Here is a 64,128-nt window from a genome sequence, read left to right on the forward strand (position 1 = left end):
CTCTGTGCCCCAAGGGTCTTTTCAATAATAAGGAATCCTGTGAAGAAATTACAATGCTGGAACCCTCACATCCCACCAGGATCATGAACCTTTGGGGTACGAAATGGCAAGACTCGCTTCTATTTTTGCTGTATTGGTATTGTGTTGGTCTATGTTGTGCATTTCAGTAATAATAATAGCAATCTTTATGCTTATCACACAAGATGTTTGCTTTACATTTATGCATTCGACTTACAGGGCCTTCAAGGAAAATATTTTTTCAGTACGTGTGTGCCATGCTACAAGTTGAACTACAGGGGTCCATAGGCTGCATAACAGCATGCAGCTGTTAATTATGTGTTTATTTGTGAAATTGATTAAGAACAATAAAGCTAAGGTTTCGATCATGAAGACCAAGAGGTTCAAAACAAGCTTCTTTTGTGTTGTTGTCAGTCTTTCTCAGGGTCTGGGCCCCCCTCAGTCTGATAAAATGCAAGCCAGACTCCTCAAACACTCCACCATGGAAGCAGCTTCAACCAGACCCCTGAGGCTCTATTAAACGTCACTCAGTGGAAACATGAAAGAAAGCCCCGTGGAAATGAATCATAGCTTCTACCCCTCCTCACTCTGAGCCCTCCATCCCATGTGCCTGTGACCACAAGAAAGAGCATGGAGAAGGAGTGGAGGTTATAAAACACAAGCTGGCTTTAGTGCAACTTGTTGTTTAGCACTGTGATGCGAGATGCAAATGTCGGCACAGTGATATATATATATATATATATATATATATATAGTTTCTTTCATCTGTTGAACACAAAATAATATATTGTGAAGAATGCTGGTAATCAAACAGTTGATGGAAGCCATTATAGTATTGTTTTCCCCATACTGTGGTTTTCCATACAATAGCTACAGTCAACTGTTTGGTTACCAGCATTCTTTAAAATATCTTTCGACAGAAGAAAGAAACTCATTCAGGTTTGAAACAACTTGAGGGCGAGTAAACGATGACGGAATTTTCTTTTTTGGGTGAACTAACCCTTTAAACTGCTATCAGAATTTTTTAAAACGTACATGACAAAATGATTGCACTATATTTACCTCTTGGATTTTTTGCTTTTAATTGCTTTTTAGACTTAATGAATCATTCTGGATTCACCACAGACACTTGTGGAACTCTGGTGCATGCCTCATCACGGACCATATTGGAAATGGTAATGAAATTCCTGTTGAGCCCTATTGGTTATTTAAGTTCAATCTCATAAAGTCATATAATGTAGACACAACAGACCACCTATAATGTTGAAATAAGGCAGAACCTTATACAAAACCTAATGTATGCTGAATCACCTCCTGCCATCTGAGAATGGGGTGTGAATCATGCCAATTTAAGTAAATTTGAGCTCCCCCATGCCACACACTAAGCAGAAATTATCAGGCCAGCTGTAACCACAACACAATCTTGGACATTATTTGTGTTGTTTTTAAGTTTATGTCCCTGGATTAGACTAAAAAGCATTTATGTCAAATTACAATCTTCCATTTTGCCTAAAGTTGAACCTTTCTTCACAGATTTATTTAAGACTATAGCAGATGCTTGTGTGATTCAAGAATTTAAAGGGATAGTTCATCCCAAAACGTTGTTTTACTCATCTTTACCTCATTTACTCACCCTCATGTTATTTCAAACCTATGACTATAGAACAAAAACGTTATCCTTGAGAAGAATGCCTATAATGAAAGCAAATGGTGAAGCTGCTCCTGTTTTTGAGTTGAAAATTTCCCAATGTTTGAGTTGAAATGAGTTGAAAAATCAGAGCTTGGGCATTCACAAGAAAGAATGCCATACAGGTTTGAAATTATATGAGGTGAACATTGACAGAACTATCAACAAATGGATTACAGGATTTATCTGAGCTTAAATTTGATTTAGAAAAGCAAGGATGCTCATAGAAGATATAGAACATAATCACATCACATTTTTAAAAATAGGCCTTAAAACCAGCAAAAGAACTGAATATGTTCAAATGCAAATAATTCTACATGACACTATGGGGAAAATCGAATGGGTTAAAGAAGACAAACAGTATAGGCATATAGGCCTGCGTCTATCTTCCCAACTGAGAGATAAAATACCCTACAGCATTAAACAATGAAAGAATCTCAATCAAGCACATGATACAATAAAACATAACACATTTAATAGAGCCTCTGTATTTTTGTCTACATTTTCGACTTGCTCTATTCTGTGCCAAACTGAAATTACCCTATTATTATATTATATAGGCCTATTACAGTTCAAATTGCAAAGACAGTTCGATGGTTTCAATGGCGATATTTTAGTGCCATCTAGTGGGAATGCTTGTGAGTGTGACATAAGACGAACTAGAGCCTATAATGTAGTGTTTCTGTTTAATAACATGTAGGAAAGGATTTCACATTCACAATCATGAATTTAGAAAATGAAATGAAAAAATATGTCAAATCATTCTACCCAAAATCTCAAATAGCCTATCGTATGAGAGAGGAGCCAGTATTCTACAACCTTGCCTTGGTAGTTTAGGAAAATCTTAGGAATTACGTGTGCATAACTGTTATACATAATACATTTACGTCACACACACACAGACAAAAATAAACCAAATTAATCGCGGCGCTTTTCTACAAATTTCTAGAACACAGACGCGCGCATGCGCCATGGCTGTAGTTAGAGTTACCGCACAAGGTCAAACGCACGTGCGCATACCGGCTGTCATTCAGTAGTCTGTGTGGATAGAGAGGACATAACTATCCCCGCGCTTTGTTCGAGACTTTATAATAATAATAATTGGGCATTAATTGCGGTTACGATCTACTTCTGAAATGGCAAGAGGAAGCCGCAGTCGTCCTTCAACAACACAAGCAAGGTATGCATCGCCAACTGATAGTTTTTTTACACACTGTAAATCTGCGTTAGCGAGCTGCAAGCTTATTTTGACTCAGTGTAGAAGTAAAATTACACGATATGTTAGCTGCATTCAAGGAAAAATACAGACTTTGGGACTGTAGAAAAAAAAAACACTAAACAATATTTGTTTGCTTAGAAATTAGGGAATTCAGATTGTGTATCCTAAATGCATCCAGAGCAGTAACTTAGGTGAAAGGTCAAACCAAAAACCTTATTCGTAATGACAAGGGGTTGAAAAGCATTAATATCTGCTTAGTATTTATTTATTTATGCTTAATGTCTGTCATTTAATATCCTATGACGCAAGCAGGTATAAGACTTATCTTCTTTCCATCTAAAGTTGCCAAAAGCAGCTCAAACTAAGTCGTGTTTGCATCACGTGATACTAATTCAGGGTAATGTAAAATATATTCGTTATGTATGTATAACTTGCTTATACTTAGTTGCTTGGACTTAATAACATAGTTCACCTTATTTCCTTGTCAGTGCTCCTGCCCCATCCTATGCTCCAGCCCCCGCACCACCTCCTCCAATGGCAGTGGCCCCTGCTGCGGTCCAGCCCAAGCAGCCAGGTCTCATGGCCCAAATGGCCACCACAGCAGCCGGAGTGGCAGTCGGTTCGGCTGTAGGGCACGTGATGGGCAGTGCCATCACAGGTGCTTTCAGTGGAGGCAGCAGCAGCAGCTCGGAGGCACCCAAACCAGCACCTACATATCAGGTGATGCCTGGAAAATGTCATATTTCTCATATTTCATTTTTTCTTTTCCATTGAGTGCAACTGTTTTATTGGGATTTTTAAAAATGGATTCATTACAGAGTTATAAGCCATGAACCACATCCAAAGTTAAAACATTACAACCTTTGATTTGAAGCAAAGTATTTACAAAAAGATAAAGGTACAAGACTTAAAGGCTTTGAGGGAAAGAACTAAAATCCCATTAAAAAACACAGATATAAAACTGTTGATTTAGAGATGTTGTTTACAAATATTTAAGTAGTTTGGGAAAGTGTAGGGAGCGCTTTCACAGTGCGTCATGGGACTTCTGATCGGTGCAGAATCATGGGTAATGTAGTTTTTCACCAGGAATTCTGCTGTTAAACATGGTCATTTAAAAAAGTTGAAATAATGCGGACGGCTTGTATCAATAAAAGCATATACCGTTGGTTAACAACCTCGTAACTCACATTAGTTATGTCTTTAACGATTTATAGGTTGTTGTTAAAGAACTTATTACATTATGGATAAAATTAATGGGATTTTTACTTCCAGAGCCCGACTGTTGCACTCGGCAACAACAGTTCATAGTGCCCACATATATCAGGCTCCAAAAAAAAACATTTTATTTAAATTTCCATGGGTGCAGTTTTCCTTAATGTCACTATCAACGTCAGGAAACTTGTCTAATAGATCGCTGGCTTGCATATGTGATGATGATAAGATTGATTTTAATGTACTTTTTTATCTTCATGAAGAATATGGAACAAACCGAGAAGCATGGCAGTGGTTACATCTCCTCATCTTGTATTTCTCTGTCTGTTTTCTTCATGTTTTCAGGAGCCCTCACGACTTCCACCCTCTCAGTCTGGCCCATGTCTCTTTGAGGTGAGGCAGTTCCTGGACTGCGCCACAACTCAGGCTGACCTGACCTTGTGCGAAGGCTTCAATGAAGCTCTTAAGCAGTGCAAACTCTCACAGGGTAAGCCTCTCGCCAACAGACAACAACAATTTCAAATCGGATTTTGTTTTTTTAAAGTGCTTGAAATGCGACAAAATGTTTTGTAAGAATTACTCTCGAATAAAGTGAAAGATACACTTGCATTTATGTAATGTGTCAAATAAAAACTCTTGTCTTTGGTATGACTTCATGATACAGTATGTTGTCCCTTTAGGTGTAACATCTCTGGTGTGATGGAGAACTTGGAAGATCTAAACACTAGATTGAAGATTGGTCCTCAAAATCTCCAGCAGTTAATTTGAATTACTTATTATGTAGATAGTTGTGTAATACATACCAGTACTTCTGAATGTGAGATCATGTAATGTAAAATGATGTTGTACAATTAAAAAGCTGCTATTTATCCTTTTTCTTTGGTTTATTTTTTTAAGGATGGCATATGTCATACAAATAATATGTCGTCATGCTGCTCTGATGTGTAACTTTTAATGTGCACGTGAAACAGTGTATGCCGTTTGATAGTGCTTTGTTAATGACTTACAAGGATCTAATAGAGTTACAAAACAAAAGCCTGATAATATATGTGATATGGCACTCTTTCCTAACTAAATTTGCACAGCAAGACTTGATTACACAATCTCTTGGTTTGTCAGAAGTAAAGAAAAAACAAATACTGACAGCATTTTTTACTTTACACAAACAAGAAGGAACAGAGCATTGGATTCAGTATGCAGAATAGAAACACTATTTTGTAACATTGCAATTTCATTGACATTAATTTTGAAAAAAAAAAAAAAAAACAACTGATACAACCTTTTTAAAACTCATCGTACAAGAGAGGCGTGAAAGGAATTCGGCACGCTGACCAATCACAGAGCTCGGTGAACAGGCGTCTCTGTCTTTCAACCAATCAGAGAGGGCGATGCATCACACGGAAGAAAGAGGGGCTGTAACGGGTCGTTCTCACACATTAGTCGGCAACAGTAACTTGTGAAAAAATGCCGTTCATAGATTTAGAAACTAACTTACCTGCAAGCAAGTTTCCAGAAGACTTTCTGAAAAGACTATGCACTACATTGGCTGCAGCGTTGGGGAAACCGGAAGACGTGAGTATGACTAAATAAGCTACGCAAAGAAAAAGAAAAAAATGTGGTTCTTACAATGGTCTGTGGACAGAAGAGATTTTTCTCTCCACGTGCCTTGACCTTGATCATATGACTTCCGCCTCCGTGTCTCCAGAGGATGAATCTGGTGGTAAAGACTGACCTGCCGATGATGATCGCAGGGTCCTGCTCCCCGTGTGTGTTGATGTCCGTGTCTGCCATTGGAGTAACTGATACTGCGGAGAAGAATAAAGAGCACAGCGCCAAAATCTTCCAGTTCCTGAAAGGAGAGTTTGGGCTGAGCGATGAACGGTAAATTAATACAAAAAAGACGGGAAACACAGTGTTGAACACACCTTGAATATATTGGCGATCTTTTAGTTACCTGCTTTAATAAAAGTTATAGTGTAGAGCTTGAAATCTAATAAACAAAAATTAAAAAAACCTTTTAACATACTTATTTAACTGTTACTATCTTTGTGAAAGACAGACCAAAATATTGTTGATTGACATTACATTAATGTGCGTAACTATCTGACATTGTCCCTCCCCCTTAATTATAAATCCCACCTGCCATTGACAAGTTAATAAGTAGCAAATCATGGGGTGCATCTCATTCAGCTCCCAGTAGTAACAAAGCACAAAGATCACTGCGATTTATTGGATGGGATGCGCAAAACAATGTTCCATTCATTCATCAACTGAAAACAGGATGACTAATCGATTCTTGGGATTTAAGAATCAATATTGTTTCGTAAAACTGAGAATCGATTAAAATCGAGAAATCAATATTTTTTTACCCAGCCCTACAATGCACCATGAAAACTAGGGAGCATTGATGCCCCATGGGGCTGCGTCCAAAATCGCATAGTCTCTTGAGTAGGTACTTTTTTTGAAGTACTTCACAACCGCCAACAAGTACGTTCTATGTAGAATGAATGTGTGTAGTATGAATGTAATCCATGTAATTATCATGTGACCTACCAACGTCACTTATATCGCTTTACTGCCATTCACAAATCCTCTCCCGTGGTCTCATGGGATAGTAAAGTGCCCATCATATACACACTTCAGAATCTCACCAGAAGTAGTAGGCCATCCTACTCTTTTATGATTCCTGTGAACTCGGACATACTTCTTTTGTCACACTGTTTTTCACCCACTATATAGTAGGGAAGTATGTGATTTCGGATGCACCATATGTTCCCTTGACTGAAATTCTGAAGCGCAATACAAAGCACGTGAGCCAACTCAACACACATAATGACACGCGATAGATGTTTTTAAAATACAAACTATTATTTAATTATATTTCAGCATAAATATACATCTCTAGGGAGATAATGAACAATCTAGCTAACATTTGTAATTTTGTTTACGGCTGAAATGTATACCAAGCAAAGTGTTTATCATAATGTACTTTAAATAACATATTAAAAATAATGTCAGAAAAACATCAGTTCTGCTGTTGTGCATACATGCCAGTAATGATGTTGTACAATGAGGATGGTGTCATGTCGCCGAAAATAGCGTCACCAGCAGCAGGGTTGCCTGGTCTGTGCAACAAAAGTAACCCAAAAATAGCTCAATGAGATTTTTTCCATCGGGCAGCCGAATTCTCTGATGAATTTGAACGTCTGGGGGGTGTTTTGTGTGTGTTGGACCGCCGAAATCATACTTAGAGTGACGGAAAACCGCAGACTTGGCAACACTGGTCATCAGTGTCCCAATGGCTGTATCTGAAATTGTATACTTCTCAACTATATAGTAGGTGAAAAACAGTATGTGACAAAAGAAGTATGTCCGAATTCAAAGTACTCATGAAAGAGTAGGCAAAAGTACTCAGATTACCTACTTCTGGCGATTTATGAATGGCAGTGAAGCGATGCAACTGATGCTGGTAGGTCACATGATAATAAGACCATGGCGAATAGCCTAATACATCCAGATTACATTAATACTACACACACTCATGCTATTTATTCAAAATTACCTACTCAAGAGATTATGAGATTTCAGAGGCAGCCAATGTGTTGTGAGCCAGGGTCCTTACCTGTGCCAGAATACATGTACGTGATATATTGATTCATGACCTATGAAACAAAGTCTCAGATTTCAAATTACGTCTATTTTCTTTAAATTCAAAAACATAATTACCGTTTTGTCGCTGTGGCGTGAGATCGCTCTGGCGCAGCTCTGAGCTCAGTAGCAGCTCAGTGACCTTCTCTTCCGCCTTAATAATACCAGTTACAGCGCGAAATAAACATGAATGAGCATCTGAAAGTGTGTTAAAAGGTAGAGTACAACTTATGGAAGTCCGTATCAGGTCACATGTTATCGCTCAATCAGTGTTTCAACCGTGGAAAGACGTTAGTAAACAATGTCATGTAACGTCACATTTACCTCAGAAAAAACATCCAGTAACTCGTTAGTCCGCAAGAAAAATTAACTCTAGAGAGAAGCATTTTGTTAAATATATGCACCATATTACATATTCATTATAATTTTTAATGTTCTTCAATATTTAATGCATGTTTGAATAAAAAAACTGCAAAGTTTTTTTTATGACAGCCACCATTTACATTTTTATATAATTTCATATAACTTTATTATCATAAAAATAAATAAAAGTGTATTTTAAGTGTTTCTATACAAATCAGTTAATTTTTACCTTTAGTAGGCTAATGAAACCAATAGGCTACAACTGACTCCCATAGTTTACAATAATAGTTTAGAGATTTGTTTTCCTTGAGAAAATTTGCAATGTATTGTACCTGATATCCAAAATAATTGATATTGAATCGAATTGAATTGTAATCGAAATCGAATCGAATTGCAAGCTTGTGAATCGAAATCAAATCGAATTGTGAAATTTATGTCAATACCCAGCCCTAGTGCATTGTGGGACTTTTAGGGAGCAAATGTTTTAGTGCACTTGTAGGATTTTGCAATTGAGACAGCCCTTAAAATGTCAGACTCCCTGATCAGTGCCCTGACTACTGAACTAGGGATCTGATTGAGACTCAAAATGGCTACCAGATAGACCAACTTGCCTTAAAAGCAACCTTCAAGCCATAGTTTGCATTATAAAATATAATGTCCTGATTGTCTTTCTCTTCTTTGTTCTGTTGCAGAATTTTAATATTGTTCTACCCTCTGGAGCCATGGCAGATTGGGAAGAAAGGAACAGTTATGAGCTTCTTATAAGGCATTCCTTGTTTGAAAGTGAATTCTTCATATGTGATTCCTATTTGGGATTCAGCTAGCTGGGTTATTAGGAAGTTGTGTTCTTATAGGATTAAGAATATTTAGCATTAACATCTCCAGGTTCTCTTGAAAAGTAGCTAATTTATGTGATTTGAAAATAATCGGTTTACTAATATGTTAAATATAAAATGCATTTAGCATTTTGATAGCAAGTCATAGTGGGTTTGGTGTGTCTATTTTTTAGTTTTAAAAAGTTGAAGAAATTAAGCTATAAGAGTATATTATAATAATGTATTCCATTAGCATTGTGTTTGTCAAACTTTTCCAGGGAAAGTGCCACATCAATCAGTTACCTATTAACCACATCTATCAGTCAAATAATCATCTAATCACAAGCGTACAAAAGCCATAGAAATTATTCAAAGCCAATGTAGTCAGTTTAGAGTGATTCATGAATTGCACATTTATTTTAAAGACATTAGTTTCAAACACGTTTTCTTTGGCATAGTACAGAGTCAGACTGTGTTTGTCTAGAACATTGATTCAGCCTTCCAAATGAAGATTTGCAAAAACAATAATAATAAAAAAAACATTAGTAAAATGTCTGTGTAATTCATTCGGGGGATTTGGTACGACATAGGTTGCATTTGCTTCTAAGGGAAAGTAGACAAATTAAGTTCAGAACTCTGTCTCATGGTTCAAGAAGAAAGGTAAAACACTGTGCATAAATAAACATGTATTAATAAATTGTAATTGTAAAGTGAATAGACCATTTTATCTCCAAGCTAGTTTTCTAAAGACTTTCTAAAGTCAGGAAAGTAGTTTTTTAGTATTATGTATAATCTTCTGTAGGGATTTCTTCAATATCTGTAGTTTTACAAGACACTGATCAAAGCAATATGCATAAATTAATTTGTAAAGAATAGATTTCTTGTTGCATGAGCTGTCACGGTCAAAATAAACTTGACTTCCGACAGATGGCGCTCACTGTACCAGAGAGGGAAGAAAAGAAATGGAAAAAAATTATCCAAAGTTTTTTCTTTCTCATTCGACATTATTAATTGACTATAAATGTTACCAGTATTGGGTCATTTTGTGTTCTTTGTGAGAAAACTTTACACGATGAGATGACGTGCTCTAGTGTTTATAGGAACAGAGTTCAACGGGGTGTGGTGTAGTAGGCTAGGTAATGGTTATATAACCTATAGTAGGCATTAAGTTCATTTGCGGCAGTGCAGTCATTCATTCGATTGCAGTTTTGGACTGGGTTGTGCTTCAGTGTATTAGTCAGGTCCTTTAAAAAAATGCCTTTGGAAATTTATTTGGATTTGTTTTCGCAGCCCTGTCGCTCTGTTTACATCTTTACCAAGAAAAACAACATCCAGTTCGACCACAAGAAGATTTCGCTGTTTGAAGGTATGATATAAATGTATAAAACTGCGTGGAGTTTGTTTGTGTGCACTTTACTTTGATTTTGCAGCATTCATCAAGTTTTTCATAGGACGGAAAAGCTTTAAATTAGAAGTTCTTTATTTTAAAATGAAATGTAACTATCGTTTCCCCTTTTGTCACAATTCAATTAGGCTATGTGTGTGGAGAAAGTTGAGGTTACTTTAGACTAGCCTACTACGTGCAATCCTAGTGGCAGATGTGGTTAGTCAAGCTTACTTGGCACGTCTTTGAACATTTAAATTGTGCCTAATTGTATTTAAGTAAAATAAAAACCGTGATAATATTACATGAGTATTTTACCGAAACGTAATTGTCCCTTAGGTTATCAATATGGTGAAGAGTTTGGGAAAATCAACGTGCTAAGAAAAGCACCAGCAATCAAAGATGGAGACTTTTGCTTGGCTGAAAGGTATGTGGTCTATGGAATGCAAGTTATTTCTTGTTTTCAATTTAATTTAAGATCTAATTAAAAAAAAAAAAAAAAAAATGTTCTAGATCAGTGGCTCTCAACCTGTTTGACTCCAGGAGTGCGATTCTCTTAATGATTGTCTGTGTCACTTGAATGATCCTTAAAAAAAAAAAAAACAAGTATGAGATATGTGAGGGATTTCACCTTGAAAATGGACCTTGCATGAATGGCTTGGTGCCATTTCGATTAAGCCAGCCCGGGGATATACTTTTTTGTAGTCGATGGTGTCTCTTGAAAGCTTTTGTTGTAGGTCTTCCTTAAATTCTAACATGGATGAATTGAGAAGTTCTGCTTGTTTAAAATCAGCTTCACTGTAGGAAGAAATAATTGAGGCTGTGGTTTCAGCAATTTCTTCTTTTTTCTTAGTTCTTTCTGTGTTTATTCAACAACTAAAATGATGAGATCTAAAGAAGCTTTATTCATGATTACACACCATCTTTTACAAAATTCTGAATCTTCTACCCTAAATTTTTGGAGACTTTTAAATCTTATGACCCCTGGGAATCGTGCTAAGCCTCCAATATTCACTAGTTGTGCCATGGAGGAGTAAGATAATGCAAAAGTAAAAAATAAAGATTTATTTTTGATAGACCCTTTTTTGGTCTGAATACATTTTTCCAGTGTGTTGTGTTGTTAGAAATTAAAATTGAAATAAGAAATATCTTGATTTTTGATGTTGCTGTGGTTTTAGCTTATTTTATTGCTTGTTTTGTTTTATTTTAAATAATTCTATATAAATCTTGAAGTTTGAGGCTTCCTGCTTGAGAACCACTGTTCCAGATGTAAGTGTCGAGTTTAAGATGCACCTGTTGTTTGTTTTGTGCCTCCTGTAAAACTGTTCATTGTGTAAATTAACTGTTACTTCCTGTTCAAATTATCTCTTAGTGTTGCGATTATGATGTACCTGGCTGAGAAGTTCCACACTCCGGACCACTGGTACCCAGCTGACTTGCAAAAGCGTGCTAGAGTAAATGAATATCTGTCATGGCAACACTCTTCCATACGGATACATGGATCCAGGATACTCTGGCTCAATGTGAGTGAAGTGTATTTGTTCTTATTCGAAGGCACTAGTGAAAAGAACAGTGCTTAGATTTCAGCAAATCCCTTGTTGATGGCTGACTACAATTGCTCTGTGACTTTGGGATTGAAACCTAATCTTTAGAATTGCTACTCAGCTAACTGCTAGCTTTTTGATTGTTATTTGTTAATGGAACTAAATTGTTTTCTTGTATTGCTGTAGCTTTTGATCCCAAAAGCTATGGGAGTTGAGGTCCCTAAAGAAAAGATCGACAATGCAGTAGAGAATTTTGACGGATCACTGAAACTTTTTGAGATGAAGTTCCTGCAAGACAAACCGTTCATTGTTGGTGATCAGATCTCATTGGCTGACCTGGTTGCTATTGTGGAAATCATGCAGGTATCCATTCAATTCAAGATAAAGCAAAATTATAACCTGAGAGTTTAGGGGGAATAATATCTGACACAGTATTCATATTTGATAACGCCTTGTCATTTCTGATGGTTTGTTTCAGCCTGTAGGTGCTGGAATGGATGTGTTTGAGAACAGACCCAAGCTCAAGGCATGGAAGGACAGAGTCAGAGAAGAAATTGGGGCTGAGCTGTTTGATGAGGCCCACCAGGCGCTCCTCTCTCTCCAGGAGGATGTGAAAACCATGGATCCCAAAAGGATGGACCCCTTAAAACCCCAAGTTTTGAAATATTTCCTCTCATAAACAAACTGGCAGACATTGCTGGTTAAAACAGCCAGTTATTCATGAAACTTTATAATTATACAAAACATACTTTATAATTTTCTCAGTAATTCCATATACTTTCCATTTTCACTAACCACTAAGAATGAAATTAGCTTTTATTAAATTGCATATGACATAAAGACAATCATATGACAAACATTAATGTTTCTGTGTAGAATTTACCTCATAAAAAGAATCAAACTGTTAAATCGCATGTTTCCAGCTGTGTTTACTCTCAAATTCTGAATTGCTGCACTCACTGTGACCTTATCGTTTAAAAAAACTAGGCAATAACACACAGACACTCAATACAGCATTGTTCCAGAAAATCACTAAACGCCCATGGGAAAGAGCTAGGAGGAATGTTTCCTCCCTGTGTGTTAATGGAATGTAATAAGATATTATGTGATTTCCTTCAGCATACACTCTGCACGAATAGCACTTTTTGTTAATTTCTTGTGTAGAAAATAGTTTTTTCCCATAAATCTCTCAAATACTGTCAATAAAGTTATATTTCGTCACCAGTCTCTGTTTATTTTACCTTTATGTGGATAAAAAGAAGGTACATTTAGTCAATTCTGCACGAATAGCACTTCTTGTTAATTTCTTGTGGAGAGAAAAAAAATTGTCCGATTTTTTTCCCTAAATCTCCCCTGTATTGTAAATAAATATATCTTTCATCAACAGACTCTGTATAGAATTTGCCTATACAAATTAGGAGTTGAATAGCCTATACTATTTGTTAACAGTTGTGCACTTCAGTAAATGATGTTAAGTGAGAGCTCAGTGGTATTTGAAAACCTTATGGAAGACTTAGAATTTTAATTATTAAATTATTTCAATTAAAATGTATGGAGGCCTCTGGCTGAGCCATTTGGAGCTTCTCACCGTTCACTTTCATTGTGCAGAAAACAGCAACGTCATCATCATTTCACTGAACAAAACATGTTAATAATATACAGGAACCACCTGACAGCCAACTATTCCTTTAAAACTGCTCTTGAGTAGGAATTAGGAAATGGTCGGATCTCTAATCTCTGAAAGTGAAACAATACTTCAGCGTGGAAGTTTGGATCGGACTGCGACGTCGTGGAAAGTTAACCTACTGAACTTGTGACTGAGTTCAACGCAGTGGAGGAAATGTTTTAACTATTTAATCAATCGATCATAATGAGCGAAAAAGGTTGCTGTGATTCAGTAGGTCAGTGTTTTTTCGACTATTACACGTCAAAAATATTGGTGATAAGGAGCAGGAAAGTGGGAACGTTGAATCGGTTCACTCAAGCTTTAGTCATAGCATACATCATCGGGTAAGTTGTTTAAACTCCATTATTCTTTATTAAAAATAAATGATATCGTTTATAAAAACGCCCTTATTTGGGTACAGATATGTGTGTGTTCTCAAGAAAGGCTACCAGGACACGGACACCGTCCTCAGCTCGGTCACGACCAAAGTGAAAGGCATTGCTTTAACAAACACCACTGAATTGGGCGAACGAATCTGGGATGTGGCTGACTACATCATCCCACCTCAGGTAGTCCGTCGATTTGACAAAGAGGAGGTACAGGCTTGACAATTTACATGTCCACTGACCCCTCACTGGTGCCACCACCACCTTCATGGGTTACAAAGTACCTGGTTAATCGCACCTGCATGCTGTGTTCACTTTTAAGGGCTGTGTGCAATCTTTGAAAATGTATACACAATATGTTTTTCATTGTGGTGTATTTGAACAATGTATCTTAAGTAATACATGTTATGTCTTTAATTATCTTAAACCAGTGGTTGTCAACCTTTATAGCTCGGTCACTCAGACTAGTCAATATTCCAAGGCCCTCAACTCAGGCTATGCTTTTTTTTTTTTCTCTTATGCTGAAATTTTCATGCTTGTTTTTTAAGACAAACTAGCACTGTCAATACATTAAAAAAATGAAACAAGTAATTTCACTGCTTTTTAAGGTCAGAAAAACTAAATGTATAAAAACAGTTGCGTTTTGCTTTTTCTAAAGGCAGACTTTTATGCAAAACTTGTTCTCAATACTCACACCTCAGCTAGCATTTAATTTTCCAGAACAAACAAGCGTGAGTAAATATGTTGTGTTGAAGAGTATAAAACCCACAACATTTCCCTATTCAAATTAATTTGCCTATGGTTGTATGCTATACAGTAAATAATGTTAAGTTAGAGCTCAGTGGTGCTAATTTTCCCCCAGAGTTTTAGCAATTTAATTACTAAATCATTTAAATATATTTTATTATAAATAGTGTTAAAACATCTTGTGGCCCCTTTTCAAATTTAAGAAAGCCTGTTTTAGAAGTATCCATTTAAAAAAAAAAAAAACTAAAAAAAACTAAAAATACATGCACATCAGACCATACTTTTTGCAAATAGCAGTGACTTAGCAGTTTACACCATTTTAAAGGAAATGGAAAAGTGTTCATGCCATCTGGGCATTGTTCAGTTATGGGGAAGTATATTTTCGATATTACTTGAAAACACGTGCTTTTGAATGTTTCAGGAGGATGGCTCATTCTTTGTGCTGACCAACATGATTATCACCCCTAACCAAACACAGTCCAAATGTGCAGAGGTGAGCCATTATGGGAGGTATACTGTTCGTTTGTCACTTAATGAAAAATAAAACAAAGCTTACTGGCTGAAATCAAATACCAAAAAGATAAGATTTTTTTGTGACTGTAAAATGAAATATTTCATATAAAAAAGTGCAATTAAATAATAGAAAAAATATAAGATGGTCTAATATATTAGAAAATATTGCTTTTTTTACATTCAAATAAATGTATTTTCTGCATCATGTATCTTAAACTCATTTTAAATTTGTGTGACTTAGAATCCAAATCCAGCATCCATATGCACCTCTCACAGGGACTGCAAGAGAGGCTTCAATGATGCTCGTGGGCATAGGCGCCGATACCATGCTCCGGGGCTCGAGCACCCACGGAAAATACCGAGCACCCACGGAAAATACCGAGCACCCACGTGTGCCAGACTGCCAGTAGACGCTCTGTCTACATTCATTTAAAATTAATCATTGCAGTCGGTGATATGTGAAGCGTCTGTCACACTGTGATTGGTTATGTCGCAGTCAGTCGAGTAGTATCGCCCATAGATATCTATGGTATCGCCTGCTCCATATCCTATCCACCAATCACAGCGTTTCTCGGATGAAAAGCCTCTTTAGTGACCCTGCTCTGTACGCAGCTACAGCGCAGTTCTTTTAATTCTGTTCCTTCTGAAGAATTAACCGCAATGCTGAGTTAACAAATCTAATTTTTACTGTGTGGACTTGTGTGACAGAGTCCTGCGCGGGTTCGGGTAGCCTACCCGCAAATTTTGCTTAAACGGGTGCGGGTCGGGTCGGACACGGGGGAAACACGGGTCTAAACATGGGTTTAAAACAATCATGTGCAAACGTACAAATATATGCACATCTTTAGGAACACATCTACAAAAATATGCCCGTATTTCAAGTTAAAAAAATAATAATTTAAAATCCACATCAGTTTATTTGTGCCCACGCCCTCCCAACTTTTAAAAAGTCATCATAACCGCGCGCGCACGCGATCTGCTTGCAGTCGTCGAGATGGATGCTGAGGAGTTGAAGAAAAGAATAGCTAGATGGTAAAGTTGTCGACAAAACTGAAGAAAACAATGTTGTGAAAGGCTTTGCTGCATGCATTTTCGTGTTGGATAGCCGCAAATGCGGAACTTTATCGCGGAGGAAGCACGCAGATAACTGTTACTGTGGTAACAAACCAAGCAGTTCTATCGAACAGTATTTTTCAAATTTAAGTGTCGGCCGCTGTCCATTTCCTAAGGTTCTGAAGTGCAAAAAAAAAGATTTTTTTTTTTTTTTTTTTTTTAAAGGGCGTACGCCCATGAGCACCCACGGAGGGAAACATAAATCGGCGCCTATGCTCGTGGGGATGGTATGGCTTCAGTATTTACATTATGCATTATGACATTACTGTGACTTGTCATCTTTGCAATCCCATCTGTTTAGACAGCATGCAAGCAGATCATTTTATATACACAAAACAATGCGTTTTATTTTTTCAGGTGTTCGGACAGGCAGATGTGTCTATTACAATGGCACAGTGAAGACTTGTGAGGTGCTGTCCTGGTGTCCTTTAGAGAAGATTGTTGATCCCCCAAAGTAAAGTCTTGCAAATTAATAAATCAAGATTTTTGAATGTTTTTAAGTTTCTTATGCTCAACAAGGCTACATTTATTTGATCAAAAGTAAAAACAGTAAAATTGTGAAATATTAATTCTCTTTTCAAATTGTAATATTTTTAAATGTATTTCTATAACAGCAAAGCTGATTTTTCAGCATCATTACTCCAGTCGTCAGTGTCACATGATCTTTCAGAAATAATTCTAATATGCTGATTTGGTGCTCAAGAAACATTTCTTATTATCAATGTTGAAAACAGTTGTGCTGCTTAATATTTTTGTGGAAACCATGAAAAACTTCCATTTAAACGTTTGGGTTAAGTAGGATGATAATTGTGCTCTAAATCAGCATTTTAGAATGATTTCTGAAGGAATATTTTGTATGTGTCTAATGTTGGTAATATTATGTTTTATTTCCCTTCTTGACTTCTCAGTCCACCTCTTCTGGCAGATGCTGAAAACTTCACTGTGCTCATCAAGAATAATATCCGATATCCCAAATTTAACTTCAACAAGTAAGCCTTTTAAATGCATTATATTTTTCTACTTGGATGGCTTCAAAATAAAACAATGTAAGGCAATTTATTAACAGAATAAAATGTGCTCCTTTTGTCCTTACAGAAGGAATATCCTTCCAAATATAAATAGCTCCTACTTGACACAGTGTGTGTTCAGCCGTAAAACAGACCCTGACTGCCCAATCTTCAGACTCAAAGACATTGTCGGAGAAGCTGATGAGGATTTTCAGACCATGGCTGTCCATGTCAGACACCTAATTTATATTTATCTGCCATTGCTGTTTCAAACTCATGTTATAAAATGTTTTAATGTCATGCTTGGTGTTTTTTTTGTGTGTGTGCACGTTCTTCCTTCTGTGTAGGGGGGAGTGATGGGAGTTCAGATCCGGTGGGATTGTGACCTTGACATGCCACTGAGCTGGTGTGTTCCTGTCTACACTTTCCGCAGACTAGACAACAAAGACCCAGAAAATACTGTGGCACCAGGTTACAACTTCAGGTAAGAGGTGTTTGCAGTTAATAAAAGTGGTTCCTCAGAGGAAGGTTGCATTAAATGAGTGTGGTTTGGTCAAATCTCTATAGATTTGCTAAATATTACAAGAACAATGATGGCAAGGAGTCCAGGACACTTATCAAGGGATATGGTATCCGCTTTGATGTCATGGTATTTGGCCAGGTGAGACACTTTGACATTTCTAATGTTATAAATTAGACTCCTGTTATGCAGGTTAGCATTAAAATTTAGCTCTTAAACACATACTATTCTTTTGTTTCTACAGGCAGGAAAATTCAATATTGTACCAACACTTCTGAATATTGGTGCAGGCTTGGCCCTTCTAGGACTGGTAAGTATGTCTGTTACTTACTGGGTTACAATAATCAAAAAAATTAGAATTATATTAATAAAATCTTTTGTGGTCCATTTCAGGTGAACGTTATATGTGATTGGATCGTCCTGACCTGTATGAGAAGAAAGCATCATTACAGAGACCAGAAGTATACATATGTTGATGACTATGGACTTGTGAGTATTTATGGCCTCAGTTATCAAATATTTTGACATCATCTGGTTAACTTTCTAGAATTGCTAATTGAAAGTAAGTAGCTCTTGTGCCTCACAAGGAACTAACATGAGATATTTCTTTCAATTAGTTATCAAATGAAGAAACATAGAAGATCTTCAGGCTACTGATTCTACACAAATTCTATGCAAGTTTCATCATGAAGTGAATGTATTTGTTCAGGTTCTAAATGTTATTCTGAATGGACAATCAGGGAAATTTTATGAATAAAAAAAATAAAAAATACAAATTATCAGTGTGATTTACTTTATGTAGTTTTGGGGTGATGTGGGTTCTGTTTGCTTCCAAATTAAACTATTTTTTTTAAAAGAAATATAATTAAAATAAATCTCTAAAAAAATATTATTTGCCAGTACAAATGGTTTACAACCATTAACTGCTGTCAAAAAAACTTGAACTTAAATAAAGCTCAACTTGAAACCCTTTGAGGGCCGTATAGTTCTGTAGATTTGTTAAAGGGATTGAGCTCTGTAATTGTTAAATGGATATATATCTAATGTAATTTATTTAAAAAAAAATATGCATACCGTTATTCAGTTTACTGAGGACCCCTAGTGTGTGTTGAGAAGCACTGCAGTAACACTGCATCCAGCAGGGGTCAGTAGAGAAACACACACATAGCGGTTCCTAGTTCAGGAGGAAGATCGCAGCGACCTCTTCCCCCCTTCCTCACGTTATTGCATGATGGCGGCCGCGTTGAGAGGGAGCCTAGTAACATTGGCCAAGGTGAGTCTTGAAACACGATGCTGTCATTTTCTCAGTTTACACTGAAATATTACTATTGTAAGTTTGCGTCACACGGCCAAATACAAAGATTAACTGGAGAATAAACTGCTGTCTATAGACGTGTTTAAGTTCAGAATTGCATTACACATGACGATGGGTAGCCTAACGTTACTGGTAAAAATTGTATAAATATATTAGATGACAGCTCACGGGATAGGTCCATTAAAACTCGTCTGTACATGTATTTTATTATTACTATTTAATTATTATTTGTCATTAGCATTATTTAGTACAATTTTAGACACACTGAAGGGTTGTTTACACAGCATTTAAAGGGATAGTTTAGGGGCTTTTAGGATCTGAAAGACCTTTTATAACCATATGGTTCACGCAAATCCATTTTCCAATGACTAAATATCTCTTTAATTACCATGACTGTTAAATTCAGAATTTAAATTCACTTCATAAATAACAGCCTGAGCTGTCTGTGATGTCAACCCATAATAGCCCTTGACCTGTGTTATTTTTGACCCCTCAGGGTCTGAGTGCTGCCCGTTTGCAGCCGTTATGCGCCCGCTCCCTGAGTTTGACCGGTCAGAATGTGGCCGAGAGTCCCCCGGCACGTGCTGACAGCACCTTCAAGGTCACCATGGTCCCTGGAGATGGAGTTGGACCTGAGCTGATGACTGCTGTCAAAGACGTTTTCAAGGTACTGATGCACTTTCTCAGCCATGTTTTCAAAGACTTGAGGAAACTTTTAAACCTCTAACCTTCAGTGGCATTCTTAGCCGATATACTCACGGTGAAGTTCTTTCATCTTTCACTTAGGGGTAGATGAAGTTTGAAATACCTTTGCAGCAGTAGACTTGTATCTATACTTGTTTCCAATTCCCTTTTGACTTCACCCTCTAGGCAGCTGATGTTCCTGTGGAGTTTGAGGAGTTTCATCTGAGCGAGGTGCAGAACATGGCCAGTGAGGAGAAACTGGAAGAGGTGCTGTCCTCCATGAAGAACAACAGAGTTGCCATCAAAGGTAACGTTTCTAACAGCTGATCACATTTTAGTACAGTGGCTTTTAATTCAACATGTTAAATAATAGTGCAAGCTGATTTATATATTAATGTACTGACATACAGTATACTAATTTGGCACTTAAAATAAATGTTTTAATTCTCTCCGTGCTTAGGAAAGATTCACACTCCTATGGAGTACAAGGGTGAACTGGCATCATATGAGATGAGACTGAGGTACTTCTTTGACGTATTATCATGGCTGCTTTCTACTACTCGTGGTTCTCCTGCTAGTTTTTGATTAATTGGTTATTTCTTGTGTTATAATGTACAGGAGAAAGCTGGACCTGTTTGCCAATGTGGTTCATGTGAACAGCCTGCCTGGTTACAGCACCCGCCACAATAACCTGGATCTGGTCATCATCCGGGAGCAGACAGAGGGAGAATACAGCTCTCTGGAGCATGAGGTATTTGTTGTGCTTATAATTTATTTCTTTTAAAGGCATTTAAGTAAGGAAGAATAGATGAAGAGAATTCAGCAAAAACTTTCATAAAGAAAACTTTTAAGCCAATTGTCCTCAGTGAACTAGTTGGTCATAGTCACATATTGGACCCTGATTCAACAGATCTGGAAGGGAACATTATGGCATCATAATGTTCATAATCAGTGATTTAAATTAAGGTCTGCTCTTCACACAGAGCTGTCATATTACTTTGGAATATAACACACATCATATGAACTACTTTTATCGTGCTTTTTGTATTTTGTTTTTATGTTGAGGGGTGTGGTTACTATCCTGGTATGAAGTAAAAAGTCAGAAATTCTCCTTTTTGTGTTTTACAAGAAATGGTACAGGGGTTTAGAACAACATGAGGGTGACCACATTTCTCCCAGCAAAATTATATCATATATATATATATATATATATATATATATATATATATATATATATATGAATGAGAATTTTTTTTTTTTTTAAATTAAAGCAGTTTTTGAATATCAAAATTGTCATAGACTTTTAATATAAACTCCTTTCTATCTTGTTTGCTTTTAACATAAATATGAGGTTTTTGTATTGTGCCTTTACAAAACTTATTTAGAAAAAGTAATTTTTTTTAAACGATTAATTGGTATGTCTAAGTATTTTGAAAGAAGTGTCTTATGCTGCATTTGTTTGATCAAAAACACAGTAATATTGTGAAATATTATTACAATTTATTATTACATTACTCCATTCTTCAGTGTCATGTGATCCTACAGAAATCATTCTGATGTGGTTGGTGCTCAAGTAATTTTTTTATTTATTATGATCAATCTTGAAAACAGTTGTGCTGCTTAATATTTTTGTGGAAACTGATAAAAAAAATTCAGGACTATTTGATGAACAGGAAGAACAGCATTTATTTGCAATAGAAATTATGAATGTCCTTACTGAAACTTTTGATAAAGCATGCTTGCAGAATAAAAGTATTAATTTCTTACATTAAAAAAAAAAAAAAAAGATAATGTACCTCTGCATCATGAGCACCTCTGTGTTTGCAGAGCGTTTCAGGAGTGGTTGAGTGCTTAAAGATCATCACCAGGGAGAAATCTCGCCGCATCGCTAAATTTGCATTCGACTATGCCACCAAGAAGGGCCGCAGCAAAGTGACCGCTGTCCACAAGGCAAACATTATGTAAGTGTGATGGGATATTTCTGCCCATACAGTTTTGGAAGCTCAATGCATAGACTCAGTCGCCTTGGATTATCTCCACAGGAAGCTTGCGGATGGTCTCTTCCTTCAGAGCTGTGCAGAGTTGGCTGAACTTTATCCCAAGATTAAATACGAAACCATCATCATTGATAACTGCTGCATGCAGGTATTATTTCCAGTCTTTTATTGGTGGTTGGCAATGAGGATGGCCGATAAATATAGTAAGCATATTGTTCTGTGTCCCACAGCTGGTGCAGAATCCATATCAGTTTGATGTGCTAGTGATGCCTAATCTCTACGGCAACATCATCGATAACCTGGCGGCTGGGCTGGTGGGCGGAGCCGGCGTTGTTCCAGGCGAGAGTTACAGCGCAGAATATGCTGTGTTTGAAACGGTTGGAGTCTAAATCTAAATAGTTTTTCATACCTTCTTCATTCATTACACATAAACAGTTTCAGACTCATGAATTGCTTTGCAGCGTGTGATTTTTACAGTTATTCCTGTATTCTTGCATTTAATTTCAGGGTGCCAGACATCCCTTTGCTCAGGCTGTCGGCAGGAATATCGCAAACCCCACCGCTATGCTCCTCAGTGCAGCGAACATGCTGAGACACATCAAGTGAGTTTCCCACTGTTATCCAGCACTGATATTCCATATTTACTTTTTCACCATCATATATTATGTTTTTAAGCTTAACATTTTACCTTTAATCTCTGTTTTGACTTTCTATTCATGTTAAACATGGTTTTCAGATCTAATGTGGCTTATTAGTTATCTGAATTTACACTTTACATCATGATTTGTTATCTTGCTGTTGTATATACACTACTTGTCAAAAGTTTGGAATAATTCATTTTTTTTATTTTATTTTATTTTATTTTTATATTCACCAAGGCAGGTATTTGATTAAAAAAACAGTTAAATTTAAAATGTCAGTTAAAATATTATTTCAATTTAAAATACCTATGAAATAAATATCATTTTTATATAATGTAATTTATTTCTGTGATGGCAAAGCTGAATTTTCAGCATCATTACTCCAGTCTTCAGTGTCACATGATCCTTCAGAAATCATTCTAATATGCAGATTTGGTGCAAACATTTATCATCAATGTGGAAAAAAGTTTTTGCTGCCTCATATTTTTGTGGAAACCATGAGTGAGTGGTTTATTTTTCTTTCAGCCTTGAGTATCATTCAAACATGGTGTCTGAGGCTGTCAAGAAAGTCATTAAGCAGGGCAAGGTAAGAAGTGATTGTGTGTTTGTGTGTTCATGTATAAAATGGGAGAGAATGGTGTATTGTGTGGCTGATAGAACTATATGATAGAACTGATAGAACTATATATGTATCTCTGAATTGTGTAGAGAATATGATCGTGTAAGTGCAAGTGTTGCATTGGTTTTAATATGAGTTCAAGATGCAAAATTAGTTGTCGATGGTTGTTTTACATGCAAGTCTATATAGTCCTGGTGGCATTGGTTTTCATCCTAATTGGTGGATTTCCCTTTGTGAATGGTTTTGGATTAATGACCCTAACCACAACTCTTTGTTTTATGTGGATAGTGGGGCTTTTTGGTTAGCTTTGTGGGTTGAGGTTCTGCTCACTATCACGCACTAACTTCGCCTTTTCCTATATTTTATCATTCTCATCTTATTTAAAGACCTTATTTTAAGACTTTCAAAATGAATCCATTCCAGTCTCTTTCTTAACAGCAAATAAAAAAAGAAATGAAATGCTTTACAATAAGGTCTCAGTTTCGATTTATAAGCTGTTAATGTTTGGTGATCACTTTATTTTACATGTGCACAGGCAATGCTTCTATCGCTTGTTTCTGCTGTTTCTTTTGGTCTGGAGATTCTGTATCTTTCAGAAGATCTTTACCGTATAACAGTGAAAAGCATGGATTGCCTGAAAAATCTGTTAATTGCAGGGAAAGAGTTAATACTTCTGCAGCTTTTTTAAAGCTTAATGTTAGTTTCAACATTTACTAATTGATTTTAAAAAGTTATTTAGTGATTCTAAAGTTAAATTAATGAATATTTCTATTTTTATTAATTAACATTAACAAAGATGAATAAATGTTGTAAAAAATATATATATTGCGACACTTTGAGAACCACTGGCTTAAAGCGTTAAAAAAAATAACGTTCAACCTTCAGTACAACTGAAATAATTTATGGTTTGCTGTCGCTGGTCAAAGCAGGTGGTATTTGTAATTGAGAGCATTTTCAGTAAATGCACATCTGCTAGATAATTGTTACTTTTAGAAGTGCACTAAGACAGGAACTAAAAGCCATAAAATATACATTCTGATTTTAATGTGGTCTTTAATCCAATACTTTCATACATTAAATACTCTGACATGGATGTCCTCTATGGATACATTTATTTTTTTCTTCTTAAAAGAAGCTGTCTTGCAGTCAGACTCTAGCCAAGTTTGTGCTTGTTGTCCATAAATTCTGATGTGGTCTTCACCTCCCCTTTCTCCACCTTTCATCCTCTGCCATCACATCCTGTTTTGTGTATGTGACTGTCTGTGTCTATTTGTGTGTGTGTGTGTCCCAGGTGAGGACGCGAGACCTAGGGGGTTACAGCACCACTAGTGACTTTGTCCGTGCGATTGTGGCCAACCTGGGTCATCGGACTGTTTGAAGATGCTTGCCAAACCCAATACCTATCCCGGATCCCCTTTTCCCGTCTCTCACTTTCATTGTCTCTTATCATTTTTTTGACTGGTTACTGAATGAATTTTTGTTTCGTTTTTATTGTTGTTGTTGCCCCCCCCCCCCCCCCCCTCTTAATGTTATGTATTCATGTACATTTATTTTAATTTCTGTTTTTCACAGTATGCATCTTTAACCAGAATCACACTTCCATTTCAAAGTTTGGGGTCTGTAATATTTTAAATGATAAAAATATGATATGCTCATCAAAAGTGCATTTATTTGATCAGAAAATAGTCAAATCAGTAATATTTTCTTAATACCACAAGAGTCTAAAATAACCTTTTTATTTTAATACATTTGAAAATGTCATTTATTTCTAGATGGCAGAGCTAAATGTCACACGATCCTTCAGAAATCATTCTGATATTTGGTGCTCAAGAAACATTTCTAATTATCATTGTTGAAAACAGCTGTACTGCTTAATATTTCTGTGGAAATTGTGATGCATTTAGATTTTCTTCCAGGAATCTTTGATGAAAAGTAAGTTTAAAAGAACACCATTTATTTGAAATAGAAATCTTTTGTTACGTTATGAATTCTTTACTGTCACTTTTGATCAAATGAATGTGTCCTTGCTGAATAAAAGTATAAACCCCCTGATAAAAAAGGTACGGCCCCCACACTTTTGAATTAGCGCATGTCTGACATCAGTTTACTGCACTACTTTGTTCACTCCAGTTTTAATGGAAGTTTTAGTTCATCATAAGCTGTACGTACCCTGCTGTTTCTGTAATGCTCAGTTGTATTCCTGCTTTTATGTCATCTCTGTTTGGGGCTGGTCCTCGTCGAATTGCCTTTGTGGTTCCAGTACCTCAGTGAATTTGATTATCAACAAGTTTTCAAAGGCCATTTGGCTTATTGAGACGGAAGTTCCTGCAGTGTGATTGTTTTTCCCCTCGCACTGTTACTAACGCAAACATCACTAATCAAATCTGCTGCCGTCATAAGTCAGATAGGCAGTTATTGGTTTCGTTTGCTGATGCAAATGTTCTGGACAGAAAGTCTGCTCCGTGCCATTGCTGACTAACCGTGACTGACTGATATCAAAGGCAAATGATATCACTGCCTCTCAGTCATTGTGGTACTGCTCTAATATGTTTTCTTCATACGTTTCTAAGCTCAGCACCTGCAGTATTGATATTTTCTGTCTTATAGTGTTTGGGAAGGTGGAAACAACACATTTCAATTTCACAAGATTTATCAAGGTTTACTCGTGCCATTGATTAACTGACCAATGCTTTGTCAAATAAATGTTTTCAATGCCAAAAAATAAATATGTAAAACCAAAAGGATTGAAATTTGTCGCTTTGTAGTCACTTGTATTGTGTGGATTGCTTGCAGTGTTTGAAGACCTTCATCCCCATTTAACATTTTGTGTTTAACCATCACAAACTGGAAGTCAAAATAAACCGATATAGCCGGGATGTTCTGAATGTCTGAGGAGTGTGTTTGCGAGAGAAAATGTTAGATACTGATGTATTTATTTGTTACACCTCTCAATGCAAACAGACAACAAAAATATATTGTATTGCTCTCTTGGGTGTAGGTTCGCACATCAGACCTGGGAGGCTACGCGTCAAGCGATGAGTTCACCAGGGCCGTCATCGCTAATCTGGCTGTCTAAACCAATCCACAGCGCTGGTTCTCCAGTATCAAAGTCTTTGGGTCCAACATTTCTCATTTTCCCTGCTCAAGCCTTGCTAGTGGCCTAACATTTCAGACTATCACAACAGAGCACAAGTGTTTGATTAATATATCGTCTCTGGCCAGAACCACTGACATTCCAAACTATTACAGAACGACCGGATTGCTTTATGATGCTGCTTAAGAAAAAAATATTTATTCAGCTATTTATTATTTAATTGCAATTGCTACAAGTTCATTAACATCAATAAAACATTAAAATATAGTGGCAAGTATGTGTGTTTTTTTTCAGTAATAGTCAATTTAAAAAGTACTCAATTTGATAAATGATGCAACTGCTACAATAACCATGTTATGTTTACATGTGGGGGGAAAACTGAAATGATGTATATAATATATAAAATGTATATAATAATGGACCTTTTTTACTAGTATAGTAAAGAAAAGTAACAATATGAACTAAATATTTTGCACCCGTTTATAAATAGTATTTTTTCACAGTATAACTTGTATGTTCATACATGAAAGTATAACTGCCTTTTAAATTTTAAGAGGCTAGATACATTTCTAGAATCTAAAAGAATTCTCCAGTTGTGCTGTTCTCCGACTACTCTCCATGCAATACTTCAACCGGCCGCATGGTGGAGCATTGCGCCTAATCGCTAATCGCATTCCCCTTTCCTGGAAGCAAGTCGTCCGCCAGATGTCGCGACGTCTCTGCGTGGGAAGAGGAGAGGAGGGGCTTGGCCTGGGAATCCGCTGCTTCCCATTCCAGGCGCAGGGGCACAACATGGCGGATTAGGAGGCGACCGACGCGCCCGGATACAGCGAACAAATCGTGGGATACCGATTCCCCGTGTCGTGGAGAGGGCAGGAATATTGGCTTTTCGGAAAGCTAACGCACACCTTTAAGAATTTCCGAGACATGCATTTTGGATACCAGTAAGCGCCTTCGTTGCTTTGCCCAACTCCAAATTGGCTGTCTGTCCGAGATCATTCCTATCACCCAGGCCCCCCACCCCGAACACACTCTCGGTTCCTGGGGTGTGGAGACAGGGGCCGGGGAAGTGGAAAACAATCGCACTTTATCTGGAACACCGGGCTCCGTAGTGCGGGACAGGGCTGTCAAGGTGAGTTACATCGCTGCTTCTCTGAGTATATTAACAGCGCAAACTTCTGTTCATCGCCTCAGTTTGTCTGATATGTATCCCTTGTGTCACTCAGGTTTTGTCACGTTTGTGGGTCGTCTAGCCAAAGAAAGCAAAGCCCTTTGTGGCACATCCGAGACCCAGACGCAGATTTATGTAATGTTTACGCACCGCGCAAGGATGTTTTGGGAGCGCATCCAATAATGTTTGAAGCAACGCGAACATTTGCCGAACTAGCTGGGAGGCAAGGAGGGAAAATGGGGGGGGGGGGGGGGGGTCTGCCGAGAAAAGGAGGGGGAGAGGAAGAGAGAGAGAGCGAGACACGCATAGCTTTTAGTGGAAGTCAGGCAGATTGTGCGCCAGAACGCAGGCGTGATTTCTGACTGGATACAATGGAACGTTATGAAAGATTCATGACTTGATACATAGTGTCGATGTTAATGGCTCAAGACTGGATAGGTTGTGAAAATAAAAGTGATTTCTGACTAGAAAATTGTTGCTATGATGGACAATTGTAGCAGTCTTTATAATTTATGACTTGATGCATTGTAGCAACGTGAATGGAATTTGAGATATTGCAGCAAAACAAATGGTTCAGACTGGTTTCAGAGAAAAACTATTAATGCTTCTGGATATTGTACCAATATTAATCATTCATTTCTAACTGTATAAACGGTAACAGTATACATGATTTAGGACTCGGTACATAGTTACAACATTATTGATGGTTCTTCTAGACCGGTTAAATAGTTGCAATATTAATGCTTCCAGATTGAATATTAAACCAGTATTCAGTATATCTGACTGGATACATTACAGCAATATAAATAATTTCTGACTGGAATATATTGTTTCAATATCAATATTTTGATAATATTAATGGCCTCAGACTAGATACAGTGCAGAAATTTAAATAAACTCATAAATAAATTATGACTAGATACATTGTAGCAATATGAACCATTTCTGAATGCTTATCTGTTAATAAGAGGCTAATAGATAACCATCAGTAAAAGTCCCGGACTGGATACATTGTTGCAATGTATATATATATATATATATATATATATTTTTTTTTTACTTTTACATTTATTTCAGAAATTATTTAAATTGCTACAATGTCCTACTACAATGTAATTTCTGAAATAAATTCTGACTGGATGCATAGTAATGTGAATGGTTTATTCATTGATATTTTTGTAACAGTTTGAATGTTTCTGAACTGGGTACATTTTACAAATATGTACGATTTCTGACTGGTTCCAGACTGAATACATTGCAGCATATGCTATCTGACTGGACACATTGTAGCAATATTAATCATCCCAGACTGGATACATTCTAAACATTGTAACAATAACGAATGGGAAGACAATGGCAGTCCAGTGGGTTCGCGTCACGCGCTGTAAGTCAACATATTGATCAGCGCTTTGTCGCTACATGTTTTTAAAGAGTGAGCTATGTGTGTGTGTCCAGGGGAGGGGGGACGCGAGGGAGTTGGTAGATTGTATCTCACAAACACAGGAATTATGTCACTTAGACGTCCTGTCAAGTGCTCTATATTCATTGTCTGCACTTAGGTGAGAGTTGCTATTCTAATTCGCCCTTTTCTGCGTTATAAATAGGAGTTTTACTTCTATTCGACGTTAGTTTGCGCGCCACTGCAGTGCTAGCATGCCTAGGGAATACTGGATTGAGAATTTAACTATCTTTGGCCTCTGCCACTTGATATGTTTGTGTCTTGTGTGAATGGTCATATATGTAAAAAAGGTTATGGAGCACTGTGTGTATATAAAGACTGTATATAAATGTTTCTATATTGTTTGTTCACCTTTTGAAGGTGTGAGAAATAGGCCTAACTAAAATAAAGTAGGTTCCCTCTCTCTGCTGCACTCATGGTTAGCTGATGCAGTTTACCTCTCTCTATATAGGATATGTATTTTACCATCCGCACATGGTAGAAGACTGTTGAATGATGTATCTTGACACATTAATATTGAGACTATAGTCAAGTCACTTTTGTTATATGGCTGTTAATTCCATTCAAATAGTTTCAAAACTGATTCACTGCAATTAACAGAAAAAAAAAACAGCTTTAGTTTTAGCTGTAAAGCAGCTCAGCTACAGAAGACATTGGTGCAAGTTTTCAGCTCAATTCAGATTCAGTATTGGTTCAATAACAGTCTTGCAAAGTTCATCAGTTATGAAACAACTTAAATTTGAACTAAAGCAACTCTACAGAACATGGTAGTGTCATTATTCAGCTCAATTTATGTCCAATGTTGATTCAGTTCAGTTCAATGTGTCTATTGCAAAGTTCAATTATGAAATGACAACAGCTCAGTCTCAGTTTTGCAATCTCCTCCGAGAGTGTCAGTACAGTCAGATCAATAATATTTTCTCAATATTAGTTGTCTTTTATTTGAGCAAGCCAAATGTGACAATGGCAAGGAACCAAAGCTTCGCAGAATCGGAATAACATATTTTGTACATTTTGTTCTTAACAATTCAGCCAGTGTCATGTCATTGTACATTTGATGTATTGGTCTATTCTTACCCTGCTTGGGTTTCTCTATCGACTTGTCCTGTTTGGACCTGTTATTACTTCTCCCTGCAATCCATGAGGTTATGAAATAGACCTGCACTTTTGGCAACGAGAGATGACACCCTATAGTTCTCCCACAGCTTAACTTTTGCGATGATCCAACCATCTTGGATCCTGCAATACTTCTGTGGGTTTTTATCACAGTAATTATCACAGACATTAGGTATATTTTACACACATTCTGACACAATTCCAACAATAGTGCATGTCTGAGTATGTGTTTTTTTTATTTTTTTTATAATAGACATTGAATGTTAATTCCAGAAAGGTTATTCTTCATGAACATGCCCTTTTTTTGTTACACTCGTGTCACGTAAAGCAATATAGACATGAATGCACGCCTAATATGTGCTGATGGCAAGATTTGTGTTTCGTCTCAACCCGGTCTTGATAAGAAGCATGCATTTTTTTAGCAAAATAAACATTTTATAAACATTGCATGTAATGCTCAATTTGTCTGTAGCATCCTCAAAGCATCCGCATTGTTAGAAACCCAGTCATACTATTGAATGGTCATGCAACATTTTTTCATTTTCCCCCGAGACGAGAGAAATCTGTATTTACCTCTTTACACTTCCTCCTACAATGACGCAAAAATCGTCATTTTGCGTCATTGTAGGAGGAAGTGTCAGAGGGGGGGATTTCTGTTAAGACTACAAGCACTAGATCCACCCTTTCAAATCCGCCCATAGGGGGTTGGACCTAATGCGCTAACAGACCTATCACAGATCAGTGCGAGTGCGTTTGATTTCAACGGCAGAAACCTGCAGAAAACAGGGACGTAGAAAGCTGAGTTAGTAGGGGTTACCATACTCTATTTCCCGGACATGTCCGGCCGTCGAGATCGACAAAAATGTCCGGGATTCAGCTTTTGCTTTCTGCGGTCGCCATCCATTGTTTACATGCTCACCTTTTGTTTCAATCTAACTGAATTCACCCCGATTGGTGAATCTGAATGTAATGTTTACATGAATGCTAAACAAGTGATCGGTTGATTTGCGTTTTAACATTGCTAAGAAAATACCCGCACCTCCGTGAGAGATAGCCCATGAGACCGGTGCATCTCACAGGCGCGCTCATCAGTAATCACAGTAATACAGGGAGCAGGACGAGGCTAGCGCCGCGGGAAAAAGACGCGAGGCCGGTGGCGAGATCGGTTGAAAGACGCGAGGCCGGTGGCGTGATCGGTTGATGTGTGTTTTACCATTGCTAAGAAAATACCTGCTCCTCCGTGCGAGATACGAGAACAGTGCCTCACAGGTGTCGGTCGTCAGTAATCACGCCACCGGCCTCGCGCCGTTCTCCCGCGCCCCTCAGCCTCGTCCTGCTCGCCACAGTAAACATGATGAATGGCGACTGTAGAACGCAAAAGCCGAATCCCGGACATTTTGGGCAAACTCGTCACGGAGACTCACTCGTAGCCTAGCCTTGCCTTGATGTTTTTGTTTTCAACTGCGCTGTCTTACCGGTAGGCGTGGCTTGGGAGTGGCCTTGTAGGGCAGCGAAGCAAGTGCATTCTGGGAGTTGTTGTCTTTCATCCACATAAGCCAAAAATACATTTTCTGGCTTTTCTCAGTCTAGAAAGCTCCAAATTCAAAAATAATTTCACATTTCTTCTACATAAATGACCCACTTTCAATACACATTCATGTCTCCACGGGTGAAATGACCCTTTAAAGGGACGGTTCACCCAAAGTCATTATTTACTCACCCTTTTTGAACATGCATGACTTTCTTTCTTTGATGGAATATAAAAAGTCAAATGATGAATCGCGATTAATCGCATCCAAAATAAAAGTTTGTGTTTACATAATTTATGTCTGTGTATGGAGTATAATTATTTTCTATATATAAATACACACACATGCATATATATATATTCAAGAAAATGTGTTATATATAAAATATTTATATATAATATAAATTATATATAATATAAATATATATACACAGTATATACATGCAAATATTTCTTAAATATATACATGCATGTGTGTATTTATATATAGAAAATAATTATACACCGTACACACACATGTATTATGTAAAAACAAACTTTTATTTTGGATGCGATTAATCGCGATTAATCGTTTGACAGCCCTAGAATGTCCTAACTAATATTTTCAAGACAGTGAAAGTGAATTAGTATTGGAGCAAAAAAAGCATCATAAAAGTGCTCCATATGAGCACATTTTTAATTGATTATGAGGAGTTCATGAAATAAGTAGCGATGTACAAATTGTGATAATTTTGTAACAAACTTCTAATCATTTTTTTTATCCACGTAAATCAGTCAGATGATCCATTTTAGAAACCTTTTTACTATATTACTATTCACAAATCAGGCAATAAAGTTAACATATCGCTAGAAGTGAAGGTTATCAATAAATGACGACTTTTTTTTGTTTGTTTTGTTTGTCACAAAAAGTCGTAAAGCTTTAGAAAACTTGAAATATAAGTCCTGAACCTTTTTTTGATGCTTGGTGATTTTGCATCAATTTTGAAGCTTGACAATCCTAGTTTTCATTCACTTTCATAATATTGAAAACCAAGCCAGGATATTGTACCTTTTGTGGAAGAAAGAATACAGGTTTGAAATGACATGAGGGTGAGTAAATATAGTGATATAACGTTATTTTTCCTCAAATTCTTTGTCGACTCTGAGAGAGAAAGGCACGAGCTTTGAGAAAGCGCTCTTTCGGATGTCCACTGTATGTGTGTAGACACACTGTGTGGCTCAGTCTGACTGTGTGCTAAATTCTGACCTCATCTGTGCCACTTCCTGCCCTCTGTGTGTGATGTGGTTAGACCAGAGCATTCTCTGGGAAACCCTGACACAAGACTGCAGGCAGAACACCACACAACCCTCCTCCTCCCCCAAGATGGGTCAAAGGTATCTGTTTACCTTGACTTCAGTACTTGTTTGCACATAATTCCTCAAGTCACACTGTGGAAATGATTAGGGATCAAATAAAGACAAAAAGTCTTCAATATAGCTATTGTATGTGACTCTCAGGTTAACCACAATTCCTTTTTTTTTGGCTGATTTCTCATTTTAGCCTGCATTTTTCTGTTTCATGCTTCTAACGGCTATTTTGTTCATTATTCTAACCATTAATATCTGAAGTGATACAGAAACTATACACTGTCGAACAAGTTTAAAAATATATATATATTTTATGTTGTCTCTAATGCTCTCAAAGGCATTTTATTTGATCAAAAATACAGTAGAAATGGTAATATTGATAAATGTAATTACAATTTTTAAATATCCGTTTTCTATTTTAATATATTTTAAAATGTAATATATTCCTGTAATGGCAAAGCTGAATATTTGGCATCATTACTCCAGTCTTCAGTGTCACGTGATCCTTCAGAAATCATTATAATATGCTAATTTGCTGCTCAAGAAACATTTCCTATTATTATCAATGTTAAAATCAGTTGTGCTGCTTAATATGTTTATGGAAACCATGAAACATATATTTCCAGGATTCTTTGATTTAATAGAAAGTTCTCAACAACTAAAAAAGTATTAATTTCCTTTAAAAAAAAACGTAAAGAATACTGCCCCCAAACTTTTGAACGTTTGTGCATATTTAAATATGCTATTCTGAAAATCATAACAATATTTATTGTGAAATAAAAATTATTTACTGTCCAATTCCATGATCTTATCTTTCCTTTCAGAAATAAATCACATTATGGACATGTTATCATAACAATAGGATATCATTTACTTAAGTCTAAGAAGAAACTAAACGAAACAGGTTTTTAAACAGTTGTGTATGGCTTAATGGACTATCATTTGTATGCATTTATGTATATACCAGAAAATGATATTAAAGACTATATCAAAGTAAGAGCTAAAGTTATGCCTAGGAACTAGAAAACGGTGTCACAAACATCATGCCAAATCAAGGATTTTAGTGAACTAGCCAACAAAAGAAGTTATAGCCGTGGCCAGACCGAACCTTTTTGAGTTTTCTGTGGTGTGGAATTGTAGCAATCACGGTCAGTTGTGTTCATCTGAGCTGAGAGTGTGTTTTGTCTTTCTTTAGATCAGTGTTTTTTGGTGTGCGTTTACTAGAGAAGGAAAATTCTCCCTTAGCCATTTTGTAATCAGGTAACTTGAGTAAATCATTAGATCCCGGCTCATCTGAATGAGTTGCTGGAAGCGGTGCTCAGGAAGTTGCCGGAATGGCAGGATGTGTGTGTTATGAAACACCATCAGAGTTTTCTTCTTGTGACAGTGTCATCTTGCCTGTCCGCTAGGCTGTCCCAGTTTGAGGGAGATGAAGAGAGGCATTGAGATTATTCCTGTCACACTGCACTCTCCTCCAGGGTGCAGAGCAGCGTATTAATAAACTGTGAATGGGGACAGACAGATACCCATTATCTCTCCATAGAAAATGCTCTCTGGCTGCAGAAAGGACCTCCATTGCAGCATTCTCTGCTACCTCAGTGGGCATTGTATTGATCAGGGCAGGGGTGGGGAACTCATTTGGGGTCGGGGGCCACATTGGCAGAATATCACACCAGGCAGGCCGAGAACAGTCAGAACAGATCAAATGTAATATTCTGAGGTATATAAAATGCTACCACAGCTAGCAAACAACATGGAGGATGAAAGGAAATTTACATTATAAGGAAAAACAACGAGAATCTGAGATTATCAGACAGATGTTATTGAATGAGTACAAGGCAACTAAGTAGATTAGTCTCTATATCTGTAAAAAGTGTAAAAAATAAACAAACAAAATGTTAAAAGCATAGGCTACCCTACTACGCACAATAAGAAGCTCTTTACTTGTAAATATATATAAAGATACATGTCTATAGCTTTGACTGTAATTTAAAATAAGAGAAAACAGACGAAATCGCAGAATACAGTCATAAAATATGTACAATATAACGCAGAATGTCATGGAATTTGGCAGATTTTGGATGAATAAATCAAAAGTAGGGCTGTACACTTAAAGCTGCAGTCCGTAACGTTTTTTGGGTTAAAAATTATCTAAAATAAGTTTTTGTGCAAGTACATAACCAGCCAGTGTTCAAAACTATCTGCTTGCCTTAGCTCGATTTAAAACGGTAAGCTTGTAATAATGTTTTTAATTCCAGTGGTACTGGTGGATTTCCGCGGGAAATTCGAGCATGTCTTTGCGTCATTACGTCACATCTGTACACATAAAGAAGGAGTCTCGGCTAGTCGGCTATATTGTGTGTGAGGATGTTGGAGGTGGAGATTTATTGCCTTTTCTCACAGCACTTGATATAATTAAACTTATCAATTTGATGGCAGACCCAGAAAGGTAAAAACGACAATCACCAGTGACAACTGGAGATTCACCCATTGTAAAATGCAAAAGACTTCGGACTTCGGAGTGGCTACAGAAAAAAAGAGACTGCAACCGGGCTCATGCGGAAACAAGGATAAATATTGGAAGGGCTTTTGAAAGGTGGTGTGAACTCCGTGTTTTGTTATAGAATCAAAACGGACGCAGAGACGGCTTTTTTTCTGCTGGATAGGTAAGACATTCCAATGGTTCAATTATGTAACAGTAGCGCACTTGTTGACTTAATTCATACAGTTACGGAGTAGCGTTACTGAACTACAGGTAACTCTAATACACATTAAATGTAGTCACGCAATGCTGATGTTGTTAACATTAACAATTTGAGAACAAAGTATTTGCACGGTTTGACGTGATATGATAAGCGATCGTTAGATTTAATCAGCACGATTTACTGCAATGCTTTTTTCCCCTTAGTTGGTCAGAACAAAAGTGGATGTTACTTATTCAGACAACATTTTCCGGTGAAAATTCTTATGTTGGTCATACTTCCACAAAGTAGAATCTGTGATTCCGACTGACAGTATCCACACTGGCGCGGTGACTAACCGCGCTGTGCCATGCCGAGGCACAACCCACGTAAAGTTGATAATTCCGCGAATAACCGCAATTGCAGATTTTGAACAGAGATGGCGACAAAGAGGAAAAACTACAGACTGCAGCATTAAATTGTGAGATGTTCTAGTGTCTGTAAATGTTCTAGTGCTAATAGACTATTTAAATATGAATGCATCTCTGCGTGAATGAGTGACGTGGTTTTATCTCCTCTACATACACAACAAAAGTGCATTTCTAAGAGATGACTTTACTAACGTTTCACCATTTATTTGATTAAAAAACTATCATATCATCACATCACACCATATACACACAGAAACTCAAAGATCTTTACGACAACCCATCACAATAAATGCTAAATTAGTTTAAATTTAAGAAATTGTGACAAATTTTACTATTGTACAGTAGAATGTACTTTTCAAAAAGAATAATTATAAATAATAAAAAATTGTGGGATTTTCCTTAAATAAAGGTTTCTTCCATGTTTTTATTTTAATGTTGTGCAGCACCTTGTTTACCAAACATAAATAAATAAAATAAATTGGTAAATGTTAATTTGATTACGTTTTAAATGATTATTTAAATTGTTAATGTTTTATGCCTTCGTTTGATTTTGTAAGTTTAATTTAACCAATTAAACTTTTTGTAAGTTTAATCTAATAAATTACATGGTTTTAAAAATTTAATTTAAACCATTAAAATGTAATCTATAAAAATTAAAACAGAAAAAAATTAATTTGGGAAAAGTGAAACAGATATATAGGGCCCTGACTGATTCCCTGACCCAAACTCGACTGCAGTAAATAAAGAGTGTCTTGACTTTCTTTTAGTGCTGCCCCCGACTAAAGATAACTTAAAAATATATACTTGCCATCAGAAAATGGTTTCAGTTTCAGGTTTGAGAAATAATATTATATGTATCATTGTTCTATTTTACAGAGAAATACTACAACCATAATAATAAGCATTTAAAATATAATTTAAGCGCTCACTGCATAAAACTTGCTCAGCACACCGGCAAAAGTAATGAATATGAATGTGTCTGTCAGTAAAAAATAGCAAGGAGACTGTCTGGACATTTTAATAATTTATTAATAAACGAGCAATTTCTGAATCAGTGTCGGCTGCAAATATGAAGTTGATGAAGCTGACTAAACAACTTCTCGTTGACTAACATTTTAGACAACTATTAGGGGGCAGCCCTTCTTTTCCACTCTTGTGTTCTTAAATTTGTGGTTTCTAAAAGCATACATATAGCACACTCCACCTGTTCACAGGTTGGTAATTCAAAGAATAGTGGTACTGTTTATTGTGACAGTTTTGCCTTGCTGTAAAGGATGTGGAAAAGAGGAACACGACATGACTACTAGAGCCTTTTCTTATGAGATGCTATCAAGTTTGAGAGTTAGAGCGATAAAGAGAGCAGTAGTAATATGTGTTAGTTTAGCTGTATTTAAAGCATGATTCCTCTGGTATGTGTTAAGAGCTGCACAATTAATCAGTCATCAGTTTTGGCCGTTTCAAGACAGAGTAACTGCACATGCAATAATGGGCTGTCATCGTGTTGCTAAGGTGTTCTTAGCTTACGTAGTTGTTACTTCCCCAAGTCAAAAGAGTATCTAATCTTTTTTATTTTTTTTTAAATGTACCTCAGGTCCCTCATCCAATCAACTTTATGGGATGTTTTATCATCCACTAGGTGAAAATCACAATCCTGATTGGTTAGAAACGTAATATCACACCTATACTCAACAAGCTGAATGATTTGAGTTATGGCTTGTGTACATGAAGGGATTTGACCTGCACAGAATTTATCTAAATTTATTCAGATTTAATTTAGTTGTTCACTTTGCAATGCATTTCGCAGTGTTTTTTTTCTTTCCTCATTTCGACTATTGGATGTAGTATTGTTGCTCAAACAGTAAACCATAGCACTGGTAATGCCAAGGTCATTGGTTCGATACCCAGGGAGTGCTTAATGTTTGGGGTCTGTAAGATTTAAAAAATAAAAAATGTATATAAATGTATACTTTTATTCAACAAGGATGCAAAAGTGACCATTATTAATTTGAATGTTACAAATGTTTTGTTTTCTATATGAAATATGTTGTTCTTTTTAACTTTCTATTAATTAAAGAATCCTGAACCAAAATGTATCATGGTTTCCACAAAATATTAAGCAGCTCAACTGTTTTCAACACGAATAATAATAAGAAATGCTTCTTAAGCAGCAAATCAGCATAGAATGATTTCTGAAGAATCATGTGACACTAAAGACTAGGAATGATGCAGAAAATTCAGCTTTGCAAATCACAGGTATAAATTACATTGTAAAACATATTAAACTAAACAGTTTTTTACTGTATTTTTGATTAGCCTTGGTGAGACTTCTTTCAAAAACAATGAAAAGTCTTACCGACTCCAAACTTTATTTTGGTAGTGTAAGTTTATTCAGATAACAATGTTTCAAATGCAGCATGTAAAGCACCTTTATCTTAAAACAATCATGTTGTTCCAAATCGCTATGACTTCCTAACACAAAATTTCCTCATGCAAGACATCATGATGTTGTGAGTAAATGATAACCATTTAAATTTTTGTGCGAACTGTTCCTTTAACAACAAGAAGAACTATAAAGGTCAACTTTATCTCATTTCAAATCTGGTGCAACTTAACAGGAACAATTTGTGCAAGAGAGCAATGTGCAACCTATGCGTTAGTGCACTTTCGTGTTCTGAAAACCCTCTTTCACTCTGAGGTGCGATGTAGATATTCTGCACACGCCCAACGTGCTCGTCCTTTAGGAACAAGCCTCTTGGTGGAGCTGGAGACGGGCCATTTGTGCACTTAAAAATAAATGATGTCAGATCTCAGAGGAAAACCCCTATTATGGGTGTCATCTATTAGAGGTGCGCCATTTCCTCTGTAACTCACTAAGATGATAACCATGCCTGACTCATCAGTCCTGAAACAAGCGGATGGACAGCTTGCATATACATATTCGAGTGATTTGACTGAAAGTAAAATTGTGTAATCACTTGGCACATTTCCTAAAAGCTGTTTTACTTTCCGTGATGTGTTAGTTAGGTGAGGGTGTGGCGCCTTTTGGGCTGAATGACGGATCTGGCAGACAATCAGACAGACGGTGAAGGAAGGAAGGAAGGAAGCAATGTGCTCTCTCGGGTTTACGGCTTTCCTGCCAACTCCAGAAAGAGAGATGGGAACAGATAGAGACCGACGATTAATGTATAGAGCGAGAGAGGAGAGACGAGACCATCTGTCCCTCCCATCTGAAGGATTTCTGCAGGCTCAGCCCAAAACAGCTCAAATCGTTTCAGATTTGCCCTCCACCTGAAGAATGCTCAGCCATGTGCATGCTCAGCCTTTAAACAAATTGTATTTGACAACGAGCTTCTAGAATTCGTGCGGTTGGCTGTAGAATAACGGGCTTTGTGGCGAGGCTGATTTGATTAAATTGTCAGAGATGGATTTCACTGTCAGTGCATCTTCTTTGTATGGAAATGGTCAGCTGTTTGCATTACCTAACTGCGAATTTCCATCCGAATTAACGCTGGAGGGACACAGATTAACATGTAGCCATTCATAGCACAAAATGAGCTAAGGCAGCGTGACGAAGTGAAACGATATCCAACAAATAAAGACACTGTTTGGGAAAACTCGCTGCCACAATGCTACCACATTATGAGTGGTTGCCATTAGAATGATTTCTGAAGGATCATGTGACACTGATGACTGAAGGAATGGCTGCTGAATTGTAATATTTCACAATTTTACTGTATTTTTAACCAAATTAATGAAGCCTTGGTGAGCATATTTAGACTTCTTTCAAAACATTTAAAAGCATTACCCGCCCCTAAACGGTTTATGGAACTTCTTTGCCATTTGATAGTTCATTGGGTGAGATTTGTAATCACTTAACGCAGGATGTCCTAACTCGTTCCAGGAGGGCCACTGTCCTGCAAAGTTTAGCTCTAACTTGTCTCAACACACCAGTCTGGAAGTTTCTAGTAGAGGTCTGCGCGGGACTGTTTTTTTTTTTTTTTTGTCTCGCTCCCACACACTCCACCTAGGTTTTATTCCGCACAAACTAGCTCCCGCTTAAAATTTACTCTGCTCACCCGCTATCTGCTTAGAATGATTTAATTCCCGACCCAACCGATCCCGCTAAATCCCACTAATCTTACATTTAAATTTCCCATAAAGAAAGAGAGAGTGATTGGGGATAACAAATATAAAATGTTGTCTGTACAAGAATTATATTTGTTAATTTTGTCTTATGATACTGTCAACACAGTAAAAAATACCGTTATCTCTATGTAAACCACAAAAACGCAAATTTGTGAAAACAATGACGTCATACCGCATGCGTATTATGCGCTCAGTATATAGACCCGTAGTGTTTTTTTTACCAACTACTGGCTACTAGTAGCCTGGGTCTCCCCATGCTGCCTTGCGCGCAGCACGATTTTATTCACGCTGCTAGGCAGCCTGGACACCATGGACCAGATTTTCCCCTCTAAAAGGGAACCAATCACAGAACGGGGAGGGAGCAGCAAGGCGATGGCGACGTCTATGCGACACACCGAAGCAGTTTGTTTATATCTATGGATCCAACATGGCATCAGATGCGAAGTTTCCTTTCGATGCATTCTTAGATAGTGTTCTAAGTAGTTTAGAACGCAAGTTTATTTCGTCTTCTTCCTCGTCGAATTTCTGTCGCTCTACATACGTCATCTGGTATAATTGAAACGATTGGCTATGAGCTACGTACAGGCGCATTTGATAGACATTCGTAGCGCCCAATAAACGGCTCTGGCCATTCGTAAACCACGCCTCAAATACGAGAAAATGAACATGTGGTTCCCAGACCACGTCTCAATGAGAAGAGGTCTGACGTTAGCCAGGCTAGGCTACTAGTACAGTTTTTCTGAAACTACCAAGAAAATTGCAATCGGTGCATCTCTAGACAAATCTCTTATTGTTGAGCCCTGTAAGAGTTTCAAACAACATGAGGGTAAGCAAATAACAGTTTTAATTTGTTGGGTGAGCTATTCCCATAAGAAAGGTTTCTTTATGTAAAGTCATCGCAATAAATTATGGTGTAGTTCCTGAAATTCTCATGTAAGCAGCTCAAACTGACACTGAAATCTCTTGGAGGGTTACTGGGCGGAGCCTGCTGATGTTTGGATGCCAGGTGGAAGCTGATTGGACCGTCCGAGGAGCAGCAGTACCACGGATGCTCTTGCTTGACGAGTGGCAGACGGGCTGGATTATTTCAGTGTCTGACCCTTCGGATTGGCACTAGGATTATCACTGTTTAGTCAGTGAGACACCATTGAGATTACAGCACGGGTTAGCGGTCAGCCCGCTACCCTCAGGCTCTTGGCTTCAGATGTTGTGATTATATTTTCACTCCTCACATCAAACCATCTCACAACTCAGAGCTTAATCCCCTCGGACCAAATCCGCAGGCAATCTGCTGGATGAATAAAGACACTTGGACGTTGTCTGTCTAGTATCTGTTGCTCTTGTCTTGATAAGTGGCCATGTGCGCCGCGTTTGGCTGGATTGTGTGTAGAGTTGTAAATGGATATTCTTTTTTAGATTTTTCCAAATTGCCATGATGCCAATCTGTTTCATTCATTTATTTTATATAATTGTATTTGTTTTGAGAGAGAGAGAGAGAGAGTTTGTTTTCATGAATTTAAAAACCCAGTCTTATCTGAACATTTCACATTGATGGCATGAGCTTCAAATCTCTGCTTGTGTTAGTCTGAGAGAAATGACTCATTTTCAGTCTCAATACAGAAAGTGTGCCCACATTTATGAATGAATTTATGAATTATTTTTGAATTTATGAATGGCATGTAATTTTATATATGGCAGTAGGTTTGTCACAATAATAAAAATCAGTTGTTGATACCAATATTAGTCAAACTTCACTATTCAATATAATTTTTGATAAAAAAAAACGTAGTTAAAAAAGGTAATTAATTATAATTGTCTTGTTTTATTTTATTGTACGAATTAAATGTTAAAATGTTAAAAATGTAATTAAAACAATTGCATCATAATCTTCAGAAGAATCATAATTCCTCAAGTAAAAAAAAGTTAATTCCAATGTGAACGATGTGATAAATGTATGAAAATACAAATGTTAATGCAGTTGCTGAGTTTAACGATGAATTCTCCATTTCTTTCTGTCATCTACAGGAGATCATTGTGCGAATGAGTGAGTGATGCAGGTTTCGTTTCTTCAGGTAAGTCTCTTCACTCCACCTCCATCAGAACAGCCCGTACCAAACTTTATTAATAACTAATTAATATGATTCTTGACAAGCGCAACAATCCCCATGAGGACGATCCCTGCCAAAACGTCTCTATAGTGCCGTTAACGTGTGAATTTGTGAAGTAGTGCTCATTTATTAGACTGAAACATGTCATCGATTGATTTTGGCTTGTGTGTATTCTGTTTCAGGGCAGTATGGGTGTGTATCCCCTGCTCCTGCTACTCCATGTGGCCTTTGTGGCCCTCAGCACGGCCCAGACAATCCCTGACCCTTCAGGTAAGGCACTTTTATGGCACACAAAAGCTTTGAATAACACAGTCGCATTTCCTCCATTAGGTAAACAAACTAGTTATCCTTTGAAGGCCTCTGTATTTTTTTGGTGATGATGCATTTCCTGCAGAATTGCTTTTACCCCAGATTGATCTTGGCTTCTGAGTTAAAACTTCCTGTAAGTTATTATGTAATCTTAATAAATTGAGATGAATTGTATTTAATCTGGAATATTCATATCAGTTATTGAAATAGGAAATTAAATACAAGTCTACTTTAAAGTATGTGAAGTTGAACTTTTGTAATCCATCAACAAAAACCAACAACACAAAAAATGTAAAAAATTTGAGGCCCAGAAAATTATTCAGGAATTGCCTGGAGGATAGAACATTTTCACATACACCTAATTTTGTGTTGTGAGATACTCGATGTTCAGTGTTAACGTTGAGATCCCAGACTTCAGTTGAACATAGAGTTTTAGGGTCGTTAAGATTTTGAAAATGTTTTTGAAAGAAGTTTATTATGCTCAAGACGGCATTTATTTGATCAAGAATACTGTTTAAAACAGAATGTTGTTTTGCTTATTTTTTGTTGAAACCATCTTCTTTGATTAATATAACTTTTCTTTTGTAACATTATGAATGTCTTTACTGTCACTTTTGGTCAATTTATTGCATCCTTGCCGAATAAAAGTATGAATTTCTTTCAAATAAAATCTTACTAACCTCAAACCTTTGAACGGAAATGTACAATTTAGCATTAATGGTCTATGAAAGTCTGTTACATATGTATATAATATATATATATTATTGCATCTGTTTTTAAAGCTTTAAAATCTCTCTTTCTCAGGTGCAGTCTTGACCACCAAACCTACAGACCCTCCTCCCACGTCACCCTTCATCGCAGTCACCCAGGCGCCCCCATCAGCCACCCCATCTATGACACTGTCCCCTGAACTTGTTGGAACAACAGTATTCAAAGACTCTGACGTTATGGTGACGCCGGAGATTCCCACAGCCCCTCCTGTCGTCCCCCCTCCAACTGCGCTCGTCCCCACCGAAACACCACCTGCCCCATCAACGCCATCTGCCGCGTCCCCATCCCTCACCTCCATCAAGACTATGGTTTTGTCTACATCAGAGATCCCTACACCTGATCTGACATCCACTCAGTCCTCTTCAAGTCCCAAAACAAACACTTCATTTACCCCTGCGGATGCCTCCACAACTGTCGACGGCGACCTTCCAGGTACCATTTCTAAGAAAATTGATCTGTTCTTATTCCAACTATTTGTAAAGAACTGCATTTGCTCTTTCCAGTTATTTAGTCATTCTCTAATCTATTTCTGTTGTTTTTCTTATGTAATGAAGATAATGGGCAAGGTAAGTTCCATTTTATTTGTCACTTTGCTTGCATAACGAATAGTTTATTAGGGGCCAAGCCCCGAAGGGGCTGTGGCACCTATTGTATCCGTTAGTTTTCTTATTATTATTATTCCTTCCATTGAAGTCTATGGCAGCCCTATGAACCGTAAGTAGGAAAATGATGAAATTTGGCACACTTGTACATATGCTCATGAAAAGTAATTGGACCAATTTTGGAGTCTCTAGGACCAACTCTATAGCGCCACCACCAGTTCAAAGATTCAACATTGAAATGGTAATAAGTTTTGAACCATTTGATCTAGAAAAATGAAACTTAGTACACTTGATTCCTCTCATCATGGTGATCAAGACCAATATAGTCCATTAAGACTCCGCCCATTACAGTAGTGGCCATTTTGAAAAGTACAGTATTAAGTTTTTTCGCTACTCCTCTTTCAAAATTTGACCAAATTTGACAAAAATTTACTCAAATGATCTTTGGACTGAGACGCACAGAAATGACTGAACAGATTTTTTTTATTCAAGTTTGTTCAAAAGTTATGGTGTCACAAAGTTAACGAGGTCGACCCAAAATTGGTTCAGAGGCTGTATCTCGGCCAAAAATTGATCAATCGAAACGAAAATTGATACGCTTCATCAGAAGTATGCCCTGAGGTTCCATGCCAAAGTTGGGAACAGCGCCACCTACGGGTCATGAGATATGGAAAATGGCTATTTTGGCCAATAACTTTTGAACAGTTTGTCAGAAAATCTATGTTTTAAAATCTACATTTTAAATAAAACATGAACAATATTTCTGCGATTTTTATTTCTATATGATAAAAATAAAGAAACTTACTGACCCCAAAATTTTGAATGGTCGTATATTAGTATAATTACTAATATGTACTAAGTTTTGAAGGTATAGTTCACCCAAAAACTTAACTCACCTTTAAGTGGTTCCAAACCTGTATGAATTTCTTTCTTCTGCTGAACTGTATACTATGGAAGTTAATGGCTACCGTCAAATGTTTGGTTACTCACATTCTTTCAAATATCGTCTTCTGTGTAAAAACATACAGGTTTGGAACAGCTTGAGGGTGACTAAATGATGACAGAAATTGGGTGGCTAATGTTTAAAAAAAAAAAAAAAAAAAGATTTGCAACTGCAATTCAATAGCTCTTTTTTGTCCTCTAAACTCAGATGACACGGCGATCATAGCGGTGATGGTTGCCCTGTCCTCTCTGCTGGTCATTGTCTTTATCATCATTGTCCTGTACATGCTCAGGTAAGTCCCAGTATTCAGAAACATTCAGCTGTTCATGCAGTACAAAAAGTGCACATAGCATAGATTCCAGCTCAAAAAACAACATAAAGACAAAGTTACAAGCAGTTAGAGCATAGAAGATAATAGAACAGATGAGAAAAAGTGTTCAGAAAGCTCCATTCATTAGGAAACCCACAATGTCAGCAGGGGGCCATGGGGCTGAATGTCCAGTTACCATGGTAATGATTGGCTTTTTGTTTCGCTCCGTTGTGGCAGGTTTAAGAAGTACAAGCAGGCAGGGAGCCACTCCAATTCCTTCCGCCTGACCAATGGCAGAGCTGACGACACAGGTAGGAATAAGAGTGTGTGTGTTTCTGTGACTGTTCTTGGGAATGTTTGTCCTTTAAAGCAGCAAATATATTAAGGTTAACAGTAAAGTACGTTGTTTGGTTTATAAGTTGGATGCATTACTTGTGTCATCTTTTAATTTCCATCTTGATTGAGTGATTTGATTGAAACACATTTGACCTTGAATTGTACTGTGTTGCCCCCTATTGGTTGTCCTGTACACAACATGGATAAAGGACAAACTGCAAGTCATTCTTAAAATATTTAATTGAAAAAAAAAACTCTTTTCTTTTTTTGTGGTTAACACATATATTTATGTTTCTTTCTCCTCCCCATGTTGCTTTCCTGCTCCTTACACTTCCTTTCTCACAGAACTTCAGAGTGTGCCACTATTGGCTCGTTCTCCTAGCACCAACAGGAAGTACCCGCCCCTTCTTGTCGACAAGCTTGAGGAGGAGATGAACCGCAGAATGGCCGATGATAATAAACTCTTCCGGGAAGAGTTCAACGTAGGTGCACAAACACACACACACACACCTCTGATTCAGCAATTGAACTGATTGGAAATTTCACCATCTTTGGAATGACCAAAAAAAAAGGCATCTAATGCAGCGTTCATTTGCTAACGGAATTATCGTAAATATGAGTTTCCTAGTTAAAAATTAGACATGAACTATTTACAACTGGAAAGCTTAGGGATCATTTTGAAAAATGGTTGTCACGAATGGGACACCAAATAGCATTTTGGCTTTAATAAGATTATCCCAATACATAGAAAAGAATAAACCTGGTATCCTCCATTATTCCTGTTCTTTCCGAATGTGACGATCTTGTAATCACGAATTCAGAAGTGGGCAGTAGGAAATTTCTGCTAACACATGAAGGCAGCATTAAATACAAATTTCCCAAAAAGAGTGCACTTTAGGCAGATACATTTGTGCTGTGGTGTATGATGATGATGGGGATGATGATGATGAAGACTTTTATTGCCTGACTAAATCTGAATTTTTTCTTGCATAACATTATGTTCATTCACAAATATTACCCATACTCAGACCCTTAAATATTACCCATACTCAGACCCTTAAATATTACCCATACTCAGAATAAAGTACAAAATTCCATATTAGACAGTATACACACACACACACACACACACACAATTCCAGTTAGTGTAGATATTATTTTTTTATGTACCATATTCAGTTCCAATACAGCTTGAAGCACAAAAGAGTGTTTTAATCTAACTCGATTATATTCCTCGATTATAACTCGATTGTACCGCTGTTTAGATGGTCCCTGTCAATGCTTTCACCCTACTTGAACTGTGTGATTGGTTTCTTTTTTTCTGCAGGCATTGCCTGTATGTCCCATTCAAGCCTCATGTGATGCTGCCTCGAAGGAGGAGAATAAAGAGAAGAACAGATATGTCAACATCCTGCCCTGTAAGGCTTTCCCACAACTTATCTCTAAACCAGAGCTGATAATAAAGCATGCTTTTACCACAACTGCAAGGCCCTACAAAGGAGTTCCTTATATGAAAATGGCTGTACTAAATGAAACATTAATGCTATGAGCCTTATAATCTCCTTTCTTAATTTGTTTCTCATTTTTATCTCAGATGATCATTCTAGGGTGCATTTGACCTCTCTGGAGGGTGTTCCTGACTCAGACTACATCAACGCTTCCTACATTAATGTAAGACCACAAGCGCTAGCCTAGTCATGAGAAGGAGTGCACTGTTACTTAAAATTTTAGCCGATGAGTGTTTTCATGTTACTGCAGATTTTAAAACTTTTTGTCTATTTTTTTTGTCTACTTTTTTTAATACTATTTTGTCTAAATGAATAAAATCCCTAAAACATAAAATCATTTGTTTGAAATGCTACAAGTAAATTTAGGCAGTTTTATTATAATATTATTTATAAAGTATTTATTTATATTTTTAATTATCTTTTCATTTCAATTTTAGTTTTTAGTTGCTCATTACAATGTCATTTTTATTCATTTTTGTTTTTTATTTGTTTAGCTTCAATTTATTTTAATTTCAGTCTTAGTTTTAGTAATTTTAGAACTTAAACTTATTTCATTTAGTTGCCAAGGTATACATTTTTTTATCTAATATTTATATTTTATTTTATTCTAATTCTAGGAATGCATAATATATCAGCCACCATATCGGTATCGGACGATATATGTTCATTTTTTATTCATGTTTTTTTTTTTTTTTTTTTTTAATTAGGCCTAAAAATATATATATAAGCTAATAAATAATGGATTGTTTCCTTCAGCTGAGACACTTCAGATGCACACTGTTCGCCATGATGTTTTTGAATTGCATGAAATATGATTGGAATCACTTCAAAAAAGGAAAATACAGTTAAGTGCAACAAGTCCAGCGCTTGTCTGTCATTTAGGCTACTTAAAATTATAATGAAAACATAATTGTTTGCTTGGGACAAAGCTTTTAATAGTGATCAGGCTCTTAAAATTTTTATATAAATTCGGATTTAGATTTATCTGTTATCAGCTTTCAAATATAAAGAATTGGTAACAGCCAAAATGTTTATATCAGTGCATCCATAACTATTTCCAATTTCTGAAAACCGTTTAACTCATTTTAGATTTGGTTAACAATAACAGCACTGAATTTAGGCATCACAGCATTATAATGTACATTATGAAAAATAGATTTTCATTTGGAAATTTGCTGAAGATTACAATTAACACTATTTTTTAAGTCATTAGAGTTTTTAAAAATTAAATGAGTGTTGGATGAAAGGTAATCTAAATGTAAAAATATGGGAAATAAGCATGCATGTGTAAATCCTTAATAATAATCCTTTTTTCCACACTTTTGTTTTTCTTTTCAGGGATACCAGGAGAAAAACAAATTCATAGCTGCACAAGGTAAAAATGGTTTTAGTCTCTTTCATAAATATCCAAATGCTTTACATAGCTTTTTGATTAATGATTATAAAAAAATCAACTTTCTTATTGCAGGACCAAAAGAGGAAACGGTCAATGACTTCTGGAGGATGATCTGGGAACAGAACACTGCCACCATCGTCATGGTAACCAATCTGAAAGAGAGGAAAGAGGTAAATGCCGCAAGAAATCTATTAGATGTAATCTAGTGTCAAAGAGGAGTAAGCTGATCTTTGATTTTACAGCCTCAGCTCTTATCGCGGTCTCACATAATGGATTTAGAGTGCAACTTTGAGGAAGATGGCCATTAATAAAGATGTATGATCACCGCAGTGATGATGATGATTATGATATACTGTGCTTCATATCCGCAGTGTAAATGTGCTCAGTACTGGCCAGACCAGGGATGCTGGACCTACGGAAATATCCGCGTGTCAGTGGAGGACATGATGATTCTGGTTGACTATACTATCCGCAAGTTCTGCATTCAGCAGGTAGGACCACAAGGGTTACAATCATTACCTCTATATTGGACAGGCTGATTACTTAAATGAATGGAACTGGCTAATTAAGCCAATTAAAAGAAGTGCTAGCTCCCAAAATATACCAACAGTCTTAACAGCTGTTAATGTGAGCTTTTGGTGATTCTTCAATTAGTGGCAGTTTTGATTTTTTTTTTTTTTACCTTTTTCAAACTATGCACATTTATCACAATGTTGATCAAAATTTTGAAGAAAATTGGATAAGGCACATTTTCACATTTTCAGTCCACTTCCAAACCGATCTGTTGTGCGGTTCGACTAAAATACGAACGCAACACAAACCAAAGACATCTAAACGAGCCAAAAGGAGGACGTGATGTTACAAGATATGACCCTAAAAAAGGAATGTGCAAGCATTTCTGATTCCTGAACGGGTGTTGCACATCATAGTTAAGTACAAGGGACTAAATGTATCATTTTCTTTTTTGGCCCGGACCAAAAGAACCAAACTACAAGTGTAAACATCCTTAGACTACCACAGCAACTTTACTAGCAGCCAGTTAAGTATGAATTAGTAAAAACAAAAAGAAATGGACCAAACGCCAGCGTCATGGTAGTGACAGTATTTAGGACAGTGATAAAAGTGTACACCAAAATGGCGTAGGAAAAATTTTAAAAGTTTTTGTAGATGTATTATAGAGGGAGAATTAAAAAGCTTTCAGCACTTCAAAATTAGGAACAGAAAACAAACACAATAAATGGTTTAAAGCTTTAATTGAATTATCCATTTATTTATTTGTGTATTTTATTGATTTTATCAGTGTTATTGTTTCTTTTTTTAAATCATCCAATGTTACAGATAAGTTTCCCCAATTCACAAAGCGCCAAAATATATATATATATATATATCAGTGTTATTTTGGTCATGAGCCACCTTGCCCCCTTGATATCAGATTATAATATTTAAAAAGGCCTATTACTGTAACCTGTAAAGAGACAGCTGTTATTACAAGAAATATTGATGAGATTTTGTTTGGTGAATGATGAGATTGAAAAACTCTTTTGTGTGTTAAGGTGGGTGATGTGTCTGGTAAGAAGCCCCAGAGGCTGGTCACACAGTTTCACTTCACCAGCTGGCCTGATTTCGGGGTTCCTTTCACTCCCATTGGCATGCTGAAGTTCCTAAAAAAGGTCAAGAACTGCAACCCACAGTATGCTGGACCCATAGTGGTTCACTGCAGGTAAGGAGCTTCATTATCTTAAAAGCTTAAGGCCAGTAAGATTTTTACAAAATAATTTAATACTTTTATTCTGCAAGGACATTATAAATTGATAATAATGAGAAATGATTCTTGAGCAGCAAATCTTCATATTAGGAGGATCATGTGACACTGAAGAGTGGACTAATGATGCTGAAAATTCAGCTTTGTCATCACAGGAATAAATTACATTTTAAAATATATTAAAATAGAAAACGGTTATTTTAAATTGTAATAATAAATCACATTATTACTCTATTTTTTATCAAATAGCATAAGAGACTTCTTTCAAAAACATTTAAAAATCTTACTTACCCCAAATTTCTAACAGTAATGTATGTGAGCTGGGTTTTTTGTGCGTGTTTTTTGTTGTTGAAGGTATGTAATGTCCATTCATTAACTGATTCTCAATTGTTCATCTCAGTGCGGGGGTGGGCAGAACGGGGACCTTCATTGTGATAGACGCTATGCTGGACATGATGGGTGCAGAAAGAAAGGTCGACGTCTTCGGGTTTGTCACACGGATCAGAGCCCAGCGCTGTCAGATGGTCCAGACAGATGTGAGCTCATAAAAAAAAAAAAAAAAAACCTCAAGAAATGTATCAGGAAACTAATCTCCCACCCTCTTCTTCTCCCTTCAGATGCAGTACGTGTTTATATTCCAAGCTTTGCTAGAGCACTACCTGTACGGGGACACAGAGTTAGAGGTGACGTCTCTGGAGTCTCACCTGTCTAAACTCTACGCTCCTTTACCTGGAGCTGGCTGTGGAGGCCTGGAGGCGGAGTTTAAGGTGGCACAAACTGTTTGTTTTTTTTCTGTATTTATTTCTTGTGTTCTGTTCTGGTACCATTTTGAAATGTTTTCTTATTTTCTGTTTTATTTATTATTATATCTCTCCTTCTCTCTTTTAGAAGCTTACCTCCATTAAAATCCAGAATGACAAGATGAGAACAGGGAACCTGCCTGCCAACATGAAGAAAAATCGTGTTTTGCAAATCATTCCATGTGAGTTGTGTATCCATGTTTAATAACCAGACTGTGATTTGGGAGAATAACTTCGAAAATACACTACCGTTCATAAGTTAATTAATAAATTAATACTTTTATGCAGCAAGGATGCATTCAAATCAAAAGTGACAGTTAAGACATTTTATAATGTTTTTATATTTTATAATAGCTTTCTATTTATCAAAGAACCATTAAAAAAAAGTATCGCCTCTTCCACAAAAATATTAAGCTGCACAGCTGTTTTCAACATTGATAATAAATCAGAATTGTTTCTTGAACAGCAAATCCGCATATTAGAATGATTTCTGAAGTATCATGTGACATTGAAGACTGAAGTAATGATGCTGAAAAGTCAGCTTTGCATCACAGGAATAAATTACATTTTAAAATATATTAAAATAGAAAACAGTTATTTTAAATTGTAATAATATTTTACACTATTATTGTTTTTTTTACTGTATTTCTGATCAAATAAATGCAGCCATGGTGATCATAAGAGACTCATTTCAAAACATTAAAAAAATATTATTGACCCTAAACATTTTAATGGTAGTGTAGTTGTTTCTAACATGCTCTCTGCTCCTCGGAGTTTCCTAGTTTATACTTCTTTATATTATCCAATTATATCATACTTAATCTTTATACTTTTATCCTTTTACATGTTATACATTTGCCTGCTGCTTTTATCTAAAACGACTTGCAGTGAATTTGAGGTGTCCATTCATCAGTATGTGCATTCCTGTGTTTGTTTCTGAACCTTTGCTGTTTCTTCTAGATGAGTTTAACCGAGTGATCATCCCTGTAAAACGAGGGGAGGAGAACACAGACTACATCAACGCTTCTTTTATAGATGTGAGTAAAACCCGTCTGACTTCAGCCAGCATTTACTCCCAACTAACCGAAATACCGCTCAGTGAACCCTGGAGGTAATGCTACAATATTCTACGCTCTATTGAGAGACCACACAGCCTGCTTTTTTTCTTTTTGGGTGTGGTTTAGAAACATTTTTTAGTCATGAAGTTATTTGGATGCCCATACTGAGATAAGCAGCCTGGGAAGGTGGCCATCGCTCTGTTCCAAGGCCTAGAGACTTATTATAAATAAATGTATTTGAACTCTACACTGAAAAGTATCTGTAATAAAAACTTTATTGAAATCTGAGAGTCCTGAATTGCTACCAATGTAGACTTTTCCAAATCAATCACTTATGAAGTCCCATGATGATTAGGAAGACAGCAGCCAGTAGGGAGCAAGACAATTCAGTATGTTTTGAGACAGACCTCAAAAGTCCGTCCCTCCATAGCAGATCTGCAGTGAGAGTGGGACAACTTTGTTTTGGCTGAAATCCCCTTCACTTCCTCTTTCTTTTGTTTGAATGAAACATTCAATCAAGGTAATCAACAGAGGAACATATCACCAGGGCTGCTACATTGGAAACCCAAGTTGCATTGCAATCTGGAAGATTGCTATACTAACAAACAAAAGCCTGTTTTGTCAAAAGTATTGTGCCTTCTTGCTGTATGTGTCCATGAATAAATGAATATGAATAAATCTGCTTGGTACCACCCAAAGAGTGCTGGAGATCTAAAATATGCAGTGGTGTATGAATGCTTTTAATGTACTGTTAATACAGTAATTATATAAACAACTGTTCAAAAATGTGGGTCAGTAAGGTTTTTCTTTTTAAAATAATACAATTAATACTTTTATTCAGCGAGAACACATAAAATTGATCAAGTTTTATACGATTTCTGTTTAATATTAATGCTGTTCTTTTGAACTTCGTTATTAATCGAATAATCTAAAAAATGTGTCACGGTTTCCACAAAAACTGTTTTCAGCATTGATAATTGATCTTGAGCACCAAAACAGCATATTAGAATGATTTCTGAAGGATCATGTGACTGATGTCTGTAATGGCTGATGAAAATTCAGCTTTTGCCATTACAGGAATAAGTTAAATTTAAATATTAAATATTTCACAATGTTACTGTTTTGCTGTGTTATTTGATCAAATAAATTGTAGCCTTGGTGAGCATAATTCTTTAAAAACCTTTTAAAATGTTACAACCCCAAACTTTTGAACAGTAGTGTGTATCCATGATTACAGTTTGAAAAATGCCCAATGTATACAAGTGCATGAAGTAGACATACTTTGTGTGTGTGAATGCAGGGTTATCGGCAAAAGGACTCGTACATGGCATGTCAGGGGCCCCTGCAGCACACCATCGAGGACTTCTGGAGAATGATCTGGGAGTGGAGGAGCTGCTCTATTGTTATGCTGACCGAGTTGGAGGAGAGAGGACAGGTAAGATCACCTGCTTCCTGACTTTCTGTTTGCAGCATCTGTGATCATGCTAGCTTTGTGTCTTTTTGTGGTTAAAGATCTGTGCCTGGTTGCATAAAGCACCTTAAAAGTGTCACTTAAACCCTCTCCTAAGGGAATGATTTAAGGGTGTGTTGCATATAATCCCTTAAACCACTTCTCCTAGGTAAGGAAAACTGTAAAGTGCAGAGACCCAGGATTTGCCATAGCAAAATTCTATTGCAGGGGCGCCTGCAGGATTTTATCTCAGGGTACACAGAACTACGTTTTTTACTTTACTCCAGTTGCTGAGCGGCCTTGTCCCGGAGCGCGTATTATTTTTAGAGAAACGTGGTCAACAACAAACGAAGCCTCGCTTTCTTTCCAGTCATGTAAATGCTTCACTTTGCGTTGAATGTTTGAACTCAGACCACTACTCTACATGTTTATGGAAGTTCAAGTCCATTCACTAAATTTTTTTTATATAAAAACCTATAGCCTATATTACATTATATATTCTGCCATATAAACAGTATGAAAAACTTAAAATAATTAGAGCACAATTTACTTGCCTCAAACAACACTGTTGGTATTAAAATTAGTATTGTTGTAATTATTGTTGTTGTTACATTTAATTTATTGACACACTTTAATATGTGAATTGTATAATCAGAAAACTAAACACATTTAGCGTTGTCAGGCTTTTATTTGTGTGTAATGGATTATGGTTGCTATAAATTTGACCTGCCACAAGATGACACTGTTTTCAACACCCGATGCTTCGAATCTTTTCCCGAAACAAACAGAGAAAAGCTTTAAAAAGTATTTAGTGGCTTCATTTCTCCATCCCTACTCCTATTATGCCTTTTTGCAAATGTTTCAATTACGTATAGCTGTTTTAGAGAGCGTTTACTCATTATGTGCCTGGTTTTAAACATTAACTATCTGTAATGTCATTTTCCGTGTGTGGAAAAAGCGTCAATTAAACAAAACTAAACTAGCCAATCAGATTTTTTTCATTCATCCCCCACCCATGCACACTTTTGACTTTACACACACAAACACACACCTTTATTTTTTCCCGTTCTCTCTTGCTTTCTCAGTATGATAGCGGTAAGTTTTCACAGAGAACAATATAACATGGATAAGGAAAACAAAAAAGAAAACCAAGTATGAAAGAGAAGGACCAGATGACACGTAAACTCAAAGAGATAAATGTGTTTTAAATATTCTCTCTTCATTTCTGTCCATTCATTAAAAGACATAAAAGAAAATCCATATGATTCAGGCTGTTTCAGAAGAGCTTTTTGATGCGCTGCAGCCCTGAACACTTAAGGTCCTGCAACACTGTTAAGTTTAAGGGAAACCTAAGGGCGATCCTAAGGGAAAATTACACTTTAACCGGACATTGGGATAGTAACAGAAACATATTGCTAGAAAAAACATATTCCATCCCACCTGGTGGGGCATTAAAACAAAAAAAATCTCTTTTCCCCACTATCTGCAGGAGAAGTGTGCTCAGTATTGGTCGAGTGACGGTGTGATGGTTTGTGGGGACATGTCCATTGAGCTGAAGAGGGAGGAGGAAAGTGAAAGCTACACTGTCAGGGACCTTCTCGTCACCAATAACAGAGTGAGTTCACTTCAGAGGATCTCTTGCAACAAAAAATGATTTGTGATTTACGTATGTGTTTTAATTTTATCTCTGTATTTTAATGTTTGCCGTTTTCTTTCTCTCCGCAGGAAAATAAGTCTCGCGCTGTGAGGCAGTTTCATTTCCACGGCTGGCCAGAGGTGGGCATCCCCTCCGACGGGAAGGGCATGATCAACATCATCGCCGCAGTTCAGAAACAGCAGCAGCAGTCTGGAAACCACCCAATCACTGTGCACTGCAGGTAAGCCACACTTCTCTTCTGGCCAATCAGAAGCATTACACTTTATTTTGTATTGTTTCTATTAATATACTTGTATTTTCATATATATTCAGATTGTAATTTGGTGGCTTTTTGAGAGGAATATTCTACATTCCACTTGCAAAACCTATTTTTACTCTTGTTTGCTGCTTTGTGTGTGTTAATTTTGGACAGCTGTATTGTAAACTACCCTTCAAAATTTGGGGGTCAGTAATTTTTTTTTAAATAAGTATCAGTATATGCTCACCAAGGTTGCATTTATTTGGTCAAAATACAGTAGAAAGCGTAATATTGTGAAATATTAATACATTATATTTTTACAATTTAAATTCATTTCTATTTTTAAATGTAATTTATTCATGTGAAGCCAAAGCTGAATTTTCATCAGTCATTACTCATGTGTCTCACATTGACTTCAAAAATCAAGTTATTATGCCTATTTTGGTGCTTAAGAAATTATCAATGGATCAATCATAATTCATTTTTGTCAGGACTTTTTGATGAATAGAAAGTTCAAAAGAACAGTGTTTATTTCAAATGGAAATCCTTTGTATCATTATAAATGTATTTAACTGACACTTTTGAATTTAATGCAGCCTTGCTGAATAAAAGTATTCATTTCTTTATCTTTCTTTCTAATGGTAATCTATATTTAACTTGAAAAAACATCTGTGTGTGGCCCTCCAAAAGGGAACTCCTAAAACAAAAAATAGGAAAAAATGCATGATTTGTGGTTGTTACAGCAGTACACTACTCGGCTTATTACATAAATAGTTATTCAACCTAACCATAATTTTTCTAGCGTGGATACAGGAACTTTTGGTTAGACACAAATGCCAAGTTTAACAGGTCTCACTGGTTTGGCAGCTCAAGTAAGGTTTAGTGGTTTTGTAATGCTGGAAGGCATCCATGGGCGCTTGGTATGACTTAACAAAAACCTGTCCAAAGCGCCGGGTAATGATGAAACAGAGATGGAGAGACTGCTGTGTCCAGTGGGATTTCAGGGTCAGACAATTAAGGAAAGGAAAGGAAAGTAAGAAAGGGACTCATTGATGTCCACAGAGCTGTGTGTAATTGATTTTTGTGCGTTAACAGTGCCGGCGCAGGGCGCACAGGGACATTCTGTGCTCTGAGCACGGTCCTGGAGCGGGTGAAGGCCGAGGGCATTCTGGACGTTTTTCAGACAGTGAAGAGTTTAAGACTACAGAGACCGCACATGGTGCAGACACTGGTGAGAAAACACACCACTCACGCTGCAGGTGTTGACCTGCTGAATTTAACTGGAACAAATTATTATTTTTGTTATAAATATTTTTTATTAAGATCGAGCAGAAGCCTCAGCCAACCGCTTGCGTCACCAATGGACTGCAAGCTGACCATTGGTCTAATATTACAGCACCTAATTAATATTCATGGTCTATGCTGATGTTTTTTAGACAGTTCCTACACCCCTTTTTTTTGTCTGGTTTTGATTCTAATTCTTTAATCCAAACGTCTCAAGTCCCTCTCAACTCATATTTCCCTGCTTTTCCCCACAGGAGCAGTATGAGTTCTGCTACAAAGTGGTCCAGGAATACATTGATGCCTTCTCTGACTACGCCAACTTTAAGTAAAGCCACGTCCACCTGCAGAAAATCGGACAGACTTTCCCAGTCATGCACTCACGTCCACACTTTCACATAAACAGCTCAATGAGACGTACTGCCAGCGCAAAGCAAAAGGGAATCAAAAAATTCTTTGGCCGGCAAGCACGAGAACACGTTGGCTGCCGAAGTTGGAAAGAAAAACAAAAAACAAAGAAAACACCATTAGAGATGCCTTCTTGAATATTTTGTAATATTGCTCTTGTTAATAAGGCCCTTACCCATTTCTCTCAGTGTAAATATGCTCTTGTAATTTTTTTTTTTTTTTGGTTTTGTTTTGTTTTGTTTGTCTGTTTTTGGTTTTAGAAGCCGTTTTGTTGCGGTTTTTAGAGTGACCTTAATATAGTTTACTGGTATATAAATGCATACATGAATATTTTAAGATGGCGCTATAGAGACAGACGCGAAAGAGCGGTAGCAAGATGAGGGTGCTTTTTTTTCACTGGGTGTTTTTACAAGAAAATTCCTTCTTTCTCTGCAGTTGAGTGACTGAAAGCGATTTGAATGGCAGCTCAATCCCACTTTGCTGTTGCTTGTAGCTACGCAACGCACAATGCGGCAAAATCGACCAATCGCGGAGCCAGTGTAAACGCATGCGTTCGCAGAAAATACTTCACTGTGCTTTTTGATTGGGTTCACTGGAGTGTGACGGATAACATTTTGAGTGTTTAACAGGAACCTTTTTGGGGGGCGTGTCTAAGGCATCCCTTAGAATTGTAAGATGTTTAGACTGTCAAGTGTGTCTTTGTGGTGTCAGTTTTGTTAATTTTGCGTGCCAGACCCGACTTGTGTTCTGCCTTGTAGAGGAAGATAAAGGAAACTTAAAAAGACAGATAAAACTAAACCCTTAGTTTTTAGATCAGAGGAAATACAGCTTAACGGACTCTTCACATCATTTTTGTCCCTACTTTGCCTTGAAGTTTTATTCAATAACCCCCCCCCCCCATCCTCTTTTCTAAAAGCACCTTCTGTGTTTGCGATTGTAACCCAGGAAGTGATGCGTTTACTTGCCTGGATGTCTGTTGATTGGCCTTAACAACTGTACTTGACAATAAGGGTTCGTAATGTACAGGCAGTTACCTTTTCCTTCTTTCAAAGTTAAATGATCCCGCCGGGCCGTCTACTTGCAAGGTACTGGTGCAAATTTAATCCAGAAAGTTCTAGAAAAAATGACACATGATCACCTGATCATCTGTTCCTGCCCATGTAAAGGACTTCGGTCGTTGTGCAGAAGTCAATGAGCCCTTTCCTGCTCCACTGAGCCAGTTAGATCGATACACGTTGCTTTCAGTCCGTAGAGTAATTTTAACTTCTTGCAAAAAGAACAGGTAGATGGTATAAATAAGGTCAGTGTAGGATGATTGTCTTTTACATTTAGGTCATTTGAACTAGTTATGTGATTAAAGCTGAACGTGTAAAGCTGATTGTCAGTGGAAAGAGAGTTATTTTCAAGCGAATGTTTTATGTAGGTTAAGTCCTCGTTCCACACTTCCTTGTGTCAGGAAACATAAGTTATATGAAATGTATGTTTTAGCTCCTAAATGTATGTAAACCCAATGGGTGTCGCTCTAAATCACACGCCCATCAGTCATTCCATATTAACAGGGATCTCGATGGAAACTGTTTTTGTTATTTCAGATCCACAATGTTACGGATTAAAGAATTATGGATCTCTAGTACAGCTTCTTACGGGCTTGATATTCCATGAAATGCTGATGGATTTGCTTGAATATTGTGTGAGTCGACTGTTGCGTTTTTGCTTAAAGTCACACTAACCTTTTCCACATGAGACACTGTGCCAATAGCAGCCTCTCAGGGGCAGGATCCTTCTTCAGAGGTGGGAAAGTGCCTCATCACGTTCCTGTAGCTTCAAGCTTATTCCCGCCAGCTCTTTTGTAGCCCGTGTTCTCCCAGTCTCACAGACGGACATTGTGGCCCATATGGCGTATGATAATCTGTAATGGAAACCAAACTGTTACTGGTTGGTTGCTTTTCTGTGTTTTTGGTGTGTCAGATTTTCATGCATTTTTATTTTCCCCTCCTGGAGGAAGCTCCAGACTTCAGGTTGAAATCCCTCAAAACTTAAGCTCTTAATGTATGGAGAGCAATCTAGATCTTCTGGTCGAGAAGGGAAGCCACGTGTCTGGAGGCTCACTTCATTCTCCTGTTGAATGTGACATTGAAATGGCCTGCTCAGATAAGAGAATGAAAGAATGAGGAAAACGACTGAAAAATAAAGGATTCTGCTCTCCAAAAACCCCATTTTGAGGATTTTATCTGAACCTTTTCTGTCTTCGATTGGATCAATTCTAAATTTTAAACCACAGCCTGTTTACGTTCCATGAATCCTAAAACGTTCCCCTTTCTGATTTTTCTTTCCTCTTTATGCACCCCTCTGTACATAATGTAAGGTTATTTATAATTCATTCCTATCTGTTGCCTTTATTTTATTTTTATCTTTCTCACTTTTTTTTAAGATACTTGTATATTAAACTGTACTGGGACCATTTTGAAATGTATTAGATGTTTTCCCCCCGCTTTTAATTCGGTATTATTATTGTCTTACAAGCTTATTTTTTAATTTGCATCTTTTTTTTTCTAGTGTTTTGTTAAATTTGAATATATATGTATATATAATTATATATATGATGCAAATTATATATAATTATATAATGCCAAACGGCCTTTCTAAACAAGATACTGTTCAAACCTAATAAAAGTGCTTGAGATTTTATCTGCTGAGTGTATCTCCAAAACTTTAGAAATGTATAGTTGCCATTTCTGAATATTTACCATTCAAAAGTTTAAAGTCAGCGAGATTTAACACACACACACACACACACACACTATATATATATACTGTATGTGTATATTTAAGAAAAATTTGGTATTTATAAATAAAATATTCATATATAATATAAATGATGTATAAATATATCTACAGTATATACATGCAAATGTTTCTTAAATATACACATACATATGTGTGTATTTATATATACAAAATAATTATACTCAGTACACACACATATTATGTAAACACAAACTTTTATTTCGGATGCGATTAATCGCGATTAATCGTTGCCCAACCCTATATGTATCTCTTATAAACTGCATTTGTAATATCTTGAATCTCTGAGCATGGAAAGACATTTGATCCCTGAGGGTGAATTCAGGGAGTGAGTCACGTCACCTTGTGTCACCTTGTCTTCCATCCTTCCTGACCCTTAAGACCTGGTGTCAAACCTGGGATGTGGATGGATTATCCGAGCAGACCCCTGTGCGTGTTTAAACATTGCTTGACAGGAACTCAATCAGAACTTGAAACTCTGTGATGAGTCAGTCGTACGGCGTCCGTCACATTCTCTGCTCTGATCACCTCGAGGGAGACCTCCTCTGTAATTAACACTGCGGTCTGGCTGGAGTGTTTGCACAGTGTTTTTCCCTCTGGGCCAGTGTAGGGGTCAGGGGGTCACAAACGACGGATGTGAGGTCACGATGGCAACTTTTTACAGCTTAGAGGAAATTAGCTAGACATTGACTCGTTAAATAAAACATGCTCATCCAGAATTTTTGACGTCGGGGTCACCACTTTGTAAGCCCGTCTAAATCGGTCCAATGCCTGTTTCTGACAGAACGAGTGAAGGTCTCTGCACGTTACTGTCTTTCCTTTCACGAAATAATACAAGATTAAATTAAATACATTTTCTCATGTATTACCTTGTTATGTCATATGACTTCATATGTGAAAAAGGTTTTAATGATATCTGTGCATCATTAAATGTAAGCGAATGTTTACGTTTAAACTCTTTAATTTTACCCGTTCATAGGAAACTAAGTCGCTAGAGGTCCTCACGTCTTCTGTTTAACACGGGTCTCAATCACAAGCTCGTCAGTTTTCGGTCACTAAACAGAGGTAATTGGCTATATACCTGAGTTGGTCGCATTCGTGCTTACACAATCTAAGATACTTTTGTAGCCCCCATGGTTTTTGTATACACTTGCATTTAAAGTAACGTTTACTTCAGGCAGAGGTATGGCCACTACTAAGTCGACCAACATTACTACTCTTATAATAGCTTTGGATTGGCCATGCTGTGGTTTCCCACGTACACTTATCTATCTAATAAGTAACATTCAATTAAAACAGAATTCAGTGATTTCTTCACTGACAGACAAAAATGAAAAGCCTATATCAGTCAAAGCTCAGCTTTAGGAGGGGAAGAGACAGAGCAAGAGAAAAACAAAGAGGAGGAGAGAACAATAATCAGCTGTGTGATGGTTTTAAAGCTATTGTTATCCAATTTTTTTGGCCTTTAAAACATCTTAAAATGCACATATGTAGATCGGAGAAATTCACATTCGGGACCTCAGTGATGATAAAACCCTGCCCTCTGCATGTTAATGAAACTATAATAGTGAGCATTAGACCCTAAACTAAAGTGTTACCTTTTTTTATTTTTTCTTATCATACCCTCATTGGGGGCTGAGCCACCGACACAGACTGATTCATGTTCATACTGGTCACACAAATTTCAGTTCAGTTAGAACCAGATGCATATGTGTATTGATGATTCTAATGTGATTATTTTATATCCAATTGTTGATATTTGTGTTTTGAAAAAGTTTTTGATTCATGTTTTGACTCAAAAATTGTCTTTTTATTTGGGCTACCAAAATCTGAAGAGTACCTGCCCGAAGGGCTACCAGCGATTTTGAAATTTTGCGAGCCCTGAGACCTTCTCCAGATCCTTGAGGTCTGGAGAAGGCTGTCGCTGGGCAATACGGACTTTCAGCTCCCTCCAAGGATTTTCTATTGGGTTCAGGTCTGGAGACTGGCTAGGCCACTCCAGGACCTTGAGATGCTTCTTACAGAGGCTGAGCCACTCCTTAGTTGCCCTGGCTGTGTGTTTCGGGTTGTTGTCATGCTGGAAGACCCAGCCACGACCCATCTTCAATGCTCTTACTGAGGGAAGGAGGTTATTGGCCAAGATCTCGTGATACATGGCCCCATCCATCCTCCCCTCAATATGGTGCAGTCGTCCTGTCCCCTTTGCAGAAAAGCATCCCCAGAGAATGATGTTTCCATCTCCATGCTTCATGGTTGGGATGGTGTTCTTGGGGTTGTACTCATCCTTCTTCTTCCTCCAAACATGGCGAGTGGAGTTTAGACCAAAACGCTCTATTTTTGTCTCATCAGACCACATGACCTTCTCCCATTCCTCCTCTGGATCATCCAGATGGTCATTGGCAAACTTCAGACGGGCCTGGACATGCGCTGGCTTGAGCAGGGGGACCTTGCGTGCACTGCAGGATTTTAATCCATGACGGCGTAGTGTGTTACTAATGGTTTTCTTTTAGACAGCTCTCTTCAGGCCAGGTCCTGCCGTGTAGTTCTGGGCTGATTCCTCACCTTCCTCATGATCATTGATGCCCCACGAGGTGAGATCTTGCATGGTGCCCCAGACCGAGGGAGATTGACCGCCATCTTGAACTTCTTCCATTTTCTAATAATTGCGCCAACAGTTGTTGCCTTCTCACCAAGCTGCTTGCCTATTGTCCTGTAGCCCATCCCAGCCCATGTGCAGGTCTACAATTTTATCCCTGATGTCCTTACACAGCTCTCTAGTCTTGGCCATTGAGGAGAGGTTGGAGTCTGTTTGATTGAGTGTGTGGACAGGTGTCTTTTATACAGGTAACGAGTTCAAACAGGTGCAGTTAATACAGGTAATGAGTGGAGAACAGGAGGGTTTCTTAAAGAAAAACTAACAGGTCTGTGAGAGCTGGAATTCTTACTGGTTGGTAGGTGATCAAATACTTATGTCATGCAATAAAAAGCAAATTAATTATTTAAAAATCATACAATGTGATTTTCCTGGATTTTTGTTTTAGATTCCGTCTCTCACAGTTGAAGTGTACCTATGATAAAAAATTACAGACCTCTACATGCTTTGTAAGTAGGAAAACCTGCAAAATCGGCAGTGTATCAAATACTTGTTCTCCCCACTGTATAATAACAACAATTCAGAAATCGAGGAATCGTAGAAATATTTACCTGGCAACGGAAACTAGGCTACACACAGCGCACAGAAAACTACACAGAATTACACACAGTAATTCACTGAATATTTTATGCATGTACACAATAAATATCTACAATGATCAAATTTAGACAGCTGATGGCACAATTAATGTCTTAAAAATGTATCATGTCTTAAAAGATGACCTCAGAGAATAGCCTCTTTTGCTAGATACTGTTTAAAAAAAAATGTGGTGTCAATAAGATAAATTGTTATAGTTGTTTTGTTATTTGTTTTTGTCAGAAACTAAAACTGTATTTATTAAGGATGTATTCAATTGATCAAAACACAGTAAAGACATGTCTAAAATGACATGAAAAAACATGTATCATGATTTCAATGTTTATTCAGCACCAAATCAGCGTGTGATAATTTCTGAAGGATCATGTGACACTGAAGACTGGCGTAGTGATGCTGAAAATTCAGCTTTGCCATCACAGAAATAAATTACGTTTTAAAATATGTTAAAAGAGAATTTAATTATTTTTTTATAATATTTCATATTATTTCGGTTTTTATTTCTGAACAATTCAATGCAGGTTTGGTCATAAGAGACAAATTCAAAAATCTTACCGACCCCAAACTTTTTTTTCTTTTCTTTTTGCATGATCTTTGTATGTATACATACACACACACATATATATATATATATATATATATATATATATATATATATATATATATATATATATATATATATATATATATATATATATATATTAGTATATTAGTATTATGTATAATAAATAAATAGTAAGTATATTAAATAAAATGGAGAGTCAATTTTTTTAAATGAAATCCTAAATTAATATACAATAGCCTAATATACAGTAATTCGATAAATAAAAAATATAAAACAAATATAAACATTTCCCTAGTGCTTTGACATTTTTCCTCTTTTCTTTAATTAGCACTTCTGCACACTTGGTCGTGACACTTTTTTTATAGCGGCTGGATAGCTTCAACTTTACGCAGGTGTGATGTAGTTGCATAATGTTTCTGGGCGTAACTCATGTGTACATTGACGTGTGTCTTTTTTTTTTTTTTTTTTGTGAGATAGGGGACGCTGGGGTCAACAGTGTTTGA

At 36.9% G+C, this 64,128-nt stretch overlaps 5 protein-coding genes and 1 long non-coding RNA gene across 8 annotated transcripts; 5 read left to right on the forward strand and 1 right to left on the reverse strand.

Moving 5' to 3' along the window:
- The first annotated feature begins 2,595 nt into the window (after window positions 1–2,595).
- chchd10 (coiled-coil-helix-coiled-coil-helix domain containing 10) lies at window positions 2,596–5,217 on the forward strand. Its single transcript, XM_081390662.1, has 4 exons — window positions 2,596–2,885; window positions 3,413–3,644; window positions 4,482–4,623; window positions 4,817–5,217. Exons 1-4 carry the CDS (start codon window positions 2,842–2,844, stop codon window positions 4,834–4,836), a joined length of 438 nt encoding a protein of 145 aa, XP_081246788.1. The 5' UTR covers window positions 2,596–2,841; the 3' UTR covers window positions 4,837–5,217.
- LOC308705584 lies at window positions 5,031–6,266 on the reverse strand. The gene is made up of 4 exons (XR_014031943.1): window positions 6,091–6,266; window positions 5,869–6,003; window positions 5,632–5,727; window positions 5,031–5,549 (listed from the first exon to the last, which is right to left on the reverse strand). It is a non-coding gene; the product is annotated as an uncharacterized lncRNA (long non-coding RNA).
- Window positions 5,463–13,111, forward strand: gstt1b (glutathione S-transferase theta 1b). The gene is made up of 8 exons (XM_081390661.1): window positions 5,463–5,708; window positions 5,842–6,017; window positions 8,840–8,894; window positions 10,253–10,328; window positions 10,686–10,773; window positions 11,719–11,869; window positions 12,077–12,253; window positions 12,369–13,111. Exons 1-8 carry the CDS (start codon window positions 5,601–5,603, stop codon window positions 12,567–12,569), a joined length of 1,032 nt encoding a protein of 343 aa, XP_081246787.1. The 5' UTR covers window positions 5,463–5,600; the 3' UTR covers window positions 12,570–13,111.
- A 522-nt stretch (window positions 13,112–13,633) lies between these two features.
- On the forward strand, window positions 13,634–18,594 carry p2rx4a (purinergic receptor P2X, ligand-gated ion channel, 4a). Its single transcript, XM_081391623.1, has 12 exons — window positions 13,634–13,900; window positions 13,978–14,152; window positions 15,111–15,182; window positions 15,444–15,507; window positions 16,673–16,769; window positions 17,224–17,304; window positions 17,411–17,552; window positions 17,670–17,806; window positions 17,890–17,983; window positions 18,087–18,152; window positions 18,236–18,331; window positions 18,460–18,594. The coding sequence occupies exons 1-12, from the start codon at window positions 13,761–13,763 to the stop codon at window positions 18,478–18,480; spliced, it is 1,185 nt and encodes a 394-aa protein (XP_081247749.1). The 5' UTR covers window positions 13,634–13,760; the 3' UTR covers window positions 18,481–18,594.
- A 408-nt stretch (window positions 18,595–19,002) lies between these two features.
- On the forward strand, window positions 19,003–26,464 carry idh3b (isocitrate dehydrogenase (NAD(+)) 3 non-catalytic subunit beta). Of its 2 annotated transcripts, none has more exons than XM_081391004.1 (11): window positions 19,003–19,115; window positions 19,654–19,824; window positions 20,028–20,148; window positions 20,302–20,362; window positions 20,460–20,592; window positions 21,669–21,802; window positions 21,884–21,986; window positions 22,069–22,215; window positions 22,346–22,440; window positions 23,005–23,065; window positions 26,097–26,464. In XM_081391004.1, exons 1-11 carry the CDS (start codon window positions 19,071–19,073, stop codon window positions 26,172–26,174), a joined length of 1,149 nt encoding a protein of 382 aa, XP_081247130.1. In that variant the 5' UTR covers window positions 19,003–19,070; the 3' UTR covers window positions 26,175–26,464. The 2 variants fall into 2 exon arrangements, with proteins under 2 accessions (XP_081247130.1, XP_081247129.1); XM_081391003.1 differs by lacking the exon at window positions 26,097–26,464 and adding an exon at window positions 24,390–25,835.
- Window positions 26,465–26,934: 470 nt separating this feature from the next.
- Window positions 26,935–59,695, forward strand: ptpra (protein tyrosine phosphatase receptor type A). 2 transcript variants are annotated; one of them, XM_081391245.1, is made up of 22 exons: window positions 26,935–27,324; window positions 42,097–42,143; window positions 42,362–42,449; window positions 43,293–43,691; window positions 45,012–45,096; window positions 45,352–45,425; window positions 45,796–45,932; window positions 46,778–46,868; window positions 47,045–47,121; window positions 48,297–48,333; window positions 48,427–48,524; window positions 48,726–48,845; window positions 49,908–50,074; window positions 50,517–50,652; window positions 50,734–50,883; window positions 51,005–51,098; window positions 51,877–51,953; window positions 53,275–53,409; window positions 54,914–55,039; window positions 55,150–55,301; window positions 56,415–56,550; window positions 56,858–59,695. In XM_081391245.1, exons 2-22 carry the CDS (start codon window positions 42,123–42,125, stop codon window positions 56,930–56,932), a joined length of 2,475 nt encoding a protein of 824 aa, XP_081247371.1. In that variant the 5' UTR covers window positions 26,935–27,324; window positions 42,097–42,122; the 3' UTR covers window positions 56,933–59,695. The 2 variants fall into 2 exon arrangements, with proteins under 2 accessions (XP_081247371.1, XP_081247372.1); XM_081391246.1 differs by lacking the exons at window positions 26,935–27,324; window positions 42,097–42,143; window positions 42,362–42,449; window positions 43,293–43,691 and adding an exon at window positions 43,820–43,825.
- The last annotated feature ends 4,433 nt before the right edge of the window (window positions 59,696–64,128 follow it).

Source organism: Scardinius erythrophthalmus (assembly GCF_964197995.2).
Source record: "Scardinius erythrophthalmus genome assembly, chromosome: 17".
In the NCBI taxonomy this organism is placed as follows: domain Eukaryota; kingdom Metazoa; phylum Chordata; class Actinopteri; order Cypriniformes; family Leuciscidae; genus Scardinius; species Scardinius erythrophthalmus.

Excerpts from the sequence above, each read along its gene's own strand:
- idh3b (XM_081391003.1), top strand. The coding sequence starts at position 19,071 with ATGATGGCGGCCGCGTTGAGAGGGAGCCTAGTAACATTGGCCAAG. Across the intron at positions 19,116-19,653 it reads GCCTAGTAACATTGGCCAAG|GGTCTGAGTGCTGCCCGTTT; the intron begins GTGAGTCTTGAA and ends TTGACCCCTCAG. Across the intron at positions 23,066-24,389 it reads AAGTCATTAAGCAGGGCAAG|GTGAGGACGCGAGACCTAGG; the intron begins GTAAGAAGTGAT and ends TGTGTGTCCCAG.
- p2rx4a (XM_081391623.1), top strand. The coding sequence starts at position 13,761 with ATGAGCGAAAAAGGTTGCTGTGATTCAGTAGGTCAGTGTTTTTTCGAC. Across the intron at positions 15,508-16,672 it reads GAGAGGCTTCAATGATGCTC|GTGTTCGGACAGGCAGATGT; the intron begins GTGGGCATAGGC and ends TTATTTTTTCAG. Across the intron at positions 18,332-18,459 it reads ATGTTGATGACTATGGACTT|TTATCAAATGAAGAAACATA; the intron begins GTGAGTATTTAT and ends TCTTTCAATTAG.
- gstt1b (XM_081390661.1), top strand. The coding sequence starts at position 5,601 with ATGCCGTTCATAGATTTAGAAACTAACTTACCTGCAAGCAAGTTTCCA. Across the intron at positions 8,895-10,252 it reads AGATTGGGAAGAAAGGAACA|CCCTGTCGCTCTGTTTACAT; the intron begins GTTATGAGCTTC and ends TTGTTTTCGCAG. Across the intron at positions 11,870-12,076 it reads CCAGGATACTCTGGCTCAAT|CTTTTGATCCCAAAAGCTAT; the intron begins GTGAGTGAAGTG and ends GTATTGCTGTAG.
- chchd10 (XM_081390662.1), top strand. The coding sequence starts at position 2,842 with ATGGCAAGAGGAAGCCGCAGTCGTCCTTCAACAACACAAGCAAG. Across the intron at positions 3,645-4,481 it reads AACCAGCACCTACATATCAG|GAGCCCTCACGACTTCCACC; the intron begins GTGATGCCTGGA and ends TCATGTTTTCAG. Across the intron at positions 4,624-4,816 it reads GCAGTGCAAACTCTCACAGG|GTGTAACATCTCTGGTGTGA; the intron begins GTAAGCCTCTCG and ends TTGTCCCTTTAG.
- ptpra (XM_081391245.1), top strand. The coding sequence starts at position 42,123 with ATGCAGGTTTCGTTTCTTCAG. Across the intron at positions 51,954-53,274 it reads TCAACGCTTCTTTTATAGAT|GGTTATCGGCAAAAGGACTC; the intron begins GTGAGTAAAACC and ends GTGTGAATGCAG. Across the intron at positions 55,302-56,414 it reads CCAATCACTGTGCACTGCAG|TGCCGGCGCAGGGCGCACAG; the intron begins GTAAGCCACACT and ends GTGCGTTAACAG.